This window comes from Bombina bombina, chromosome 5 (genome assembly GCF_027579735.1).
Source record: "Bombina bombina isolate aBomBom1 chromosome 5, aBomBom1.pri, whole genome shotgun sequence".
Lineage (NCBI taxonomy): Eukaryota > Metazoa > Chordata > Amphibia > Anura > Bombinatoridae > Bombina > Bombina bombina.
This window is the reverse complement of record NC_069503.1, coordinates 793,697,318-793,769,406: the sequence shown is the minus strand read 5'-3', so window position 1 is coordinate 793,769,406 and position 72,089 is coordinate 793,697,318.

Sequence of the window (72,089 nt, the reverse complement as noted above, 5' to 3'; positions counted from 1 at the left end):
TCTATAATCCTATCATGGATATATCTTGGGGTTTCCCCTACATAAATCCGCCCAAAAGGGCATTTAACCATATAAATGGCATACAGGGTATAACAGGTGGTATTTTTTTCTATTATTAGGATGATAAAAAAACAGACTCTTTAATTCGGTTACCACAGCATGAACAATTTAAGCAGGGAAAACATATTTTATTACTTGTGGATATGTATCCTAAATGTTTCATCCTATTAGAGCCCACATCTGCTCTAATAAGTTAATCCTGAACATTAGTGCCATGAGTATACATTGGCACCAGCAGGTTTTAAGATTCTGGGATTTCTGGATTACCCTTAGATAATACCCCCCAATGTTTCCTATTAATACTCCAAATGTAGGGACCAAGGAAGATTAATCTAGAGACAAAAACCAAACTTTGACAGTTATCTTTTTTGTTTTTCCCTTTACTTTTGTTTAAGGATATATCTTTAGGGATGGATAGAACTGCTTTCATCTCATTATTTATAACGGACAACGGATATTCCTGCTCTAGAAATCTATTAAGGCTGTGACACACTGCAAGCAGAGCGACGCGCAGCGTGTAGATGCAGCTGTGCGCGCTCAGTGTGTCTTGCCTTTTCATCTCTGAGCACTCTGCTGCGTCAGGTCGCATAGCTAAGCGCGCAGAGATGAAATATCTGAACTTCAGAAGTGATGCGACGCGGAGCGAAGCAGCTGCTTTGCCTCGCGCCGCATCGCTTGCAGTGTGTCACAGCCTTAACCCATATCATTTACTCTGCTACCAATTAAACTATCATCTGATACTATTCTACGGACTCTTAAAATCTGACTATGGGGCAACAAGTTAATCATGGATGGTGGGTGGGCATTAGCGCAAAAGGCTTTGGCGGTCGGTTGGTTTTCTGCTTTTAATACACCTCCAGTTTTAATAATTTTAGTGTCTAGAAATTCTATATATTCTACACCAAAAAACAAATTTTTCTTCATAAACGTTCATAAAAATATTTGCATAGTTTGGGGCAATGTTGGAACCCATGGCTGTACCTTAAATTTGCAAAAAATAATCATCTTCAAAAAGAAAATAATTAGAATAAAGAACTAACGGTAATAATTGTAAGAAAAAGTCTATCTAAGCCACATTGTAGCGACCATGTGAACTCAGTAAAGCCCTGACAGCACCCATCACACTCTCATGGGTAATAGAAGTATATAGGCTTTCTACATCCAAGCTTAATACAATGGGTAGATTATGAGGCTTGCATTAAGAGGGGTGCGGTGCTAGCATGCAGTTTACTCACCGCTCACTTACCTGCAGCGCTGGTATTACGGGTTTTTACAAACCCGGCGTTAACAGGCAAGAAGTAAGCGTAGAGCAAAATTACGCTCCACACTGCACTCCAATACCAGCGCTGCTTAAGTGAGCGGTGAGCTGGTTGTACGTGCTCGTGCATGATTTCCCCATAGACATCAATGGGGAGAGCCGGCTGAGAAAAAGTCTAACACCTGCAAAAAAGCAGCGTAAATCTCAGTAACGCAGCCTCATTGATTCCTATGGGGAAACTAAATTTATGTTTACACCTAACACCCTAACATGAACCCCGAGTCTAAACACCCCTAATCTGCCACCCCTGACATCGCCGACACCTGCATTATACTTATTAACCCCTAATCTGCCACTCCGGACATCACCGACACATTATATTTTTTAACCCCTAACCTGCTGCCCCCAACATCGCCAACACCAACATTATATTAATTAACCCCTAATCTCCCTCCCCCAATGTCGCCGCAACCTACCTACATTTATTAACCCCTAATCTGCCGTCCCCAATGTCGCGGTCACTATTCTAAATGTATTAACCCCTAAACTTAAGTCTAACCCTAACCCTAACACCCCCTTACAAATATAATTTAAATAAATCTAAATACAAATTACTATTATTCCCTAAATTATTCCTATTTAAAACTAAATACTTACCTATAAAATAAACCCTAAGGTAGCTACAATATAACTAATAGTTACATTGTATCTAGCTTAGGTTTATTTTTATTTTACAGGCAAGTTTGTGTTTGACGATACGATCGTCTGGGGTTGTCATGTTCCTTGTTCAGAGGAGAATTGCCTGGTATTTCAGGGCTAGACTGACCATGTCGGCGGGATCAGACTGATATACTACAGGAAAGTTTTCCTCTGTGAAAACCACAATTGGGCAGAAAGAAGCTACTACCAGGTGGCAACCGGGCCATAGAACAAGCTATTGATGCTGCTGTTCGTTCCTGGCAGACTGCTTCTCATTCAAGTTTGTATTTATTTTAACTAGGTACAATAGTTATTAAATAGTTATTACCTATTTAATAACTACCTAGCTAAAATAAATACAAATATACCTGTAAAATAAAACCTAACCTAAGTTACACTAACACCTAACCTTACACTACAATTAAATAAATTAACTGCATTAAATACAATTAAATAAATTAAATAAAATTAGCTAAATTACCAAAAAAAAACACACTAAATTACAGAAAATATAAAACAAATTACAAGATCTTTAAACCTAATCTAATAGCCCTATCAAAATAAAAAAGCCCACCCAAAATAAAACAAAAAATAATAGCTTAAACTTAACTACCAATATCTATTGGGCCTTTTGCGGGGCATTACCCCAAAGAAATCAGCTCTTTTACCTGTAAAAAAAAAATACAAACAACCCCCCAACAGTAAAACCCTCCACCCACACAACCAACCCCCCAAATAAAACCCTAACTAAAAAAACCTAAGCTCCCCATTGCCCTGAAAAGGGCATTTGGATGGGCATTGCCCTTAAAAGGGCATTTAGCTATATTGCTGCCCAAAGCACTAACCTAAAAAATAAACCCACACAATACACCCTTAAAAAATCATAATACTAACCCACGAAGATTCACTTACCGGGAGAAGTCTTCATCCAAGCGGCAAGATGTCCTCAACAAAGCCGGCAGAAGTGGTCTTCCAGATGGGTAGAAATCTTCATCCAGATGGCATCTTCTATCTTCATCCTTCCGACGTGGAGCAGCTCCATCTTCAAGACATCCGGCATGGAGCATCCTCTTCAATCGACGGCTTCTTCTGATTGAATGTACCTTTAAGTGACGTCATCCAAGATTGCGTCCCTTAGATTCCGATTGGCTGATAGAATTCTATCAGCCAATCGAAATTAAAGTAGAAAAAATCCTATTGGCTGATGCAATCAGTCAATAGGATTGAGCTGGCTTTCTATTGGCTGTTCCAATCAGCCAATAGAATGTGAGTTCAATCCTATTGGTTGATTGTATCAGCCAATAGGATTGAAGTTCAATCCTATTGGCTGATTGCATCAGTCAATAGGATTTTTTCTACCTTAATTCCAATTGGCTTATAGAATTCTATCAGCCAATCGGAATCTAAGGGACGCCATCTTGGATGACGTCACTTAAAGGTACATTCATTCAGAAGAAGCCGTCAATTGAAGAGGATGTTCCGCGCTGGATGTCTTGAAGATAGAGCCGCTCCGCATCAGAAGGATGAAGATAGAAGATGCCGTCTGAATGAAGACTTCTGCCCGTCTGGAGGACCACTTCTGCCCATCTGGAGGACCACTTCTGCCGACATCGTTGAGGACATCTTGCCGCTTGGATGAAGACTTCTCCCGGTAAGTGAATCTTCAGGGGCTAGTGTTTGGATTTTTTTAAGGGTGTATTGGGTGGGTTTATTTTTTAGGTTAGGGCTTTGGGCAGCAATAGAGCTAAATGCCCTTTTAAGGGCAATGCCCATCCAAATGCCCTTTTCAGGGCAATGGGGAGCTTAGTTTTTTTTAGATAGGTTATTATTTGGGTGGGTTGTGTGGGTTGTGGGTTTTACTATTGGGGAGTTGTTTGTATTTGTTTACAGGTAAAAGAGCTGATTTCTTTGGGGCAATGCCCTGCAAAAGTCCCTTTTAAGGGCTATTGGTAGTTTATTTTAAGCTAGTTTTTTTTTTTTTTTTGGTTGGGGTTGTTTTATTTTGATAGGGCTATTAGATTAGGTGTAATTAGTTTAAATATCTTGTAATTTGATTTTATTTTCTGTTATTTAGTGTTTGTTTTTTTAGTAATTTAGCTAATTTTATTTAATTTATTTAATTGTATTTAATGTAGGAAATTTATTTAATTGTAGTGTAGTGTTAGGTGTTATTGTAACTTAGGTTAGGTTTTATTTTACAGGTAAATTTGTATTTATTATAGATAGGTAGTTTTTAAATAGTTAATAAGTATTTAGTAACTATTCTACCTATTTAAAATAAATACAAACTTGCCTGTAAAATAAACCTAAGATAGATACAATGTAACTATTAGTTATATTGTAGCTAGTTTATGGTTTATTTTATAGGTAAGTATTTTGTTTTAAATATGAATAATTTAGGGAATGATAGTAATTTGTATTTCGATTTATTTAAATGATATTTAAGTTAGGGGGTGTTAGGGTTAAACTTAGGTTTAAAGGGTTAATAAATTTAAAATAGTGGTGGTGACGTTGGGGACGGCAGATTAGGGGTTAATAAATGTAGGTAGGTTGCTGCAACATTGGGGGAGGGAGATTAGGGTTAATAAATATAATGTCCAGAGTGGCAGATTAGGGTTTAAAAAAATTATTATAGTGTTTGCAATGCGGAACGGCTTCGGTTTAGGGGTTAATAGGTAGTTTATGGGTGTTAGTGTACTTTGTAGCACTTTAGTTATTAGTTTTATGCTACAGTGTTGTAGTTTAAAACTCATTACTAATGACTTTAACATGCTTTAGGAATCTTGTCGGTACAGGTTGTACCGCTCACTTTTTGGACTCCAAGGACAAACTCGTAATACCAGCACTATGGAAGTCCCATAGAAAATAGGCTTTACAAATTTACGTAAGTAGGTTTGCGGTAAGGCCAAAAAAGTTTGAGGTACACCTATACCTGCAAGACTTGTAATAGCAGCGGGCGTAAAAAAGCAGCGTTAGGACCTGTTAATTCTGCTTTTTTACTTTACCGCAAAACTCGTAATCTAGGCGAAAGAAACATATTTGATGGGAAAAACTAATGTATCAATTTTAAGTAGAAAATTACTTGTGTCTTTAATAAAAGATGTAGATATCTCAAAATGTCTCAGAATCCGGTCCAGAGAAATTGCTACATTAGTAAAAACAGAGCCAGTACTTGCCACAATAGGGCGACCCGAAGGGATGTTTAAATTCTTATAAATTTTAGGAAGGGTATATAGAACAGGGGTATGTGGATGGATTATATTTAGAAATTTAACCACATCATTACCAATTGAATTATTATTTAAAGCTGTCTGCAAAATCCTGTTTAACTCCTTCTGTATAGCAAAAATTTAATTATTTGGTAACTTCTTATATACATTCCCATCACTTAAATGTTCTTTAGTTTCATTAATATATGTTTTATACATAATGACAATGGCCCCTCCCTTGTCAACCCTTTTTAGAATAAAATCAGATCTTGGTTATAAAGAATTCATAGCCTTATTATTGTTACTCGATTGTTGGACTTATTTAAGGGGGTATTTAGATTTGTTTTTTCCTTTTGTAATGGTCTGCTTTAGTTTTTAATTTCTCAACACCATGTTTAACCAAATTAATAAACGTTTCAATGCTATAATTGGGCTGGGGGGGGGTAAAAAAACTTTCATTACTAAGACCTAATTGTGAAGAATCTAAACAAGTCCTTATGTAGTTTAAAGAAATTACAGTCCCGTTCAGGGCAAAATGTCAGACTTTTATTCAGGACAGACAGTTTATCATGTAAAATGTTGCTCCCTGTGATATTTACCACATTATCTTGCATCATGTTCAACGATGGCGGGATGACCTTAGTTGTCGGTGAGGCTTCTCTTTGGTGCTTGCAATGTTTATGACCTCCTTGCCTTGGTCGATGTCCGAGTCCCCCAGTGATTTTGCTGATGATTTGGAACTGCTTCCATTCCGTGCTGATGCACGGCCTTGGCATCTCAGTTTACCTGAAGTAATTCTCCTCAAGGTACCATCCGGGTCATAGCACCAGTGGTATACATGTCCCTGTGAGTAATCATGTACATCTCTGGAGAATTTAGAGTGCTTCGGTTCCTCAATTATTTTCTTTAGGTCAACAACATTGGAGTTAACTTGGGTGAGTAATTTATTTGATTTGCCTTGTAGTAAAGATCATTTCATCTCTGACTCCATTTCAGATAAATTCCTTTGCTGATTCATGACTTACTTATAGAGACTATCAACAGTAAGCACCATAATGTCAATAGAGCGTTTATTGAGTAGCTGTTTGAATTTGTCACAATACTCTTTGTTATCTCTCATTAGTGTTGGGTTAGCACTCATGCATAATCCATGGGGGATCCACTTCACTCTGTGATATTCCGCCAAAGTAGTGGACTGCAGATCATAAGCCCTTTTTTTCTTAGATAGTTTCTCAACTTGGCTGGTAACTGATTGGACAAGTTTACTTGCACTGTTCCTGAGTGGAGAATCCTTGAAAGCATATTTTGATTTGGATTTGGGGCAAGCCAAGGGCTATAAAAAGGTAAAGGCAGAAATCTTGGGACACCTGGGTCTGACATAAAACTGTCAGGTCTCAGATGATTGACTTAAAACATAAAGCCAGAAAGTTGCTGAAAAATAGACCAATTCCTCTAATCTTATTGTGGAGCTACTTGTACTAACCCCCTAAAGATCCACTTACAGTTTTGAAGATTCGACGTCCATCCTCAATGAAGCCGGGAGAAATCCTCATCGAAGTGGCAAGAAGTCCTCAACGAAGCCAGGAGAAGTCTTTATCCAAGCCGGGAGAAGTGGTCCTCCAGATGGGCAGAAGTCTTCATCCAGACGGCATCTTCTATCTTCATTCATCTGGCGTGGAGCGGGTCCATCTTCAAGACATGCGGTGCGGAGCATCCTCTTCGAATGAAGTCTTCTTCCTGAATAAAGGTTCCTTTAAATGACGTCATCCAAGATGCCGTCCCTTAGATTCCAATTGGCTGATAGAATTCTATCAGCCAATCGGAATTAAGGTTGAAAAAAACCTATTGGCTGATGCAATCAGCCAATAGGATTGAACTTCAATCCTATTGGCTGATCCAATTAGCCAATAGGATTGCATTCTATAGTCACTTTTCTACCTAGTTAAACTTGCATTCTATAGTAACTATTCTACCTAGTAACTACCTAGTAACTATTCTACCTAGTTAAAATAAATACAAAACTTGCCTGTAAAATAAAAATAAACCCTAAGCTGTGGCTGTGTGGGTAATGGGTTTTACTGTTTAGGGTGGTTGTTTGTATTTTTTTTTTATAGGTAAAAGAGCTGATTTCTTTGGGCAATGCCCGCAAAAGGCCCTTTTAAGGGCTATTGGTAGTTTAGTTTAGGCTAGGGTTTTTTTTTTTTGGGTGGGCTTTTTTTATTTTGATTGGGCTATTAGATTAGTTGTAATTAGTTTAAAGATCTTGTCATTTGTTTTTAATTTTCTGTAATTTCGTGGGTTTTTTTTGTAATTTAGCTAATTGTATTGATTTTAGTTAATTGTATTTAATTTAGGGAATTTATTTAATTGTATGGTTAGGTTAGGTGCTAGTGTAAGACAGGTTAGGTTTTATTTTACAGGTCAATTTGTATTTATTTTATCTTGGTAGTTATTAAATAGTTAATAACTATTTAGTAACTATTCTACCTAGTTAAAATAAATACAAACTTGATTGTAAAATAAAAATAAACCCTAAGCTAGATACATTGTAACTATTAGTTATATTGTAGCTAGCTTAGGGTTTATTTACAGGTACGTATTTAGTTTTAAATAGGAATTATTTAGTTATTAATAGTAGGTTTTATTTAGATTTATTTTAATTATATTTAAGTTAGGGGGTGTTAGGGTTTGGGTTAGACTTTAGGTTTGGGTTTAGGGGTTGATAAATATAGTATAGTAGCGGTGACGTTGGTGGCGGCAGATCAGGGGTTAATAATTGTAGGTAGGTGGCGGCAATGTTAGGGGCAGCAGATTAGGGGTTAATAATATTTAACTACTGTTTATGATGCGGGAGTGTGGCAGTTTAGGGGTTAATATATTTATTATAGTGGTGGCGATGTTGGGGCAGCAGATTAGGGGTTAATAAATGTAGGTAGGTTGCGGCGACATTGGGGAGGGAGATTAGGGGTTAATAAATATAATGTAGGTGTTGCGATGTTGGGGGCAGCAGATTAGGGGTTAATAAGTATAATGTAGGTGTCTGCGATGTCTGGAGCGGCAGATTAGGGGTTAATAAGTATAATGTAGGTGTTGGCGATGTCGGGGGCGGCAGATTAAGTGTTAATAAGTATAATGTAGGTGTCTGCGATGTCGGGGGTGGCAGATTAGGGGTTAATAAGTGTAAGAATAGGGGTATTTATACTCGGGTTCATGTTAGGGTGTTAGGTGTAAACATAAAATGTGTTTCCCCATAGGAATCAATGGGGCTGCGTTACTGAGCTTTACGCTGCTTTATTGCAGGTGTTAGTCTTTTTTTGAGACGGTTCTCCCCATTGATGTCTATGGGGAAATTGTGCACGAGCACGTACAATCAGCTCACCACTTACTTAAGCAGCGCTGGTATTGGAGTGCAGTATGGAGCTCAATTTTGCTCTATGCCCACTTCTTGCCTTTTGACTCCAGTTTTTTGAAAATCTGTAATACCAGCACTGTAGGGAAGTGAGCGGTGAGAATAACGTGCAAGTTAGTACCGCACCGCTCATAACGCAAAACTGATAATCTAGCTGATAGAATTACTTTCATAATCAGTGTTATAAGGGTTCAAATAAAAATATATATTTTAAATACTTAAAACTTATGACCTGAAGTGCAGAACATTGGAATGTGAAATATTTACAGTAAATACACAGTTAAACACCTAATTATGGGTCAGATTACGAGTGGCACAAACTAAAAGGGGTTTGTTGCATCTGTTCGCCCACATCGGGTGTAGCACTTTTATTAAGTTGAAATTAAATGCACAATTAAAGTCGATGCACGCTGCAATAGCACATTCTCAGAGCTCTGGTTAACTGTTTTCTGAAACAAAAAAGTGTCACAAAACACATCAAAAATACATTGAAAAGTACAGTTAGATTCTAATAAAATTTATAAATAAATAAAAAAATTGCACAAAAAATGTTATAAGGACTTAAAGATATGAGGTCTCAGGTGTTTAAAAAAAATAATAAACACACACACATATATATTTTTAGCTACTTGACTGTGACTGTATATATATGTGTGTGTTGTGTACAGTCCTGGCCAAAAGTTTTGAGAATGACACAAATATTATTTTTTCTCAAAGTCTGCTGCTTCAGTGTTTCAAGATCTTTTTGTCAGATGTTACTATGGTATACTGAAGTATTATTACAAGCATTTCATGTTGTCAAATGTCAAATGCTTTAATTGACAATTACACTAAGTTTATGCAAAGAGTAAATATTTGCAGTGTTGACCCTTCTTTTTCAAAACCTCTGCAATTCACCCTTGCATGCTTTCAATCAACTTCTGGGGTGCATCCTGACTGATGGCAGCCCATTCTTACATAATCAATGCTTGGAGGTTGTCAGCATATGTGGGGTTTTTTTTGTTCACCTGCCCCTTGAGGATTGATCATAAGTTCTCAATGGGATTAGGGTTTTATTCCCCAAGCCACTTAGTTATTACTTTTGCCTTATGGCGAGGTGCTCCGTCATGCTGGAAAAGGCATTGTTTGTCACCAAACTGTTCTTGGATGGTTGGAGAAGTTGCTCTTGGAGGATGTTTTTGTACCATTCTTTATTCATGGCTGTGTTCTTAGGCAAAATTGTGAGTGAGCCCACACCCTTGGCTGAGAAGCAACCCCACACATGAATGGTCTCAGGATGCTTTACTGTTGGCATGACACAGGAATGATGGTAGCACTCACCTTTCCTTCTCCGGACAAGGTTTTTTTCTGGATGCCCCAAACAATCGGAAAGGGGATTCATCAGAGAAAATGATTTTACCCCAGTACTCAGCAGTCCAATCCCTGTACCTTTTGCAGAATATTAGTCTGTCCCTGGTGTTTTTCCTGGAGAGAAGTGGCTTCTTTGCTGCCCTTCTTAAGACAAGGCCATCATCCAAAAGTCTTTGCCTCACTGTGCTTGCAGATGCACTCATACCAGCCTGCATCCATTCCTGAGCAAGCTCTGCACTGGTGCCCCAATCCTGCAGCGGAATCAACTTTAGGAGACAGTCCTGCCACTTGCTGGACTTTCTTGGGGGCCCTGAAGCCTTCTTCACAACAATTGAACCTCTCTCTTAGAAGTTCTTGATGATCCTGTAAATGGTTAATTTAGGTGCAATCCCTTTTTGTGAAAAGAAATGATGACTGAACGTGTTTCATTGCAGGTAACCATGGTTAATAGAGGAAGAATAATGATTTCAAGCACCACCCTCCTTTTAAAGCTTCTAGTCTGTTATTCTAAGTCAATCAGCATGACGGAATGGTCTCCAGCCTTGTCCTCGTTAACACTGACACCTGTGTACTGTTAACGAGAGAATCACTGACATGATGTCAGCTGGTCCTTTTGTGGCAGGGCTGAAGCTCAGTGGAATTTTTTAATGGGAAATAAATGCATTTTCATGACAAAGAGGGGCTTTGCAATTAATTGCAATTGATCTGATTACTCTTTATAACATTCTGGAGTATACGCAAATTGCCATCACAAAAACTGAGGCAGCAGACTTTGTGAAAATTAATATTTGTGTCATTCTCAAAACTTTTGGCCAGGACTGTATATGTACGGCATTTATTTTTTTATATATGTATATATGTATTTACAGACAAAAATACACATATAAGCCAGGGGTGTATTAAGGCCTAGGCCAACAAGGCACGGGCCTAGGGAGGCAGATTTCAGGGGGCAGCACTTTTGGTTAATTGCCCCCGTCCGCTGCACTAGTAGTGTACTTTAAAAATATTATTTACTTTGTCCGGCTTGCCGCCGATGTCACGTGACGGCAACCAATAGCCGCCTTCCTGGAGTCTGCACATGGCTCTAGTCAGTGGGTCATGTATGTGCGCAGGCGGCAATCGGGTTTGTTAGAAGTCAGAAGAGGAAAAGCCAACAAACTTGGCGAAGAAGCTTGCTGCCTACATTAGTGGCAGACTTGCTAAGTGTGGTGCAAAAGCGGACTGGACTAAAGAGCTCAGGTGGGTCATGATCGTGGATTTATTTGGTTGTATTGGCTCCTCTGGTCCTGGATATGTAACATAATGAGCATATGTCTGAGCAAAAGCAAAAGTGCATAAAGCTCCTTACTGCTGCTGGCAACTTACCCCTTCTGTCCTAGGGATCCTGCAATGCTCTGCTCAGTGCAGCCCAACACAACACAGTGAGGTCAGCCCAGGCTTGGGGAAGAGATGTCAGCTTAAAGTAGCAATTAGCGGATTTTACAAACGGCCGCTGCCCGCTATATGTTACAAGTGTTGCGCTAGTTGCTGCAGTATCATGATTTTAGTTATGCTCCCGCAAGCGTTTTCTGCCTTGTTAACCTCACCAATCCTTATGTTATTAAAATAATATTTAATAACATAACGATTGTGAGGCTAACAAGGCTGAAAATGCTTTCGGCAGCATAACTAAAATCATGATACTACAGCAGCTAGCGCAACACTTGTAATATAGCCAAGAGTGAGGGTTTGTTTGTCTTCTGAGAAGTACTAAATAGTAATACAAATGACTGATCTGATCCCTCTCCAGTGCTGGCTAACTAACTAGCTTATTTGCTCTGGTCAGGAAGAGCCCAGTGTGTGGTACTTCTTGGCTTTGTTTCTTCTCATTCCTGGACTGAAGTTTGAAACCCAACACCTTCTGATTAACAACCAGTCTGCAGCTGGGTTTGGCTCTAACTAAGCTTTGTCTTTAACCCTTTTGTATCCTGGGCTGGGCCACATGGTGCAAACAGCATACTGCTAATAAATGCAGAATATATATCTTCAATTAAGTACTGCACTGCAAAGGCTCTATATGCAAACAAGATGGCACAAATTACAGTCCAGCAACAATGACCTTGAAAAACATTTTGAGCATGTTTATCTTATCTGATTTACTATATCCTGTTAGGGACAGATATGCAGGACTTCATGCTCTTCATGCTATAGTTTTCAAAAAATCTTTCCATAAAAAAATAAAGTCACTGTACTCCCTCATCAAAAAATGTTATGACCAAAAATGGCCTAACTCATGTGGGGGGCAGCAGGATTTTGAGTGCCTAAGGCAGCACAAAACCTAAATATGCCACTGATATAAGCACATAAAAACATGTATATATATAAATATATATAAGTGCACTGGAGCCCTTTACAGTCAAGAAAATGAAAACATGTAAACGCATAATTATGCAATATTCATATGTAATAACGTGTTATACTGTGTATTAACTGTACATATTTCACATTCCAATGTTCTGCACATAGCAGAATATGTTCTAAGTATTTATAAAGAGATAGTCCTATATATACTGAATTTCGATATACATCTATAACTATACATAATATACTATATATATAAATAGGTATAGATATATATTGTACCAGAAATACCATCAGATATACTGTATGTAGAAATATGTATTTATAAAAACATACAACATATTCTGCTATGTGAAGATCATTGGAACATAAAATATTCATATTTTCATGCCAGGTGAGCACACTTGAGAATATGTGATTGGGTTAGTACGCAGGTAAGGTTTTTTTTTATATACTTTTTTGCTCCATTGATTTCTATGGGCAGATATTCAAAGTTCTGCTTTATGCACGCATCGGGTTGGCTCGAAAACGTTTTACTTTCAACTTGTAATCAGAGCACACCCTGATACGCATAAAAATGTTACTTCTAGCTGAGTTAGCACATGAGCAGGATCATTAAATACTGCTCCACTTGTAATTTGTCGCTAAACATGAACATTGTATATATATATATATATATATATATATATATATATATATATATATATATATATACTTTTTCATGTTATTAGCTACTTGACTGTGACTGCAAAGGGCTCAAATGCACATATACATATGTCTATATATGTTTACATATATAATTAATGGGTATATATGTCTGTAAATACATATATACACAAATAAATACATAAATGCATATGTACATATAAACATATAATATGTATATATACAGTATATATATGTGTGTGTTTAGACATGTATATGTATGTATCTCAAAGTTAAAGCCCTCAGCAGTCCTTTTTTTTTTTTAACACATAAGACCTCATATTAACCTAGATTACAAGTTGTGCGCTAGACCCGGTGTATAAATAACAATGACAATTTTAGGTACCACACTTTCCATAGCGCTGCCATTGCAAGTTTAAAATAAACCTTCTTGTATTGTGCGATAGGGTGCGATAAGCTTCATAGCGCACAAAAGCCAAGTCCTGACTTGACGTGCTTGTGCACATATTCCCACCTAGACATCAATGGAGAAAAAGTGTTAGAAAAAACTAACACCTGCGAATGGTGATCACTATAACACAATCCCCATTGATGTCTGCTTTATATTACTGACCTAAGACCACCGCCCTTTTGAAGGAACAGGTGATTCTCTTTCAAATAAGGGGTCGTGGAGGTTTATAGATGCTAGAAAGCTAAGATTGAGGGATTTGAATAATCCCCCCTCATCCAGCTCCCATGCAGATACTTGCTTCAGCCCCTTGTAACATCACCATGTGTGTATGGCATCACAGGAGTGCCTCTTACTTGGGCCCCGATGTTCAAAATATTGAAAGACCATCGGGAAACTGCTTATGATGCCTCATTGGCATTGCATCCCGATGGTCTCTTGGAATGTAAAAAAGGGGGAGCAGCGTTGTTGCTCTCATAGAAGTCAATGGGAGCGTGATATCACTGCCCACATCTCTGACATTGCCGCTCGTTGGCATTTTACTGCTGAGAGTTAGGGCTATTTGAAGTATTCCTATACAGCGCAGACAGTGCGCTCACTGAAACTAAAATTTGTTTATGTATTGGCACACTTCAAATATTGCTGTGGGGATCTAAGTTTTACTACACCTACACTAACTAGCTCAGGTGATGGTATCTTGGCAGCTGATAGCTGGCTAGACAAACATGGCTGCTACCCTCCTCACAACCTGCACTTCGCTGCTTTGAACATATTGATCTTTTGTCTATGTGTCCAAAGCAAAGGGAAGGCTACTCCCACTAGCATGCCTCACTAACTCCCCCTGAATGCCTATAACTAACTTACTAATGCCTAACCTACACTCCCCCTGCTCCACCTTACCACCTCCCACCGACCGCCTACACCTATGTCACATCTAACCTACACTCCCCCTGCACCACCCAGCCAACTCCCTCTGACCGCCTACAACTACATCATGCCTAACCTACACACACCCTAATACATTTGAAGAACAAGAATTCCCTTTGTTGGAGGGAATTGATAGTGGGAACGAGTATTGGGCTCTTAGATTCCCTACAGGATAAACCTATGTATCACAGTAGGGCAGTGCCTGATACCGGTATATAACAGGTAATGTTAAATTAGGAAAAAAGAGGTATCATGTGGCACACTTGTTAAAGAGCCTAAATAGCTATATGATAGGTTAGCACAAAGGTTATAGGTAATTAAAATATAACTTTTATTGTAAACAGAGCTAAAAATTATATATATATATATATACTCAAGAAGATTATCTTAAATTAAGAGCATAAATGTAGCTGAGGAAAAGAGGGGATGACCATATAAAGTGCATTTACTCTATACCACCATGTCATACTATTAAACTGGAACACACTGTGTCAAAGGATGTTTGTAACAAAATTAAGTTATAGAGTGTAATAGCACTTGGACACCAATAGGGGTAGCAACATTAGGTCTAAACAGTTAAAAGCTACATTGGATACATAGAAATGCTTGATTGTGTGATATAATCAGTTAAAAATTGTTCATTCGGGTTAGTTCCAAAAGAGACTACCCTGTAGTGAAGATAATAGTGGACTTGCTTCTTTTGTGAGCAAAAACAATGAGAATAGTTTTTCCCACAATTGGGATGGTAATGTTCACAATAATTTTCTGTTTGTATACAGTAACCCTGGTGTACATAGACAATATATTAGAATCATATGAAAAACAGTGTCAGTCTTGTGTTTTAGACACTAGTAGAGTTTGGACAGTGCTTAAGCCAGACAGACTGGCAACTCTTTAATCAAAACAAAAATTTTTATAGGTTCATATCAGGGTATCACCAGGATTATCTGTTAGTTAGTTAAATACTATAGGTACCAGGGACAGAAGTATAGATTATTTAGGATGTTAAACCATAACTTGGATGGTTTTAGGAGTATACAATAGTGCCTTGGGCACAGAAACCTGCTACTACCAAGAATTGTTATTTATTTGCTGGTACATATAACGGTGCAAAAAGCACATAATCATCAAGTCGTTGGGTTGTTGGTAATATATATTAGTTCCAGAAGCACGTAATTCTGTATATGAAACCACCACAGTTACTTTCTATAAGGTGCTAGGTTTAGCGGTGCATACAGCACATTAGATATATATTTTGTAATTTTAAGGTCTAGTGCAGCAGTGTGGGAGCATATCGTGCTGCTGGTTTCTGTCAGGCACCAGAGCAGTTAGCTTCCTGTTAAATGCTGGATTTAGTGGTGTACACAGCACATTAAATATCCATTTTAAAGTTTTGAAGTCTGGTGCAGCAATGTGGGAGCATATAGTGCTGCTATTTATTGGCTAACACCAGAATAATTGCTTACTCTTAAGAGCTGGATTAAGCGATGCACACAGCATATTACAAATCTTTTTTAAGGTTTTTAAATTTGGTGCAGCATTGTGGGAGCATATGGTGCTGCTATTATTTATCAGCCACTAGAGCAATTATTTTACAAAGTTTAAAGTAACCCTGGTTTCCCCATACATATTAACAACTAATTAACAAGAGCCTAAAAAGGCCAACAAAATATAAACTTAAGCCATAAGTATACTATTTTTCAACAAAGTCACAAAAGAAGCAGTGCGAACAACTGACGCACGTTTCGCCAGCTGCTTTGTCAAAGGCGCCGTCGGATCGTTCGTGCTGCCTATTTATGTGGACTTCTTTATTGTATTTTTGATGGATATTTGTACTTTCAATGGCTATTTCGATCAGGCATTCCCTCACACTCTGGTCGCCATAGAAACCTAATAAACATATGTGATACCTGTTGTGTCACTGATGCCTCATGATTGGATGTGCACATCATGTGACTAGTACACCACCCCCCTGGGGACTGGCTGGCATCATAAATAATAGTAATAAATAATTACTATTCTCCTGCAAGATTAGCTAAATTTTTTCCTGGTAAAACCTTTAAGTGTGAACATTGCTCATTTGTGCAGGCTGATATTTGCCATATGTTATGGAACTGCCCTAAAATCTCGCAATTATGGCAGAAGATTCAATACTGGTATAATAGAGTTTTTGAAAGTACTATCTCCCTTTCTCTGAAAGATATCGTGTTGCTTCTTCCGGATGAGAGAGCCAATTTGTCCCTTCGTATTCTAAATATGATCATACTAATTGTGAGATATAATATCTTTAAAAAATGGACATCTAAGGCATCTCCTTCTCTCACGTCAGTACTGAGGGACATTCAAGCTCAGATTATTTTTTAATCCTTTCATCTACAGCAATTATCGGAAAGAAAAATTAGAAAATTTTTGGAAGGTTGGGCCCCGGTTATTAAGTCTTATACTTCCTGCCTCCAGAAGCAGATCTTACTGCCCTTCTTGGCCTTGGTAAGCTTTGCAGATTTGGTTATAAGTGTTCCCGGATACATGGTTAAGGAAGGCGGGTGATATAGGCTAGGAAGGGCAATATTAAATTTGGCTGATCAATAGGCTTTGCTATATTCGATTACGGTGGGGGGGGGTTGCGGCTTTTTTTTTTGTGGTTAGTGTCAGTTTGTTTTTGTTTTTTTTTTCTTTTTTTTTTTTTTTTTATATGTGATAAATATTAGCCATTACAATATTAACGGATATGGGTAAAACTTATAAAGACAAAATGTAGTCTAAATTTTTTAGTTTTGAGCTCTCCCCTTCTCTCTTGTTAGGTTTTTTTTTTTTTTTTTATTTGTGGGGAGAAGATTTTGGTGGCAAAATTGTTTTGTCTGTCCTGCGTGACAGTAATACTGTAGAGATTATGTTATCTCGTCTTGGTCTTGTTTGTAATGGCTATACCCAATAAAAATATTTAAAAAAAAAGAAACAGCCATACAGAATCTAATATCACTTCTTGAAGACAATGAAGACACATCTACTCAATATCAGGACTGGCTGACGAAGATAAAAAACAAATCGACTTTCATGCCATTAGTGTCACAATTCCCTCAAATTGATACTTACCTAAAAGTTGTAAGCAGGGATCTCATGAAACTTAATCCCAAGACTTTTTCAAACCTAAGTAAAAGAGAACAATGGGCCTTGAAAGATATTCAATCATGGCAAGATGTGGTCATTAAACCGTCGGATAAAGGCGGAAACATAATCCTATGGCCAAAGGATATGTATGTGATCGAAGCTATGAGACAGTTAGGGGATACTCAGTGCTACAAACATCTATTTGGGGACCCAACAGGCGTTTTCCTCTCAAAGTACAAGAATATAATTGAAAGTGCGAAAAGAGACTCCTTAGTTAATAGTAAAGAGTATAAGTATCTGACTGTCAGTAAACCAAAAACAGCAACACTATATTTGCTCCCAAAGATCCACAAGAACCAACAAATACCACCTGAAGAATGAGGTTATCCAAGCTCAATACTGAAAAGGGCCTATCACAGAGCACTACATCTTGCAAGATCTGACCTTTTAATACAGAGAATAAAGGATAAAAGGGATCAAAGAATGAGATTTGTAAGCACATTTAATGAGGCTCACAGAGAAATTTTCCAAATTTTTAATCAGCACATATACATACTTCATACGGATGAAGATCTAACCAAGACAATTGGGGTTAGAATACAGGTCTCCTGGAGAATAGCCCCAACTATTAGGGACAAGATTGTCAAAAGCCATTTTGTTAAAATTCAGAGCAAACGGAAAGACAACTTCAAAGGCACGTATCCATGTGGAACTTGTAAATTCTGTCCCTATATACGTACAGTGAGACAAATGGAAATCTTACCCAAAGGGACTATATATATGAATGATTTCTACAATTGTAGAACCAAAAATGTCATCTACTGTATTGAGTGTACGTGTGGAAAAAAAGTATGTGGGAATGTCCACTCGTGAATTGAGAACGAGACTTGGTGAGCACCTGGGTAACATTCGCAATGCCCAAAATGACTTGGAAAGAGGAAACAAAATTACATCAGTGGCTTGACACTTTTTAGAGAAACACGGAGGGAAACCTGTCCTTAAATGCTGGATCCTACAGAGAATAAGACCCGGCATTAGGCGGGGAAATATAGAAACATCTTTACTAAAAGAAGAAACTAAATGGATCTTTAGGCTTCAAACTATGCAGCATACACTATGCACATACACTCTATACTTTCTATGGATAGCACAGCCATGCTAAACATCCCTCAAAATAATACATGTAAATTATATGTTGCACATGAGCATAACCCCTTTGACTGGGAAGGGTTTAAAGTTGTATGTACTGGGATGTTGCTGAGTCACTGGATGTGTGCAGTTCCCTTCCGTGTCACCAGTCTTGGAGTGCAGATCCCTTCCGAGTCACCGGTCTTGGAGTGCAGTTCCCTTCCATGTTTTGTATTTCTCTAGGTGATTACATCCACCTGTGCACCTCTTCTTTGTTCTCAGTTTGTTTGGCTTTGTAAGCTTGCATGGTGTGGCTGTGTTAGGGACTCAGGCAGTGGAAAGGACCTTGACGTGGTGCCTGAGCTTTTCCCATTTGGCCAGATGCGGTAACTAACCTTTCCAGTTGAATATCGGGTGTGCAAATTCCTAGCATTTGAAAATACAGTTATCTCTGATGATCGCACTGGTAAAAATGACGATCAACTAGCGAATATACCATGCATCCAAAATTACAATTGAAGGATATATATTTACACATATCATATACTCCTAAGTAATTATATTGTGTTTATCAATATGACCTTATAAATCACATTGAAATAATTATGTATACACATTTGATAAACCTCGTAAAGAACGAGGATTTGAATATTATGATATATTTTTATATTTTGTATTGTATCTTTTCATGACAATCATCATATGTGTATACATAATGGTTACAGTATTATAAATGGTGGCATAAATTTTTACTAACCATATTGATTAAGCGATAAAAATATAGATATCAGTTTTTAAGGGATTATATCTATTTGGTAATTATCATATTATGTTTTTAAGCCGATTCAGATCGGTCCAATAAATGACCAAATACCCCTATGAACTTAAGCACAGCTCACTTATTATCATGATAATATCAACCATATAAACATATTAAAAATGCATAGAAATATAAACGTAAATACATCTCTATATGTCATTATAAGTCCATATACTTATTTCTATAATGTATATACAAAAGACAACAGATATGTATAACAAGCCAACTAAAGTTAATCCAAATAGGATCAAATTCCCTTCAACCTAGGGCATATACTCATCACATTTATGATATCTTGGATATTCATCAAACCAAGTTAATTTTAATCTATTTCTTCTAGCTATACAAACTGAAATTGAATTTGTCATATTCCTTAACTATTAAATTGTTGACTTCCCACACAATATCCAATATAGTATATATTAAGGGCATATTAACTTGAAAGTTAAAGCTAATATTGGCTATAATTTTTATTTGTATTGATTTATGTATTAGTATATGAAGTAGAATGAGGTATGATGATAAATATATACATAAAGGTACTAATGTCATCATATATTTAATTGAAAGCGGCCATATCAATATTTTCATTAAATCCATATGGATTTAAGGTTTTTATTTTCCATATCCAGTAGGTCTCTCCCTGGCATAAATGCATGAATCTATTTCTCCCCCATTTGGGTGTAATATGTTCAATGGGAAAAATTCTGAAAATATCAAATTCCCCTTCATGATGTTTAACTTTGTGACGTGGTACACTTTGACTGACTACAGATTTCTTTAGGTTTCTCAAATGTTCTCCCCACCTCTTTTTTAGAGGCCTAGAGGTTCTGCCTATATACTGCACCCCACATTTACATTACAGCATATAAACTACAAATGCAGAATCACATGTAAAATGAAATGTGATATTACATTTTTCATTTGTAGAATATGATGAAAATTCTGTTTTGTTTCCCATAGTGTACAAGCATAAGTCACAATTGGCTTTATTGCATTTAAAAAAAACTTTTTTAGTTTCCAAAAAACAATTTCTACCAGATCTGATGCCTGCATTAATGCAATGTTTCTTCATAACTACCTTACTAGGCGATAGCTTATATTTGAGTTTCGGGACCCTTCTAAAAGTACATATAGGGGACTTGTCTAATACATCTTTAAGTATCACATCTTCAAAATAAATCAGTATTTCTGTAGAATCTTTTTGATTAAATGATGATTATTATTATATCTAGTTATAAATCGTGGACTATTTTTGGTTTTAGATTTGAATTCAATCCTCTCTATATTTATCCCATTATTTTCACTCTGCTTGTTACTGGAGAAAAATTCAGATCTATCCTTCATTCTCGCTCTTTGATATCTATCTTCTATTCATTTTGAAGGATAGTTTCTTTCCAAAAATCTTTTTTTTCAAAATATCAGATTGTTTCTCAAAGACTAAAATATCCGTACAGTTTCTGCGTATTCTGCAGAACTGATTGTAAGGGATGTTCTCTTTCCAAGGTTTATAATGGTTGCTATTGTAATTTAAATAACTATTTGTATCTACTGTTTTAAAAAAAGTTTTTGTTTGTATAGAACCTTCATCAATCCAATATAGAATTAAGTCAAGAAACTCTATTTGTTCTTTATCGATTTTAAAAGTAAAATTGAGACCCATCTCATTGTTATTGAGTGTTTCTACAAATTCTATGGCTGACAATTCTGTGCCCTTCCAGATAAAAAGTAGGTCATCTATAAATCAGCCATAGAAAACCAGGTCTGCCCCCAGAGGGGAATTATAAATATATTTCTCTTCAAAAATCCCCATAAATAAGTTGGCAAAACTGGGGGCAAACCTGGTCCCCATGGCCGTACCCTTTGTTTGCAAGAAGAACTGGTTTTGAAATACAAAATAGTTATGTGTCAACACAAAAGTTATAGCACTCAATAAAAACAATCTCTGTTCTTCAGGTAGACACATATCTCTTGTTAGAAAGCTATCTATTGCTTGAACACCCAAATTGTGTGCTATATTTGAATATAGTGCTGACACGTCGCAAGTCAGCCATAATAAAAAAAAATGTATCCATATTTTTAAATTTGGATAACTTGCATATTAAATCTGGTGTATCTTTGATATACGATGGTAAACATTTAACTTCTTTTTTTTTAAAAAAACTGATCAATGTATTCTGACAAATTACATGTTAAATGGCCAATACCCAATATGATTGGTCGCCCAGGAGGGTTTTTAGTACATTTATGTATTTTTGGGAGGTAATAATAGTATGCAAGATTGGGGGTAATCTGAATCAAATATTATTTCTCTTTTTTCGTAAGGATCCCTTTATAGTATTCTTCATCAATTAGTTTAATGAGACTACTTAAATATTGTTTAGTGGGGTTAAAAGTAAGTCTCTTGTAATAATTGGTATCAAATAAGATCCGATTAGCCTCTTTGATATAGTCTCCCCAATCTTGCAATACTATCTCACCTCCCTTATCAGCTTGCCTGATCACCAAAGAGTCATTCTTTACTAATCTAGATAGAGCTTTCAGTTCAAATACATTTAAATTCAAGGTTTTATTTTTGGTACTTAGAGATCCAAATTCTTCTAGCACAAGATTTTGAAGGAGTTGAATATTATGACTCGTAATGGGAGGATTGAAATTAGATTAAGCCATTAAATTTGAATGTATAAAGTAATCAAATAGAGAATCACAAAGACTTTCTGGTTCAAAATAAATAATGTCAGTAACTGGTCTTTCTACCATATTGTCTATTACTATTGATACCTGTTTGTCATGATTACATTTTTTATCACAAAAATATTGTTGTAAAGATAATTTCCTAATAAATCTGTTTAAGTCTACAAAAAGTTAAAATAGGTTATGGTCATTTGAGGGGCAAAAAGACAAACCTCTACTTAATACACAGATTTCTTTATTTGTAAGGGAATGACTGGAGAGGTTAAATTGATCATCCTTCATTCTCTTAAAGGGACAGTCTACACCAGAATTGTTATTGTTTTAAAAGATAGATAATCCCTTTATTACCCATTTCCCAGTTTTGCATAACCAACACAGTTATAATAATATACGTTTAACCTCTGTGATTATCTTGTATCTAAGCCTCTGCAAACTGCCCTTTTTTCAGTTCTTTTGACAGATTTGCTGTCTAGCCAATCAGTGCCTGCTCCCAGATTACTTCACGTGCACGAGCACAGTGTTATCTATATGAAATATGTGAACTAACACCCACTAGTGGTGAAAAACTGTTAAAATGCAATCTGAAAGAGGTGGGTTTCAAGGTCTAAGAAATTAGCATATGAACCTCCTAGGTTAAGCTTTCAACTAAGAATACCAAGAGAACAAAGCAAAATTGGTGATGAAAGTAAAATGGAAAATTGTTTAAAATTACATGCTCTATCTGAATTATGAAAGTTTATTTTAGCCTAGACTGTCCCTTTAAGTTTCTCCTTTTTGGTAGATTTTGCTTTCCCTCTGCTGCCACGTTGGCGTATGTTCTTTTCTTTGGGGGAGTGAGAAATTCTTGTCTGGCATACTCCGTTTCCAATTGTTTCAATTGAATCGGTGTATGCCTCGGATATTGTCTGGACTGATTTAATCTTCTGTTTAAATGAAAAACCTGTGGTTTGTTATCTAAATGTCCTGGCCTACTTCTTGAGGTATTTTGATCAAATTGGTTGTGACCTGAACTAAATCCTCCTTCATAATAATCTCTGTGTTGTTCCCTCTCATACCAGTCATTTTCCTGTTCCCCATAAAATGAAAAATTACTATTTGATCTCAATTTATTTTTACTATATGCTTGTCTAAAAGGAGTATTACCCTCCTTCATTTTCCATGAGGAGTTATATTGTCTGGATGTACTTTCTCCCTGATTATTCCAGGTATTTTTAGAATGTAAACCCTTACCTTCTTTATATATTACATTCTTTTTCTTATCTTTTATTTTTTTATAGTTCACTTTTACCTATTTTTCATTTTTTGGATTGGTATCAGTGGATGTCTCAGCCAATCAGATTAAGCTTGCATTCTATTGGCTGATCGGAACAGCCAATAGAATGCAAGCTCAATCTGATTGGCTGATCGGATCAGCCAATCGGATTGAACTTGATTCTGATTGGCTGATTCCATCAGCCAATCAGAATATTCCTACCTTAATTCCGATTGGCTGATAGAATCCTATCAGCCAATCGGAATTCGAGGGACGCCATCTTGGATGACGTCATTTAAAGGAACCGTCATTCATCGTTCAGTCGTCGGCCAGGATGGATGTTCCGCGGTGGAGGTCTTCAGGATGCTGCCGCTTCGCTCCGGATGGATGCCGCTTGGATGAAGACTTCAATCGGATGGAAGACCTCTTCTGCCCCGCTTGGATGAAGACTTCAGGCGGATCATGGACCTCTTCAGCCCCCCGCTTGGGCTTGGATCAGGACATCGGAGGAGCTCTTCTGGACGGATCGGTGTGATACCCGGTGAGGTGAAGACAAGGTAGGATGATCTTCAGGGGCTTAGTGTTAGGTTTATTTAAGGGGGGTTTGGGTTAGATTAGGGGTATGTGGGTGGTGGGTTGTAATGTTGGGGGGCTTGGGTATTGTATGTTTTTTTTTACAGGCAAAAGAGCTGTATTTCTTGGGGCATGCCCCGCAAAGGGCCCTGTTCAGGGCTGGTAAGGTAAAAGAGCTTTGAACTTTAGTAATTTAGAATAGGGTAGGGCATTTTTTTATTTTGGGGGGCTTTGTTATTTTATTAGGGGGCTTAGAGTAGGTGTAATTAGTTTAAAATTGTTGTAATATTTTTCTTATGTTTGTAAATATTTTTTTATTTTTTGTAACTTAGTTCTTTTTTATTTTTTGTACTTTAGCTAGTTTATTTAATTGTATTTATTTGTAGCAATTGTATTTAATTAATTTATTGATAGTGTAGTGTTAGGTTAATTGTAGATAATTGTAGGTAGTTTATTTAATTTATTTATTGATAGTCTAGTGTTAGGTTTAATTGTAACTTAGGTTAGGATTTCTTTTACAGGTAAATTTGTAATTATTTTAACTATTTTAGCTATTAAATAGTTCTTAACTATTTAATAGCTATTGTACCTGGTTAAAATAAATACAAAGTTACCTGTAAAATAAATATAAATCCTAAAATAGCTATAATATAATTATAATTTATATTGTAGCTATATTAGGATTTATTTTACAGGTAAGTATTTAGCTTTAAATAGGAATAATTTATTTAATAAGAGTTAATTAATTTCGTTAGATTTAAATTATATTTAATTTAGGGGGGTGTTAGTGTTAGGGTTAGACTTAGCTTTAGGGGTTAATACATTTATTAGAATAGCGGTGAGCTCCGGTCGGCAGATTAGGGGTTAATAATTGAAGTTAGGTGTTGGCGATGTTAGGGAGGGCAGATTAGGGGTTAATACTATTTATTATTGGGTTAGTGAGGCGGATTAGGGGTTAATAACTTTATTATAGTAGCGCTCAGGTCCGCTCGGCAGATTAGGGGTTAATAAGTGTAGGCAGGTGGAGGCGACATTGAGGGGGGCAGATTAGGGGTTAATAAATATAATATAGGGGTCGGCGGTGTTAGGGGCAGCAGATTAGGGGTACATAAGGATAACGTAGGTGGCGGCGCTTTGCGGTCGGCAGATTAGGGGTTAATAAGTGTAGGTAGGTGGAGGCGACGTTGTGGGGGGCAGGTTAGGGGTTAATAAATATAATACGGGGGTCGGCGGTGTTAGGGGCAGCAGATTAGGGGTACATAAGGATAACGTAGGTGGCGGTCGGCAGATTAGGGGTTAAAAAAAATTATTCGAGTGTCGGCGATGTGGGGGGACCTCGGTTTAGGGGTACATAGGTAGTTTATGGGTGTTAGTGTACTTTAGAGCACAGTAGTTAAGAGCTTTATAAACCGGCGTTAGTCCAGAAAGCTCTTAACTACTGACTTTTTTCCTGCGGCTGGAGTTTTGTCGTTAGATGTCTAACGCTCACTTCAGAAACGACTCTAAATACCGGAGTTAGAAAGATCCCATTGAAAAGATAGGATACGCAATTGACGTAAGGGGATCTGTGGTATGGAAAAGTCGCGGATGAAAAGTGAGCGTTAGACCCTATTTTGAGTGACTCCAAATACCGGCGGTAGCCTAAAACCAGCGTTAGGAGCCTCTAACACTGATTTTCATGGCTAACGCCAAACTCCAAATCTAGGTCAGGATACGCAATTGACGTAAGGGGATCTGCGGTATGGAAAAGTCGCGGCTGAAAAGTGAGCGTTAGACCCTATTTTGAGTGACTCCAAATACCGGCGGTAGCCTAAAACCAGCGTTAGGAGCCTCTAACGCTGGTTTTCACGGCTAACGCCAAACTCCAAATCTAGGTCAAAGTGAATAATGTTAAAGGCGCCTAGTGACTGTGTGTATAGACAGTGTCCGTTACCAAAGAATGATATCAGAACAATGTATCATCCAATAGTGTACAATAAAGTAGCAACAATTTTGCAATAAATGGTTGCTATACAATAAATACATGTGTATTAGATGTGCTGAGGCTCATACCTCCTTAATATAGTTATATTAGTGATATTATATATATAAAACAAACCACTTGTGGCCACTGCAGAGTATAGTGACGTAAAGTCCTGTTGAGAACTGTTTGAGATATTTGTAAGTCCAAAGGGAGATATCCAGTCACATATGGATAGGCGCCTTTAAAATTATTCACATATTCTATGAAAAAAGATTTCCTGCAAGGAAAACCATAGAATTCCCCTTCACATCCCTCTGACATTCACTGTACTCTGAGAGGAATCTGGCTTCAAAATGCTGAGAAGTGCATATCAACGTAGAAATCTTAGCACAAACTTACTTCACCACCTCCATAGGAGGCAAAGTTTGTATAACTGAATTGTGGGTGTGGTGAGGGGTGTATTTATAGGCATTTTGAGGTTTGGGAAACTTTGCCCCTTCTGATAGGATTGTATAACCCATATGTCACTAGCTTATGGACTCTTGCCAATTACATGAAAGAAATGGCCCTACGACTTTCTAGAGATCCTCAGTTAAAATTTTGGTTTTATACTTTTGTTCTACCTGCCCAACCTTCAACAGTCTAATTCATAATTAATCATTACTGAATTTTTGTTTTTGTTTTCAGACATGCATTTGTTATTGTCTTTTTTGAAAAAAAAAGAAAATGAAAAAGAAAAAAAAGATGTTAACATTTATGGGACCACAAAGGTTTCCATCTGTCTTGTGCCCCATACATAGGGCTACATTACAAGTGGAGTGGTATTTTGCATTTTTGGTATAATGAAAACTCTGCAAGTATTTACATTTTTGCGCTAGTTGGGTTGCACTGGTATGAGAAGAAAAAAATATTTTCTAGTGATAAATCAACTTGAGAAAAAAATTGAAAAAAGTAGAAAAAAACCCTTACACTCTTTAACGCAAACACCATCACATATTCTCAATAGCACTAACCCGACATGAACTTATGAATATTTCATTTTCCAATGTTCTTTATGTAACAGAATATGTTCTATTTATTCATAAATACATATTTCTACATATATATGATCGTTTTTTTAAACAAATATATATTTTTACAAATATGTGTATATATATATATATATATTTATATATATATATATATATATATATATATATATATGATTATATAAAGGTATAGATATATACAGATATATTACAGATATATATATATATATATATATATATAAAAAAAAGAAAGTCATGGGTTAATGTGTATAACAGGTGCATGTAATTGATAATTAACTATCGGCTAGATTACGAGTTGTGCGTTAAGGTAAAAAAGCAGCATTAACAGGTCCTAACACTGCTTTTTTATGCCCGCTGCTATTACGAGTCTTGCAGGTATAGGTGTTCTGCACACTTTTTTGGCCTTACCGCAAACCTACTTACGTAAACTTCGTAAAGCCTTTTTTCTATAGGACTTCCATAGCGCCTGTATTACGAGTTTGCCTGGGAGGTCAAAAAGTGAGCAGTACAGCCTCTACCAACAAGATTCCTAACGCCTTTTAAAGTCAGTAGTTATGAGTTTTACGCTACAACACTGTAGCATAAAACTCATAACTAAAGTGCTACAAAGTACACTAACACCCATAAACTACTTATTAACCCCTAAACTGAGGCCCTCCCACATCACAAACACTATAATAAAATGTTTAACCCCTAATCTGCCACGCCGGACATCGTCGCCACTATAATAAACATATTATCCCCTGAACCGCCACACTCTCGCCTTGCAAACACAAGTTAAATATTATTAACCCCTAATCTGCTGTCAATAACATCACCGCTACCTACATTATACTTATTAACCCCTAATCTACCTACATTTATTAACCCCAATCTGCCGTCCCCAATGTCGCCGCCACTATTCTAAATTTATTTACCCTTTAAAACTAAGTCTCTAACCCTTATCCTAACACCCCCTAACTTAAATATAATTTAAATAAATCTAAATAAAATTAATATCATGAACTAAATTATTCCTATTGAAAACGAAATACTTACCTATAAAATAAACCCCGAAGCTAGCTACAATATAACTAATAGTTACATTGTATCTAGCTTAGGGTTTATTTTTATTTTACAGGCAAGTTTGTATTTATTTTAACTAGGTAGAATAGTTACTAAATAGTTATTAACTATTTAATAACTACCTAGCTAAAATAAAGACAAGTTTACCTTTAAAATAAAACCTAACCTAAGTTACACTAACACCTAACACTACACTACAATTAAATAACTTACCTAAATTAAATACAATTAATTAAATTAAATAAATTAAATACAATTAGCTAAATTACAAAAAACCCCACTAAATTACAGAAAATAAAAACAAATTACAAGATCTTTAAACTAATTACACCTCATCTAAAAGCACTATAAAAATAAAAAGCCCCCCAAAATAAAAAAAAATCCTAGCCTAAACTAAACTATCAATAGCCTAAACTAAACTGTCAATATCCCTAGGCTATGATTTTTTTTATTATTATTTTGAGGGGGCTTTTTTATTTTTATAGGGCTTTTAGATTAGGTGTAATTAGTTTAAAAATCTTGTAAATTTTTTTTATTTTCTGTAATTTAGTGGGGGGGGGGTTGTAATTTAGCTAATTGTATTTAATTACAGGCAAGTTTATATTTATTTTAACTAGGTAGAATAGTTACTAAATAGTTATTAACTATTTAATAACTACCTATCTAAAATAAAGACAAATTTACCTGTAAAATAAAACCTAACCTAAGTTACACTAACACCTAACACTACACTACAATTAAATAACTTACCTAAATTAAATACAATTAAATAAATTAAATATAATTAGCTAAATTACAAAAAACCCCCACTAAATTACAGAAAATAAAAAACAAATTACAAGATCTTTAAACTAAAGCCCCCCAAAATAAAAAAAAAATCCTAGACTAAACTAAGCTATCAATAGCCCTTAAAAGGGCCTTTTGCGGGGCATTGCCCCAAAGAAATCCACTCTTTTACCTGTAAATTAAAAATACAAATACCCCCCCAACAGTAAAATCCACCACCCACACAACCAACCCCCCAAATAAAATCCTAACTAAAAAAAACCTAAGCTCCCCATTGCTGTGAAAAGGGCATTTGGATGGGCATTGCCCTTAAAAGGGCATTTAGCTCTATTGCTGCCCAAAGCCCTAACATAAAAATAAAAACCACCCAATACTTCCTTAAAAAAATCCTAACACTAACCCCCCAAAGATTCACTTACCTGGAGAAGTCTTCATCCAAGCGGCAAGATGTCCTCAATGAAGCCGGCAGAAGTGGTCCTCCAGATGGGCAGAAGTGGCCCTCCAGACGGGCAGAAGTCTTCATCCAGACGGCATCTTCTATCTTCATCCTTCCGACGCGAAACAGCTCCATCTTCAAGACATCCGGCGCGGAGCATCCTCTTCAATTGATGGCTTCTTCTGAATGAATGTTTCTTTAAGTGAGATCATCCAAGATGGCATCCCTTCAAATCCGATTGGCTGATATAATTCTATCAGCCAATCGGAATTAAGGTAGATAAAATCCTATTGACTGATGTAATCAGCCAATAGGATTGAGCTGGCTTTCTATTGGCTGTTCCAATCAGCCAATAGAATGCAAGCTCAATCCGATTGGCTGATTGGATCAGCTAATAGGATTGAAGTTCAATCCTATTGGCTGATTGCATCAGCCAATAGGATTTTTTCTACCTTAATTCCGATTGTCTGATAGAATGCTATCAGCAAATTGGAATCTAAGGGACGCCATCTTGGATGACATCACTTAAAGGTACTTTCATTCCGAAGAAGCTGCCGGATGTCTTGAAGATGGAGCCGCTCTGCATCGGAAGGATGAAGATAGAAGATGCCATCTGGATGAAGACTTCTGCCCATCTGGAGGACCACTTCTGCCCGTCTGGAGGACCACTTCTGCCGGCTTCATTGAGGACATCTTGCCGCTTGGATGAAGACTTCTCCTGGTAAGTGAATCTTCGGGGGTTAGTGTTAGGATTTTTTTAAGGAAGTATTGGGTGTTTTTTTTTGTAATTTAGCTAATTGTATTTAATTTATTGAATTGTATTTAATTTACGTAAGTTATTTAATTGTATTGTAGTGTTAGGTGTTAGTGTAACTTAGGTTAGGTTTTATTTTACAGGTAAATTTTTATTTATTTTAGCTAGGTAGTTATTAAATAGTTAATAACTATTTAGTAACTATTCTACCTAGTTAAAATAAATACAAACTTGCCTGTAAAATAAAAATAAACACTAAGCTAGATACAATGTAACTATTAGTTATATTGTAGCTAGCTATGGTTTATTTTACAGGTAAGTATTTAGTTTTAAATAGGAATAATTTAGTTAATGATAGAAATTTTATTTAGATTTATTTAAATTATATAAGTTAGGGGGTGTTAGGGTTAGACTTAGGTTTAGGGGTTAATACATTTAAAATACTGGTGGTAATGTTGGGGCTGCAGATTATGGGTTAATAAATGTAGGTAGGTTGCGACGATGTTAGGGGCAGCAGATTAGGAGTTAATAATATAATGTAGGTGTCGGCGATTAGGGGTTAATAAGATTAGGGGTGTTTGGACTCGGGGGTTCATGTTAGGGTGTTATTTGTAAACAAAAATTTAGTTTTCCCATAGGAATCAATGGGGCTACGTTACTGAGTTTTACGCTGCTTTTTTGCAGGTGTTGAACTTTTTCTCAGCCGGCTCTCCCCATTGATGTCTATGGGAAAATCGTGCATGAGCAGGTACAACCAGCTCACCGCTGACTTAAGCTTCGCTGGTATTGGAGTGCGGTATGGAGCTCAATTTTGCTCTACGCTCACTTCTTGTCTTTTAACGGCGGGTTTGTAAAAACACATAATACCAGCGCTGCAGGTAAATGAGAGGTGTGAAAAAACTGCACGTTGGCACCGCACAGCTCATAACGCAAAACTCTTAATCTGGCCGTATGCCTTTAAATAGAGCTCTCAGACACAGCACTAGTCATGCCAGTGAACAAGGGCTGACACTAGGCCCGAAACATGTTTGGCTGCTGTTGTTACATTCAGTTACAGGCTTGTAACTGAATTTTCATGTTTTTACATGTAAAGGATTTTAAAAATATTTTTTTTTGGTCCAGAGATGTGGATTAGCAGAGTGTGTATATTGTTTTGACCTACACCATGATGGTCAAATTTTTCCTGCACACGGATCAACTACAGTGTATCCCTACCTAAGGATTATTAACTGGTCGCTGAAGATTTGTGAAAAACATTGGGGTATGTAGCGCAACTGTATTTATTTTGTTCCCAGGATTCAAGTTGGTTAACAGTTTGCTGCTTTAAATATACCATCCTGTGTTTAGACTGTTATATATTGTTCCCATTCACATGTTTTACTGACCTGTGCGGCATTTCAGTTAAGTTAACATTCTAAGGGATTGCTATAGGACTCTCAAGAAAGCTGAATATCTTGCTTACCACTTTCTTCATCCAAGATATATTCATTGGACTTAAGTGTTAGGGATCATAGTTACTAGTGCTCTTTGGTGTTCTCCAGGCTGGCTGGTCCTGTGACGTTGCTCAGAGACGTAGTCCGGTATTGATGAAGTCATAATCTAAGGAAGATACAATTTACACAGAAGTCCAAGTGCCTTTCTGAGTGGAAACGCCTTGCAACGGAGCTGATCCTTCACACTCACTGTTAAGCCCAAGCTTCTCTCTCTCTCTCCTAACATCGTGCAGCGAATGAAAAATTGACTCTCTCTCCTAATATCGCGCAGCGAATGAAAAAATTGACATCCAGGCTTTGGATTACAGAACTGCTGTTCATCTTTAAAGTAAGATCAAGATTTGTCTACTATTTTTTCTAAGTCCTGTCTCTCCAATTAAATATGGGGATTTTGTGCTAGGTTTGTCCTTATATTTGGATTTGTATAAGCAATAATAAACGTAAAGTATAGTTATTATTGCTTGAACACCTACACATTCCGCATTATCTTATCAACATTTTCCAGTATATGTACTGTATATACATTTAAAAAAAAATGTTTTGGAAAATAGTCATTACAAACACAATCTTGCTACATCTCCTTTTGTCAAGACTATAAACAAGACCAATTGTATTTAAAAATGGAAGGCATTTATGTCCACAAAGACATTACAATAGACTGTGACTCTTCTGACATGGAAGACATCTTGGAGGATATAGAGACTGTGTTGTATGATTTATTCCAGCAAATGGATAATCTTAGAAAAAAAAAGATATTAGATTAGAACTGGACATAAAAACCTTTCAAATTTATCAACAACATTCAAGAATCCCACAGGGTTTGAGGATTTCAAAGTATCCCTCTTTCCAGGTTACCTGTCAAAATTTTATAGCCAAATGGAATGATGTGCTCACAGCTTGCTCTAAAGCCCTTATAGACTTACTCATTGAATTTAAAAAGAAACAGAGACTGCAACTTATTCAACATATGCAGGAGTTGCAGGCAGCATTGAAAAAGTATCAACATCAACAAGAATTTAGAGATTATGACAATTTCAGGAAAATATGAGATCCTTTAAAAAGGAACTGTGGTTATTTAAACAACCGAAAATGCATAGGGATAAGTTAGACAATGAAATGAATAAGATCTATAAGTGGACCAGTGGCAATAATTATAGAGCACCATTTAAGAACAGAGTTACACATAAAAAGTCAATAGTGGCAAAAACTCAGGGTCTAAGCAATTCAAAAAAGTTACATTCAGTGAAACAGAATATGATTATGATACTTCAGATCAGGAAACATCACAACAACAGACATTAAACTCTAATTCAACAGGGGACACTATTTCTGTATTAGATACCCCAATCCCTAGCACATTCTCATTCAAAAAACGGGGTGGGCACCAACAAACCAAGCACAAAGATAAAAACAAAAAGAAAATATGTAGAAGGGGTAGGGGACGAGAGGAAGAAGTAAATTACAAGGATTTATTAGTGAAAAATGTAACAGAAAAAAACAGAATAAGAGAAACAACAACAAACCTTACTTTGTAACAAATTATAGTAAAGATTACAAGAAAATGGCATTGTTCGCAACTGCTTACCAATTTTAAAAAGTGATGTCAAACTAAACAAAATCATTTGCGAAGGCTGTAACTTCTCAGCCCGCAAAGCTAAGACATTAGGAAGTCTATTAGCTCCTTCTATGTTACCGTTCAATAAAAAACAGTCTTGGTTAAAGGGACATAATAATCATATGCTAAATCACTTGAAACTGATGCAGTATAACTGTAAAAAGCTGACAGGAAAATATCACCTGAGCATCTCTATGTAAAAAAGGAAGATATTTTACCTCACAATTACCTCAGCTCAGCAGAGTAAGTTCTGTGTAAAAAGTTATACTCAGCTGTTCCCAGCTGCAAGTAAGAAAATTAAAAAAATGAAGAAATGAACAGCAGCCAATCAGCATCAGCAGTGCTGAGGTCATGAACTCTTACTGTGATCTCATGAGATTTGACTTAACTCTCCTGAGATTTCATAGTAAGCTTCCTTTACCTGATTGGTGAAATAATATGAGAGTGCACGAAGCTCATCCTTTCAGTTGTCCCAGGACAGACACACTGATATGCTGCTTAGAAATCCTTTACAATGGGAGGTGGCTACTGAGGAACCTTTGAGGTAAAATATCTTTCTTTTTTACATAGAGATGTTCAGATGATATTTTCTAATCAGCTTTTTACAGCTATGCTGCATCACTTTCAAGTGTTTAGACATTTGGGTATTATGGCCCTTTAAGGAGAAGAAAAGTTTGCATCAAATATCAAGGGAATATCTGTAAAACTTGCACACACATACAACAGGGACCGAAATTCGTATCCAGTACCACTAATAGGGAGTTTGACATACGTTTCAGTATTTCTTGCAATATTAATTTTGTCATTTACCTACTAACATGTCAAGGCTGCAAGAAACAGTACGGAGGGCGCACAAAACGTGCTTTACGAGATAGGTCTCTTTAACATTTAAGAGATATTGGTAACCCAAACAGTACCACACCAATAGCTAAACATTTTAGAACAGAACACAATTCAAATGATTCCCTTCTAACAGTACAGGGTATAGACCATGTCCCTAGGCACAGCGGGGGGGGGGGGGGGGGGAGACAGAGAGAGACTTTTAGGGAATTGTTTTGGATTTTCAATCTTAAGACATAGCACCCCTTTGGTCTTAACTCAATAATGGATGTTGATCTATTTTACTAAATTGAATATGATAGTTTAATATTGAAACAAATTGTATATTTAGATATATTTGATACTTTGTAATATTCATTCATATTTTCTAAGTGAGGGTAATGTTCTATATGTATTCTGCTTTAATGACAGTTCTTATATTTATATGCATTTTTTTCAAAATGAATTTCGTATGGCCTTAATATTGTATAAAGGAAGAGATTCTTGCCATGACCAAAAATAAAGTCATGGGTTAATGTGTGTAACAGGTGCATGTAATTTATAATTAACTATGCCTTTAAATAGAGCTCTCAGACACAGCACTAGTCATCTAGTCATGCCAATGAACAAGGGCTGACACTAGGCTCGAAACATGTTTGGCTGCTGTTGTTACATTCAGTTACAGGCTTGTAACTGAATTTTCATGTTGTTACATGTAAAGGATTTTAAAAATATTTTTCTCTTCATAATAAAGTGATCATTTTTTATAACTTCTACTTTTTTTTTTTGATCCGGATATATATATATAAAACACAAGAAAGAACATCAAGGCTGGATTGCGGTTTCCTGCCGTGACAAAACAGTCACTCTGAAGACCTCAATGAAGTATGCCTGAGCTCGGTGGGGAAATGGAGAGACAATGTGGATCAACAGGGGTAGGTACTCACAGGATTCTTGGCAGCAAATAAATAAATGGAGGGTTTAAGTGATGATGTAAGCTGTCTGTGTGTCTGTTTTACACGTCTGTAAACAACTATTCAAATATATATAAAGTATACAAGTGTATTTAATATAGCAAATCAATGTTCAAAGAATAGCAGAAAAAATATGTGCATACTAATATACAAGTGGAAAAGCTAAAGCAGAAACAGAAAATATCACAACAATACTTTTAGGTATAATAGAAAAAAACTAAAAACGACAACAACAAAAAAAAAAAAAAAAAAGAGAATTAGTTAATGGAGCAAAAAATGGGTAACGTCAAAACCTAAATAACCATATTAATTCATAAAACAGATTGTAGTTAAAGTTCTCCTTGGTGAATATGGACCTCTGGACTGAGAAGTATATATAAATAGATATATATATACGGGAAACGAACGGTAAATCCAAAGTCCCAGCTGCTAGGAAAAAGAATGCAGGAAAACAACACAAAGTCATAGATGTGGACAAGCTTCCCTTCCGCTTGTAATGGTAGAAAACACAAGAAAGAACATCAAGGCTGGATTGCGGTTTCCTGCCGTGACAAAACAGTCACTCTGAAGACCTCAATGAAGTATGCCTGAGCTCGGTGGGGAAATGGAGAGACAATGTGGATCAACAGGGGTAGGTACTCACAGGATTCTTGGCAGCAAATAAATAAATGGAGGGTTTAAGTGATGATTCTCCGGTAACTTTACCATACGGCACGGCCACCGCTGCACCTCTGGAAGACCGGTGAATTTCTATGATACCCACTCCTTGCGTCCGCTCTCTGGCGTGGCTGCGCTTCCTGTCAAACCCTTTTGTCGATACCAGCCAATCTGTGCTCGTCTATGACGTAGCTCCACCGCTCGGCCAATCCTTCTAGGGCAACTTCAATGATCCCAGTCCGGGGGACAAATGGGAAATCCCAAATAATATCAGGATTCGAAAGTTCGTTATTAGACCTGGCTTTATGAAAGGGATAATTGTAAATGCAGAAAGAAAAAAGCCATATACGGTCTTAAAATAAAACGTCCAATTTATTGGTCAATGTTAAAAATAATTGACAGTACTCAAAACGAAAAAGTCTAACAACTGTTGTCAATAACAAACATATACATATTAGGCTTTATATTACTAGAAACATTAGTCTATGAAATAGAGGTTATCTTTATTTTATTTTGTTATACATAACAGCAGTTATACAATATTATTCCAGGCTGATGCATTTACATTGCAATTATGATCATAAGTGTTTGGATCTCTACATTATTATAGTAAATCAAAATAAGCCTCTCGTGTTCTATCTGTGCAACATTGTAATCTGTCTGTACATATATATTTTTTCATTCATTTATTTGGTTTATTGATTTAATTTAAATCTAAACCAGCCGCTACATATGGTGCATTTGTTTATTTTATATTACTGTTGGCTGGAATGTATATGCCACACACATTTATGTTAATTCCATATGGGCTTGTAGCAACTATGTGTTTATTTAACAGTGTTTATTGAACAGTATTGTCAGTCAGGTTCTCCTCATTGTTTAAACATTTGTTACTTGTTAGCAATTAATGACAACCAATAGTTACTCACTACTGCTTTTAAATACTGGCGGTTTTCACTAAGGCCTAGATTTAGAGTTCGGCGGTAGCCGTCAAAACCAGCGTTAGAGGCTCCTAACGCTGGTTTTGGGCGCCCGCCGGTATTTGGAGTCAGTGATTAAAGGGTCTAACGCTCACTTTACAGCCGCGACTTTTCCATACCGCAGATCCCCCTACGCCATTTGCGTAGCCTATCTTTTCAATGGGATCTTTCTAACGCTGGTATTTAGAGTCATTTCTGCAGTGAGCGTTAGAGCTCTAACGACAAGATTCCAGCCGCCTGAAAAAAGCAGGAGTTAAGAGCTTTCTGGCTAACGCCGGTTTATAAAGCTCTTAACTACTGTACCCTAAACTACACTAACACCCATAAACTACCTATGTACCCCTAAACCGAGCTCCCCCCACATCGCCGCCACTCGATTAAAATTTTTAACCCCTAATCTGCCGACCGCCACCTACGTTATACTTATGTACCCCTAATCTGCTGCCCCTAACCCCGCCGACCCCTATATTATATTTATTAACCCCTAACTTGCCCCACACAACGTCGCCGCAAGCTACTTAAAATAATTAACCCCTAATCTTCCGACCGCAAATCGCCGCCACCTACGTTATCCCTATGTACCCCTAATCTTCTGCCCCTAACATCGCCGACCCCTATGTTATATTTATTAACCCCTAATCTGCCCCCCACAACGTCGCCGACACCTACCTACACTTATTAACCCCTAATCTGCCGAGCGGACCTGAGCGCTACTATAATAAATGTATTAACCCCTAATCCGCCTCACTAACCCTATCATAAATAGTATTAACCCCTAATCTGCCCTCCCTAACATCGCCGACACCTACCTTCAATTATTAACCCCTAATCTGCCGACCGTAGCTCACCGCTATTCTAATAAATGTATTAACCCCTAAAGCTAAGTCTAACCCTAACACTAACACCCCCCTAAGTTAAATATAATTTTTATCTAACGAAATAAATTAACTCTTATTAAATAACTTATTCCTATTTAAAGCTAAATACTTACCTGTAAAATAAATCCTAATATAGCTACAATATAAATTACATTTATATTATAGCTATTTTAGGATTAATATTTATTTTACAGGTAACTTTGTATTTATTTTAACCAGGTACAATAGCTATTAAATAGTTAAGAACTATTTAATAGTTACCTAGTTAAAATAATTACAAATTTACCTGTAAAATAAATCCTAACCTAAGATATAATTAAACCTAACACTACCCTATCAATAAAATAATTAAATAAACTACCTACAATTACCTACAATTAACCTAACACTACACTATCAATAAATTAATTAAACACAATTGCTACAAATAAATACAATTAAATAAACTATCTAAAGTACAAAAAATAAAAAAGAACTAAGTTACAGAAAATAAAAAAATATTTACAAACATAAGAAAAATATTACAACAATTTTAAACTAATTACACCTACTCTAAGCCCCCTAATAAAATAACAAAGACCCCCAAAATAAAAAATTCCCTACCCTATTCTAAATTACTAAAGTTACAAGCTCTTTTACCTTACCAGCCCTGAACAGGGCCCTTTGCGGGGCATGCCCCAAGAAGTTCAGCTCTTTTGCCTGTAAAAGAAAACATACAATACCCCCCCCCCCCAACATTACAACCCACCACCCACATACCCCTAATCTAACCCAAACCCCCCTTAAATAAACCTAACACTAAGCCCCTGATGATCTTCCTACCTTGTCTTCACCATGCCAGGTTCACCGATCCGTCCTGGCTCCAAGATCTTCATCCAACCCAAGCGGGGGCTAGACATCCACTGAAGAAGTCCAGAAGAGGGTCCAAAGTCTTCCTCCTATCCGGCAAGAAGAGGACATCCGGACCGGCAAACATCTTCTCCAAGCGGCATCTTCTATGTTCTTCCATCCGATGACGACCGGCTCCATCTTGAAGACCTCCAGCGCGGATCCATCCTCTTCTTCCGACGACTAGACGACGAATGACGGTTCCTTTAAGGGACGTCATCCAAGATGGCGTCCCTCGAATTCCGATTGGCTGATAGGATTCTATCAGCCAATCGGAATTAAGGTAGGAATTTTCTGATTGGCTGATGGAATCAGCCAATCAGAATCAAGTTCAATCCGATTGGCTGATCCAATCAGCCAATCAGATTGAGCTCGCATTCTATTGGCTGTTCCGATCAGCCAATAGAATGCGAGCTCAATCTGATTGGCTGATTGGATCAGCCAATCGGATTGAACTTGATTCTGATTGGCTGATTCCATCAGCCAATCAGAAAATTCCTACCTTAATTCCGATTGGCTGATAGAATCCTATCAGCCAATCGGAATTCGAGGGACGCCATCTTGGATGACGTCCCTTAAAGGAACCGTCATTCGTCGTCTAGTCGTCGGAAGAAGAGGATGGATCCGCGCTGGAGGTCTTCAAGATGGAGCCGGTCGTCATCGGATGGAAGAACATAGAAGATGCCGCTTGGAGAAGATGTTTGCCGGTCCGGATGTCCTCTTCTTGCCGGATAGGAGGAAGACTTTGGACCCTCTTCTGGACTTCTTCAGTGGATGTCTAGCCCCCGCTTGGGTTGGATGAAGATCTTGGAGCCAGGACGGATCGGTGAACCTGGCATGGTGAAGACAAGGTAGGAAGATCATCAGGGGCTTAGTGTTAGGTTTATTTAAGGGGGGTTTGGGTTAGATTAGGGGTATGTGGGTGGTGGGTTGTAATGTTGGGGGGGGGGGTATTGTATGTTTTCTTTTACAGGCAAAAGAGCTGAACTTCTTGGGGCATGCCCCGCAAAGGGCCCTGTTCAGGGCTGGTAAGGTAAAAGAGCTTGTAACTTTAGTAATTTAGAATAGGGTAGGGAATTTTTTATTTTGGGGGTCTTTGTTATTTTATTAGGGGGCTTAGAGTAGGTGTAATTAGTTTAAAATTGTTGTAATATTTTTCTTATGTTTGTAAATATTTTTTTATTTTCTGTAACTTAGTTCTTTTTTATTTTTTGTACTTTAGATAGTTTATTTAATTGTATTTATTTGTAGCAATTGTGTTTAATTAATTTATTGATAGTGTAGTGTTAGGTTAATTGTAGGTAATTGTAGGTAGTTTATTTAATTATTTTATTGATAGGGTAGTGTTAGGTTTAATTATAACTTAGGTTAGGATTTATTTTACAGGTAAATTTGTAATTATTTTAACTAGGTAACTATTAAATAGTTCTTAACTATTTAATAGCTATTGTACCTGGTTAAAATAAATACAAAGTTACCTGTAAAATAAATATTAATCCTAAAATAGCTATAATATAAATGTAATTTATATTGTAGCTATATTAGGATTTATTTTACAGGTAAGTATTTAGCTTTAAATAGGAATAAGTTATTTAATAAGAGTTAATTTATTTCGTTAGATAAAAATTATATTTAACTTAGGGGGGTGTTAGGGTTAGACTTAGCTTTAGGGGTTAATACATTTATTAGAATAGCGGTGAGCTCCGGTCGGCAGATTAGGGGTTAATAATTGAAGGTAGGTGTCGGCGATGTTAGGGAGGGCAGATTAGGGGTTAATACTATTTATGATAGGGTTAGTGAGGCGGATTAGGGGTTAATAACTTTATTATAGTAGCGCTCAGGTCCGCTCGGCAGATTAGGGGTTAATAAGTGTAGGCAGGTGTCGGCGACGTTGTGGGGGGCAGATTAGGGGTTAATAAATATAACATAGGGGTCGGCGATGTTAGGGCAGCAGATTAGGGGTACATAGGGATAACGTAGGTGGCGGCGGTTTACAGAGCGGCAGATTAGGGGTTAAAAGTGTAATGCAGGGGTCAGCGATAGCGGGGGGCGGCAGATTAGGGGTTAATAAGTGTAAGGCTAGGGGTGTTTAGACTCGGGGTACATGTTAGAGTGTTAGTTGCAGACGTAGGAAGTGTTTCCCCATAGGAAACAATGGGGCTGCGTTAGGAGCTGAACGCTGCTTTTTTGCAGGTGTTAGGTTTTTTTTCAGCTCAAACAGCCCCATTGTTTCCTATGGGAGAATCGTGCACGAGCACGTTTTTGAGGCCGGCCGCGTCCGTAAGCAACTCTGGTATCGAGAGTTGTATTTGCGGTAAAAATGCTCTACGCTCCTTTTTTGGAGCCTAACGCAGCATTTGTTTGAACTCTCGATACCAGAGTTAAATTTATGGTGCGGCCAGAAAAAAACCCGCGGAGCGTTAACAGCCCTTTTACCGCCAAACTCCAAATCTAGCCGTAAGAAAATTATGTCTATGAGTAAGGCCGTGTGCCGAAACATGTTAGACTTTTTCGTTTTGAGTACTGTCAATTATTTTTAACATTGACCAATAAATTGGACGTTTTATTTTAAGACCGTATATGGCTTTTTTCTTTCTGTATATATATATATATATATATATATATATATATATATATATATATATATATATTAAAAATACTTTTAAATATATTCTGCTATCTAAAAAACATTGGAATGTGAAATATTTACAATAAATTCAGTTACATTTTATTATTAAATATGAATATTGCATAAATATGTTTTTACATGTTATCACCTACTTAATGGGAAAAGGTTCCAAGGCTGTACATAATGCTCATATTACCTTATAACCTGTGATGTATAGTGTGAAACTGTAACCTAAGCCTTTACAGGTTTTTAATATACTAAACCAGCAGTGAAATGTCAAAGTTCATACCTCCAAACCTTACCATATAAACTAATAAGATTAGTTGGACATGTTTTAGCCTTGATAAAACCAAACTTATAATACTTTTTTAAATATAATTACTTTACTATATATTCTAGTAGGTTATACTGGTATCAAACGTAACCTCATCTATCAAGTGATTGTCAAGTCATTGTTCATAGATCCAAGTAAATTTATACATAAAATAAAATATACTGGATATGATCAAGGAATATGAAAATATTTGATATTTAAATGCTGAGATATAAAAATGAATTTTATTGAGGTACTTTATTTTTGCTTTGAATTATAAGATATATGAGCATAAATACATTGTTAATATCAATTAAGATTTTTTTTTACAATAATAGAATTCTGCATAGTTTAATAAAAAATAATAATTGTATTGTATTAACTGTTTAACTTTTATTATTGTTCTACATAAAGTTATGAAATGTGCAAAAACGTATCTTTTTTTTATATTCAGTTGCTATTGTTCATTAGTTTTTTTTATTATCTGCAGAACAGGTTTTACATTTACCAATATCAAGTGCCTACTATATTTATTTATTTTTTAAATTGTTTGCCACTAAAAATAAACATTTTAAAACAAACAAATAATATCTCAAAATGAGTTTTAATGGACAATCCTGTGGAGATTTTGCTTGAATAATAAGGATATAAATATTTACTGTTACAGAGCTAAGCTTACTTTTTACATGTTAGGATATTATCTATCTGAACAATGGATTGTGATTTATTTTTTATAGAGTCAACGTTTGCTGAAATCTTGCAGAAATTGTTTTTTCTTTAATGTTTATGAAAAACATAATTTATTCCTTCAACTTTTTCATGGTAATTATTGTTCATTTTAATATTTTTCTCCCTCATGTTTTGTGTGTCTGTCAGTGGCGTATTAAAAGGACAGTCACAACCAGAACTTTTGTTGTTTAAAATGAAAGAAAATTCCTTTATTACCCATTCCTCAGCTTTGCATAACCAGAACAGTTATAATAATACATGTTTTCCCTCTGTAATTAACTTGTATCTAAGCCTCTGCAGACTGCCCCCTTATTTAAGTTCTTTTGACAGACCTGCAGTTTAGCCAATCAGAGCTCACTCCTAGGTCACTTCACTTGTATGAGCTCAATGTTATCTATATGAAACACATGAACTAAGAGGCAGTCTTCAAGGTCTAAGAAATTAGCATATGGACCTCCTAGGTTTAGCTTTCAACTAAGAATACCAAGAGAACAAAGCAAAATTGGTGATAAAAGTATATTGGGAAGTTGTTTAAAATTACATTTCCTATTTAAATCGTGAAAGTTTTTTTGGGACTTGACTGTCCCTTTAAGGTTTTGTGCTGCCCATCACAAAAAAAGTTTTAAGCCTTTTTTTCCCCTTAATATTTTTTTGGGTCAGTGTGTAAAATGTTTTTTTCTTTTCATAACAATCAGAACACTTGCATACAGGTGGGTTGACTTGCATGCATGTCATACCATTTTCTCCCTGAGAGAAGGGAGAGAAAATAAGGGAAGGGAAGAAAAGGGAGGGAAAGAAAAGTAGGAGGGGAGGGAGAGAGAAGAGAAACGTGAGGAGGGAGAGGAGAAAAGAGGGAGGGAAAGAAAGGAAAATAAAGAAGGAAGCAAAGGAGGGAGTTGAGAGAAAGAAGAGGGGGAGAGAAAGAAAGAAAGAAAGAAAGAAAGAAAGAAAGAAAGAAAGAAAGAAAGAAAGGGAGTTGAGGGAGGAAGGGAGTTGAGGGAGGAATGGAGGGAGAAAGAGAAAGAAGGGAGAGAGGAAGGGAGGCAAAGAAGAATAAACTTTGAAACAATCACTGCACTTTACATGCAACAACATACAGTAATTACCATCATTCAAGTAATGCAACTTTTGAAGTGTCTGTTTACTATTTACCCAGTGGGTTCATGAATGCAGACAAAGTTAGGTATTAGTAGCTAACATTCATTAGCACTGAGAGTTTATGATTAGACATCACAAGCTGATCTAAGCAGTGCACAGACGCATCCAGTCTGTTAGTTACTAAGACCTGCAATAAGCACTGTGCTTGCAGACCCACCACAGCTGACAAAGGGAGGCAGCATATCGGCACAAGGTCTTCTCCTCCAGCCTCACCTTGTAAGCATATTCCCGGGCAATATTCTCAATAAAAAAACTTTCACTGCAAAAATGACGGTGGCTCTAAATTAAGCAACGGTTTAAAGGAGCACTACCTGTAAAGAGCGACCTTAATCAGCACACGTGCCTTGTCTTCTCTGTAAAAGCCTGCACTTTATCCCTCACTGTACTGTGTGCTGGCTTTTAGAGAGAGGATAGGATAGATGTGCTGCCCCTCCCAAATCTGCCTACCTAGACACCGGCCTTGTTGGCCTAGGCCATAATACGCCCCTGGTGTCTGCGTATTTTATATAACATAGTTGAGTGCTAACATATACAATATATATAATGGACAGTATGGAAAACAGTTTTTAATAATTTATTATATGTTAAATGCATTTTTATCATCGGTGTGGCAGTTTAAACCAGACTGACGGTAGATACAAAACTCAAAAATGACAAAACGTAAAGTGAACATAACAGAAAGGGCAACGTATGACTTGCTAACTGGACTGACAATGGCATCTCCCACAGAAAATCTGGGATATTTAAAAGAGAAATATATATTTTTTTCTAAAAACAAAGATTGATTACAAGTGAAGCTCTATTCATAGTGCAGGGTGTGCTATCAATATCCTAGGCCCACACTCAGAATCGTGCACAATCTGATATTAAGTCCATGGTAAAACAGAACAACCAGAAACCCAACATTTTTTCTTTCATAATTCAGATAGAACATACAATTTAAACAACTTTCAAATTTACTTCTATTGTTAAATTTTCTTCATTTTATTGTTATCCTTTGTTTAAAAGCAGGGACATAAGCTCATTAGTGTGCACGTGTCTGCAGCTCTATATGGCAGGAGTTTTGCAACAATGTTATACATTAGCTGGAGCACTAGATGGCAGCACTATTTCCTGTCATGTATTGCTTCATGCACGTGCATGCTACCTACCAAGGTATCCCTTCAACAAAGAATATCATGAGAACAAATCAAATTTGGTAATAGAAGTAAATTGAAAACTGAATAATGAAAGAAAAATGTGTGGTTTAACGTCCCTTTAAGATGTAGATGCGGGAAAATGGAATCATTATGCCTGCTGCATCAGAATTAACACAAGTAAGTGCTAAGAGGCTATTGTAGCACCTGGCTTGATTTATGAAGTTAGGTGACACTCTACCTCCAGGAAGAGGCTGTGCTTGTGAACAGAAAACCCTATAAAAGCCCCAAGCATGCTCTGGCCAGTGCTTGCTTATTCTGCAGCTTTAGCTAAAGTTAACTGGCATTCTTCTCCTGTTCCTGACTCTGACCCTGCTACTGCCCCTTTTCATGCCCTGCATACCTGCTTCCTCGTCCTTCTCTACTCCAAGAGACATTTGATCTCCTGACTAATTGATCTTGGCTACATTTACCACTGATGAACCTTCTCTGCCTGCCCTGACCTCAAACCCTCTGACTTTGCTTTTGCCTGCTCCTCTTGCATAGATCACTTGGACTTTGTTTATTTTTCTTTATTTCATGAATACAGCCCTGTTTTATCACAAACTTTATAGATCCTGTCCCCCACCTCCAGGTTCTCCTAGAAGTCATGCGTGTAAGGGAGTGCTGTCTCACTGCTATTGGGTTTCAGTTATTGATCGGTCTACCATGTCAGTGACAGAATCAGACCTCCTGCTACTACCCTTTTAGTCAGTCATCTACCCCACCTATAAAATTACACTGGTTTTAAATAAGGAAAAAAATACTCAGCTGCTAAAATTTGTGCAGTTTATTTTGATAACATCTATATACTTGATTGCAATTATGAACAAGTATTACAATATTTATATTTTATTTTTTGTCATCTTTCCATTGCTATTTTGGTGCTAGATTACAAGTGTAGAGTTAACTGCGCTAGAAGTAAGTTTTTTGCGTGCGTTGTGTTGCTCTCGTATTATGATTTGAAAGTAAACTGTTTTCGCTCACACGATAACCCAATGAGCACAAAAAGCCGAAATTAGAATACCAAGCACGCGATAACCTATTCCCCCCATAGAAGTCAATGAAGCATAAAAAAGTGGGGAAAAACATCCAACTTGGGCGCAAACCTGACCGCATATTCTCAAGTGCACTAACCCAACATAAAAATATTAATATTTCACAATCCAATGTTCTTCACATAAAGAATATGTTCTTATTATTCATAAATACTTATATAAATAAAAACTGACAATCACCTTAGCGCTTAGAAATGTTATCACCCGAGACGTGATAATAATAATAATGATAAATAATGAGGGGATAAAGGTATAAAACACAACATAGAAACAGTAATTGAAATTAGATGTATATAGTCAATAAGTGTGATGCAATTAGAGACAATTTATCAATGTTCATGCTAATGGTCACCAATAATCAATATAATAGAGTCCAATATGGTGGACACATTAGAACATAAAAAGAGTTATAAAGTCTATTACACCATACACTGTGGAGTTCACCGTGGTGGAAATCTTTAAAACAATAATAAGGAGATGTCAAATGAGAAGCCCAAATCAGGGATCTTCTTACAGAAACAAACCTTAATCATATGAGGTAAGGGAGAGGCAGGCAAATGGGCTGTATAGAAATGAGTCTGTGTGTGTAGTGTTCTATCAGTTGTGAGCCTGGATCCTCTGTAGGTATCCGGATGCTGGGAGCCTAATGCTATAAAGTGGATCAGTAGGCTTAGGACGAATCCCACAGGAATGTCAGATTACTTGCTGCTGGTGTCTCAGTTGATTGAGAGTAAAGCGTATAGGAAATAAAAGCATACATAATATGATAGTGCAACACTGTTTAATAAAATAGATTTTTTAAAAAAAAAAGGGACGAATAGAAACACACTTACAAAGTGATACCTTAATGGAATGAGGTAACGATACAGATATCAAAAGGTTAATAACAAAGCAATCAGTCCAGGGTAATCTCCGGTGGCCACCGGAGTTACTGAAGACAGAGGGTATAAAGATAACGGGTCCCTAATAAATAGGGATATAAGCAAAACAATTTCAACTATATTTGAAGGGGATTACTATGAGAGTCCATTTTATTTATTTATTTACTTATTACAGATGCCTGTAAATGTTTATGGTTGTTCTTTTTGGGAAGTTTCTTTTTTAAATGTTTTTTTAAGTGAAGAGTTATAGGAGAATTCCAAAGGGAGTGAAATTTGTGTGTGACAGTGTGGCTTGTTGCTAGTATAAGCAGCAAAGCAGCAAATTATAGTGCTGATTGTAGGGGAAGTAACCAAAGGGTACTAAATGTCTGAACAGGAAGAGGCTGTGGGAGGGGACAATGACATTTTTCCAGTGAGGTCCCACTTCTCTAACAGATCAAGCTGCACTTAATGATCTAAAAAACAGGGACAACATTGTAATTAAATTATCCGATAAAGGTGGCAATGTTGTCCTTTTAGAAAAAGTAGCCTATTTTGATGAAGCCATGAGGCAGTTGAGGGACCCATTACAGTATAGACCCATCAATAGGGTGAACTATGAGAGATCTTGTAATGAACTACTGTTCTTTCTAAATGAGCCCCAAAGGGAAGGGCTCATTAACCCTAGTGAACATACATTTATGTATCAAAAACACCCTGCCCTCTATTGTATTCCTAAATTGCACAAGGACCTGGAAAAACCTCCAGACAGGCCAATTATCTCTGGCATAGGGGGGGCCAACAGAGAATGTAAGTAAGTATGTTGATTATTTTCTGAGACCATTATTATCATCTATGCCCTCCTATGTCAGAGATACCAATGAGGTTTTGCAAAGATTATACAATGTGAATGTTCAGGATGACACGCTGCTTGTGACCCTAGATGTTGAATCTCTCTATTCCTTAATTCCTCATTTGGCCAGTCATGGTGCCGCTAGGCATTTTCTGGAAACAAGAGGGATGGATTTCAAGAATCCCACTGACTTTGTAAAAAAACTGCTTGAGTTTGTTTTAAAAAACAATATTTTCATTTTTGATGGTAAGTTATACCAACAAGAAAGAGGTACAGCCATGTGTGCCACGCGTGCCCCACCTACGCTTGCCTACACCTTGGCTTTTGGGAACAATATGAGGTTTTTACAAGGCTAAGTGAGTGGGTGGAGGCACATGTGGCACTTTGGTTAAGATATGTGGATGACATGTTCATCCTGTGGGAAGGAAGTGTAGAACAGGCGAAAGCTTTTGTAAAACTGCTAAACACCAACTCCCTTAACATATTTTTGACATATGAGGTTAATGATGTAGAACCCTCTTTAATTGACTTGCTAATAAAAAAATATAATAACGGTCTCATCACTGAGGTCTTTAGGAAAGCAACAGCCACAAATACTTTGCTGCACGCAGAGAGCCATCACCCTCAGGTACTAAAAGATTGTATTCCGACAGGGCAATTCCTGAGATTGAAAAGTAATTGCTCAATAGAATCATCTTCTAAGAGGCATGCTGAGAATATGGCACATACGTTTAATGCCATAAACTACTCTAACACACAGGTTAAACGTGAGTGGGCCAGGGAAAGACAGAGCTCCAGACAAGAGCTACTTTTTCAGAGAGAGCCAAAGAAGGATGATGGAACCCTGATAATTATTACCAGATATAATAATCATTGGGATAATATCAGGACAATAGTGGAGAAAAATTGGCACATGCTGCCGGCAGACACCTCTCTAATTAGTATTATCCCTGAGTATCCTAAAATGACAGATAGGAGGGAATTGAGCCTTAAGGACTCTTTGGTCCATAGTGAATATGAGAAGGGTACTCCACCCCAGAATGGGCTAACTGCCAACAGACCTAGAGTTTGTAGTCACCCCTGTGGGAAATGCATTTACTGCAGTAACATGATAAGAACTAAAACATTCTGTACTGATCAGGATCATGTATTTAAAATTAAACAGTGGATAAACTGCAATTCCACAGGGGTGATTTATTTGCTATCTTGTTCATGCCCCCTGTTTTACGTCGGTAAAATGACTAGAGAGCTAAAGGAAAGAGTATGGGAGCATAGGAATGATATAAAAAATATCAATATTGACAGTCCCATAGGGAGGCATATTGCTGAAAAACACGGATCCAGATATGATGGTTTGACTGTGGCTGGCATTGAGCAGGTTAAACCTACGAGAAGGGGAGGGGATCTAGATAAAGCTTTTGCTTCAAAAAGAATCAAAAATCCCCTGAGGGATTGAATGAAAAACTGGAGTTTGCAAGTTTTTTGTAATTGTAGTTCTTCTTCAAGAGACCTAAAAGAAATGCCATTCCATCGATCAATTTGGATTTACCATTTTAATTTTAATTTTCTTTCAAGGTGGTGTGGTCCTCCATCATAATGACACTATGCAGATTTTATGTATGCATGTTTCAAATATAACAAAGTACAATGTTGCTCAAATTGTACATATGGTTTGTCAAGTTTGTATCGGTAATTTAATTTAATATAAGGTTTATATATGTCTTTATTTTTCCACTGTGTTCTTTCTCACTGCCTGATGCTATGTTTGACATATAGTAGAATGGAATGACAATAAGGAACCACTGGAAAATCTTGGTGAGGTCTGGGGCTATTTAAGCCTAGTATCAGCTAACAGATGATATCTGATGAAGCCCTAAAGACAGCCCACTGACGGGTGGGGCAAAACGCATCATCATTTTCACAGCCGGATTTTCAGTCTGTATGCTGTACGGTTTGATATGAACCAGGGAGGAATTACAGGATTGTTGGGTGTCCTGTAGTTTTATTTTTGCACTAGTCTAAGTGGTATTTCTTATGTCTTAATCAACTATGGGGAAGTGGTATTTCCTTAGGAGATTTGTTGTTCGGGCTTATCCGATACTAGTTCATTTAAGGTACTTATGTAGCACATACCTGTAATTTCAGCACAAATTATTTCTGCCCCCAGGGCAAGCTTTGTGCTACTCATTTTTCTTTTACTAACCTCTTGTGGTGGTTGCCCACAGTACAAATTACAAGCATATGATATGATATTTAACAACTAACAATAAGTATTTTTAGTGGCAACACTTGACAAACCTAGGGTAAACAGTACTGTATAGTGCTTAGACACACGGCAGTGCCCTGAGTACAATCCATATAAACAAGTTTCATTTACGTATACACAGGTTAAACGTTGAGCTCAATTGATAGTGGCATCTGTATTCCTTAACTTGTGGAACACTGCACAATCTAAGTGTGACCTTAGGGCATATAGATAGTTCTTATTTATTTGCAGGTTCAATACTAAGTGTATACAATTCATAGTGGGGTGAAAGGCCTCTCTATAGGAGTATTGCTGGTTGGGTGTTTCTAAAACCAGCTGATTTAAGTTACTGCTGTAATAAATAAATAGTATATCCTGCACATACCTGCCTGGTGGTGGCGAGCTTTAGTGTTAAGCCTCCTCGCAAAGCATTACACTCCTTTATAGGTTGCTGAAAATCTTATAATAAAAGTATACGATATGTATCTTTTTAACTAATTAATAGCAACCGATACATATTTAGTTGCATTGGTTACACTGCAACTTACGTTTGAATACACGGTAACTCCTGTGGTTTCATTTATATACAGAGGCTCCACTTTGGATATCAGGCTGTACATATGACAGTGGAGATATACCTCTAATCTGTGGAGCAATGAATAATCTAACTGTGACCCATGGGCACATTAACAAGTAATCTGTATAAGCCTCCTCGCTAAGTATTACACTGGTTTCATTTATATACTGTACATACGCTCCATTTTAGATATTGGGCTGTACATATGACTGTGGAGCTATACCTCTAATCTAATCTGTGGAGTAACGACTATTCTAACTGTGACCCATGGGCACACTAACAAGTAATCTGTATAAGCCTCCTCGCTAAGTATTACACTCCTTTGGACGTTTCTGAAAATCTTATAACAAAAGTATACGATATGTAACTCTATAATTAATCAATACAAAGTTAGTGGCAAGTCGTTGGTTACACTGTAACTTAACGTTTGAATAGACTGTAACTCCTGTGGTTTCATTTATATACACATGCTCCATTTTGGATATTGGGCTGTACAAATGACGGCAGAGATATACCTCTAATCTGTGGAGCAACCAATATTCTAATTGTGACCCACGGTCACACTAACAAGTAATTTGTATATATAAGTGCAAACCACACGTAACTTACAAGGTATCAATACCTAGTCATACTACTACTGTTGCAATACTCTATCACAGAGTATATATGGGTACAATATATTTTAGTATCCATATAATACTCAGTGAGGTATACAATATATGAGTACACACTTCGACTGAATAGTGGCCCCTAATAGGTTTGGCCATATTTTGCAGGGATGTTAGCCCACAGCAGATTACAAACATACCTTTACCATTAAAGGATTACTTTCTGTTATAATTTTTAAGCTAAACAACTAACATATTAAAGTTAATAAACATTAATTAAAACCTACTGACCTATATTTTCTCCAAAACGAAGTTTCATAACGTTCTAAAAGTTATATCTTTTATTCACCAATGATGTCACGTTATCCTGCCCACTATTTTCAGCACTGCATGTTCAAAATACTTAAACCAATAACTTTGTGTTTAAAGCGCCATTTTGAAACCTAGGTATTGTAAACGGATTGGTACAGAGCAAAGGATACCCATGGAGTGGGTTTGGAAAACAATTAAATTTGCAGACAAGATTTCTGACATATGGTAGAGATATGCTAATGAAATGCTATTGATAAAAAGCGTATTTGGGGTAGTTAGTTAGTAACAGGCATAGAAAATATTTACTTACAGTGGCCCTTTAAGATTTACCACAAATCCTCTTTAGGTCGGAGTTACTATCCATGATATTAATTCAGAATAAGAATATCCACCCTTTTCAATACATTAGTTTGAAAACCAATTTTACTTGCTGCAACTGTTTTTATTGTGTGTATCCCTTTTTAAATAAAACTAATAAAGTTGATATATTTTAATATACACTAAGCCATATGCATGAGGATAGAGTGAATTTCCGGTTAGTATCCTGACCAGCTCTCTTGCTGGAATTGTTCTTGTATTTGATATGAACCAGGCCCTCCATGATTGGTTTCACCTGTTTGGCGGCAGGAATTCAGCTCCATCTGCAACAAGGTGGTTGAGGAGGAGAGCCAACATCGTATGGGCAAGAACTTACACAGTCATATGAGAATTGGAAACATGGAGCCTGTGGACGCTTGGCAATCTGGTTAGTAACCTTGAAGTAAGACCTCCCTAGTGAGGTATCAGGAGTTTGTTTCCCATAACCGAGGATTCGTAAGTCAATGTTTTTTTTTACGAACTGTCTATTCACTTGCTTTCCATCTTTGGACTTAGAGCGTGCGTATGGACTAAGTGCTCTATATGCTGTCTGGATATCATAATTGCATGCTGTATATTGGGAGACCACTTAGGGTGTGTGTGGTTGCACTAAGAGCACCTTGGAACTTTTTCAGTGACGTTTTAGCTCCTGGGATGTTTTGCTAATTCTGCATGTGTGTAATATCTGCATTTAGTTTAATAGACTTCTTTGTTATGTACAATGCGTTAGCTGTATGGGTACTGCCATTTCTGTATGCAGCTTTACAGACATCATTCTGTCTAAGGGTATTTTACTGAACAACAGTTATGCTGTTTTAATAAAATTTAGGTTTTTGGTGCAGCCTGTGTCACACTTTGGCCTTTGTTAATTTTTTCATTGGCTCTTTCTGTATCTGGTATATTTTTATATGTATATATATATACAGTATATATGTATATATATATATATATATATATATATATATATATATATATATATATAATATATATATATATATATATATAATATATATATATATAATATATATATATATATATATATATATATATACATATACATCTTTAGACATGTGTATGTATGTATCTCAATGTTAAAGCCCTTTGCCTATATTTTTTCCTAACACCTGAGACGTCATATCTTTGAGCCCTTATAACTTTTTTTGTACAATATTCTGTTTAAATAATTTTTATTAGATGGTGTTATTATGATTGTAACTGTACTTTGTAATTTAATTTTGATGCATTTTGTGACACTTTTTTGTTTTGCAAAATAGTTAACCAGAGCTCTGAGGGCGCGCTACCCCGAAAAACATTTAACTTTTAACTTGTAATATGAGCAAACACCCACAATAAACCACTTGTCGCTCGTGCGTAACTGTTAGCCATCCACTCATGTTCTGGCCCTTATTTAGGCTCCCTAATATAATAGCGATATAAGCAAAACAATTTCAACTATCTTTGGAGAGGATTACTATGAGAGTCCATTTTATTTATTTATTTATTTATTTATTACTGATGCCTGTAACTGTTTATGGTTGTTTTTTGGGAAGAGTTTCTTTTTTAATTTTTTTTTTTTAAAGGGACATGACACCCACACTTTTTCTTTCATGATTTAGAAAGAGAATGCAATTTTAAATATCTTTCTAACCCTTTGTTCAATCTCTAAAAGCATTGTTATCCCAATTACATGCAGTGTATATATGTATATAAACTTTAAGTTCCAGTTTTATTATTTGTAATATACATCTTCATCTATTTGTTCACTTATGAAGTGTTTACTATCTGCACAAAATGTTAATATGGTATGTATAGGGTTAAGTTTGAAGTCTCCTTGTTTTTAAACCAATGAACATGAAGTGTTAGACTTAAAAGGGTGCACCCCTTAACAGGTGTTATTATATGATTATGGTCAATACGACCGAAACCGGTCAGAAGTTTTCTTGTCTTCACTAACCCAGTGTTGCTGTATGTTGTTTTCATACAATTTTAAGGAATAAAGCTACAACTGATTTTCAACAACTTGTTCTGGATATACTTCTTTTTACATCTTTCTAATTTACTTATATTATCTAATTTGTTTTATTCTCTTGATATTCTTTGCTGAAAAGCATATCTAGATATGCTCAGAGCTGCTGATTGGTTGCTGCACATAGAAGCCTTGTGTGATTGGATCACCATGTGCATTGCTTTTTCTTCAACTAAGGATATCTAAACAATTTAGCAAAATAAATAATAGAAGTAAATTGTAATGTTTAAATTTCTATTCTCTATCAGAATCATGAAAGAAAGATTTTGGGTTTAGTGGCCCTTTAAGTAGAGTTACAGGAAAATTGACATTTGTGTGACAGTGTGACGGTGTGGTTTGTTGCTAGCATAAGCAGCAAATTATAGTGCTGATTGTATGGGAAGTAACCAAAGGGTACTAAATGAAGAAAATATGTACCAAAGGGTGGTTGAAGCAAATAGGTTTGTGGTAATTGAGTATGAAGAAAGAAAAAAAAACTTTGTCAGAGTTGCAATTTTGGTCACCAATACTATATTTGATTTGCAATTTTATGTGCATAGATATAACTATTATAATCTAAAGTTGTTTATATTGAAAATATAAAATCACAATCTTTTTAAACTTGAATTGCTTTGATTAATTTGTATATGCAAATTCCAGAAAGGTATCCAGTGTCAGATATTTATCCATGTTTATTGATTACTTGTTAGTCCTCTTCCAGATTAAAAACACCTGCTCCTGGCAAAAATAATCTCTTTATGTAAATGAGGGAATGAAACAGATTGAAGTTTGATTTGTGATGCAACTCATGTAATGTCCCTCAACAAAAGTAAATCATAAAATAAATTTGTATTAGATATACTCTTCAATAAAGTAAAATAAGCACTCATATCTAAATGACACGACAGTTGTTTCTAGCAAGAGGAGACAGATATTTAAATATAGAAAAGTTCCACTAACACATAATTGACAAGATTTCATTTCTAAGCATGAATTTCCTATCGTTCTAAATGACTTTTTAGTTCGGCTCTAAATCTTACATATTGTCCTTTTCCCTGAAGAGGAAAACTCAAATACTTTTGGCTCTATCGTTAAATTTTACAGCTCAGCGATAATAAAATATCCAAAAAGCTATTTCATAACCTTTTAGCAAGATGGATAGATAGATTCAGAAGAGGAAAATGTATTTGGTCATGGAACTTTTTTAACATATGTCCTCATATAATTGGTGATACATCTATTAGCTGCAATATTAAATCCAGAAATTTGGCTTACTATTTTGCAAGTTATAGTTTTCTTTCTGTAAAAAAAAAAATAAACTTAAAGGACACATAAAGGTTAAACAGCTAATACATATGAATACTAGTAAATATAAGAATGACAGATGGTGGGATAAAATAAAGATTACTCATGAGATATAAATTATCTGCACTGTGTATAGCTGTGCAATGTTATGCAATTTAATTTTTATTCTTATTTAAAATAAAAAAACATGACTTTAAATCTTATTTTATAAAAATGTAAGGTGATGTTTTTATCTGGGGAATACTTTTTTTCTTTTTATGTTAAACTTACTACTTTTTATTACATTTTCCATATTATTTTGAGTATAAAAAACAAAAAAAACGCTTTTATTTCTTAAATATTATGTATTTGTATAATCTAATGTGTTTGTAAAATGCATGTTATCAAAAAGCATAATTAAGCACACAAAATATAGAATTCTAATGTGTTCTACAAAAAATTCAGGGCCAGAATACGAATGGAGCACTAACAGTTACATGTGAGCGATTTCAAGTTTATTGCTGCTGTTTGTACGAGTTGGATATAGATCTCATATTCAAATTTGAAATTGTTTCGCAAAACAAAAAAGTTTCACAAAACACATAAAAAATACATTTAAAAGTACAGTTACACTAATAATAACACTATCTAATAAACATTAAAAAAAATATTGCACAAAAAAGTTATAAGGTCTCAGTAGGCAAAGGGCTTTAACATAGAGATGCATGCATATACATATCTAAAGATGTATGTATATATATATATATATATATATATATGTTTATATATGTGTACATATGTATTTATATGCATATATATGGATTTAGAGACATATATACACATATAAATACATATATACACACACCACATATAGACATATATATATATATATATATATATATATATATATATATATATATATATATATATATATATACATACAGGGAGTGCAGAATTATTAGGCAAGTTGTATTTTTGAGGATTAATTTTATTATTGAACAACAACCATGTTCTCAATGAACCCAAAAAACTCATTAATATCAAAGCTGAATATTTTTGGAAGTAGTTTTTAGTTTGTTTTTAGTTTTAGCTATTTTAGGGGGATATCTGTGTGTGCAGGTGACTATTACTGTGCATAATTATTAGGCAACTTAACAAAAAACAAATATATACCCATTTCAATTATTTATTTTTACCAGTGAAACCAATATAACATCTCAACATTCACAAATATACATTTCTGACATTCAAAAACAAAACAAAAACAAATCAGTGACCAATATAGCCACCTTTCTTTGCAAGGACACTCAAAAGCCTGCCATCCATGGATTCTGTCAGTGTTTTGATCTGTTCACCATCAACATTGCATGCAGCAGCAACCACAGCCTCCCAGACACTGTTCAGAGAGGTGTACTGTTTTCCCTCCTTGTAAATCTCACATTTGATGATGGACCACAGGTTCTCAATGGGGTTCAGATCAGGTGAACAAGGAGGCCATGTCATTAGATTTTCTTCTTTTATACCCTTTTTTGCCAGCCACGCTGTGGAGTACTTGGACGCGTGTGATGGAGCATTGTCCTGCATGAAAATCATGTTTTTCTTGAAGGATGCAGACTTCTTCCTGTACCACTGCTTGAAGAAGGTGTCTTCCAGAAACTGGCAATAGGACTGGGAGTTGAGCTTGACTCCATCCTCAACCCGAAAAGGCCCCACAAGCTCATCTTTGATGATACCAGCCCAAACCAGTACTCCACCTCCACCTTGCTGGCGTCTGAGTCGGACTGGAGCTCTCTGCCCTTTACCAATCCAGCCACGGGCCCATCCATCTGGCCCATCAAGACTCACTCTCATTTCATCAGTCCATAAAACCTTAGAAAAATCAGTCTTGAGATATTTCTTGGCCCAGTCTTGACGTTTCAGCTTGTGTGTCTTGTTCAGTGGTGGTCGTCTTTCAGCCTTTCTTACCTTGGCCATGTCTCTGAGTATTGCACACCTTGTGCTTTTGGGCACTCCAGTGATGTTGCAGCTCTGAAATATGGCCAAACTGGTGGCAATTGGCATCTTGGCAGCTGCACGCTTGACGTTTCTCAGTTCATGGGCAGTTATTTTGCGCCTTGGTTTTTCCACACGCTTCTTGCAACCCTGTTGACTATTTTGAATGAAACGCTTGATTGTTCGATGATCACACTTCAGAAGCTTTGCAATTTTAAGAGTGCTGCATCCCTCTGCAAGATATCTCACTATTTTGACTTTTCTGAGCCTGTCAAGTACTTCTTTTGACCCATTTTGCCAAAGGAAAGGAAGTTGCCTAATAATTATGCACACCTGATATAGGGTGTTGATGTCATTAGACCACACCCCTTCTCATTACAGAGATGCACATCACCTAATATGCTTAATTGGTAGTAGGCTTTCGAGCCTATACAGCTTGGAGTAAGACAACATGCATAAAGAGGATGATGTGGTCAAAATACTCATTTGCCTAATAATTCTGCACACAGTGTATATATAAGTGCACTGGAGCCCTTTGCAGTTAAGTAAATGAAAACATGAAAAAACATATGTATGCAATATTCATTTGTAATAAAGGTTTTAACGATGTTTTTACTGAAAAAAACGGCGTTTCTAAATATGTATATGTACGTATATGAATATATATATATATATATATATATATATATATATATATATGTGTGTGTGTGTGTGTGTGTACATATGTATTTATATGTGTATATATGTATTTACAGACATATAAACACATCAATTCATATGTATACATAATATTTAAACACATATATACAAACACCTCATATAGACATATACACTCACCGGCCACTTTATTTGCTGGTCCCAGATGGGACCCCATTTTGCCTTCAGAACTGCCTTAATTATTTGTAGCATAGATTCGAAAAGGTTTTAGAAACATTCCTCAGACATTTTTGTCCATATTGACATGATAGCATCACGTAGTTGCTGCAGATTTGTCGGCTGCACATCCATTATGCAAATCTCCAGTTCCACAACATCCCATGTCATGTTCAAGAAACCAGTTTGAGATGATTTGAGCTTTGTGACATGGTGCATTATCCTGCTGGAAGTAGCCATCAGAAGAAGGGTATACTCTAGTCATAAAGGGAGGGACATGGTCTGCAACAATTCTCAGGTAGGCTGTGGTATTTAAATGATGCTCAATTGGTACTAAGGGGCCCAAAGTATACCAATAAAATATCCCCCACACCATTACACCACCACCACCAGCCTGAACCGTTGATACAAGGTAGGATGGATCCATGCATTCATGTTGTCTATACCAAATTCTGACTCTACCATCTGAATTTCGCAGCTGAAATGTGTGGTCTTCTGCTGCTGTAGCCCATCTGCTTCAAGGTTCGACATGTTGTGCATTCAGAGATGGTATTCTGCATACCTTAGTTGTAATGAGTTGTTATTTGAGTTACTGTTGCCTTTGTATCATCTCAAACCAGTCTTCCCATTCTCCTTTGACCTCTGACATCAACAAGGCATTGAATGTGAAATATTTATATTTCTTCTATAAGGTACGACGAGTCCACGGATTTATCCTTTACTTGTGGGATATTATCCTTCTTCTAACAGGAAGTGGCAAAGAGCACCACAGCAGAGCTGTCTATATAGCTCCTCCCTTAGCTCCACCCCCCAGTCATTCTCTTTGCCTACTCTAAGTCCTTGGAAGGGTAAAGTGAAAGAGGTGATAAAATATTAGTTTTTTATTTCTTCAAGCAAGAGTTTTTTATTTTAAATGGTACCGGTGTGTACTATTTACTCTCAGGCAGCAGATGGATGAAGACTTCTGCCTGGAGGCTGATGATCTTAGCATTTGTCACTAAGATCCAGAGCAGTTCCCACAGAATGGCTGAGGAGTACAAGAAACTTCTGTGTGAGGAACCCTTTCATGCTATAAGCAGTGAGGTATGTTCAGTCATTTTTTTCTGGAGAGACTGTGGTATTTCAGAATTGGCTGACAGTATCCCCATGAGGGAGAGGGTAAGCAGTAATCCTAAAAGATATAGAGGGGTATTACTAAGCTTGCATAAGGGGCTAATAAAAAAAAATGGTTGACACTGAGTTTGAATGTTTGTGGGCAAACGTTTTGTGAACTGGGAGTGCTGATAACGTTTTTGGGAACTGAAAGAGATCATTTCAATAACATTTTTTGTGACTTTATTGAGGGTACACTTGGCTTCTGGTTTGGGTTTCAGAACCCACATGGCTAGTTTGGAACCACTCTGGTGCAGTTCCTTTAGGCTGTAAAAACATTGAGTGAGATACGCGGGGCCTATTTTCTTGCCTCAGTTGCGCAGTTGTAATTGCAGAGCAAGCAGCAAGCTCCAACTCCGGTGGGCCCTTGTGGAAGTGTTGGGCCAAATCGAAGCTTTAACTCCATTTTCCACCATGGAGTTTGAATGTAGTTCTTAAAGTTCTTCAAGGGGTTCCGTTTGAACCTATGCCTTCCATAGATATTAATCTTCTATCTTGGAAAGTTCTGTTTTTAGTTGCTATCTCTTCGGCTCAAAGAGTTTCTGAACTATCTGCATTGCAATGCGACTCGCCATATCTTGTTTTCCATACTGATAAGGTGGTTTTACGTACCAAACCTGGATTCCTTCCTAAGGTTGTTACTAATAAGAATATTAATCAGGAAATTGTTGTTCCTTCTCTGTGTCCTAATCCTTCCTCTAAGAAGGAGCGTCTGTTGCACAACTTGGACGTGGTTCATGCTTTAAAGTTTTACTTGCAAGCAACCAAAGATTTCCGTCAAACATCTTCTTTGTTTGTTGTCTATTCTGGAAGACGTAGAGGTCAAAAAGCTACGGCTACCTCTCTTTCTTTTTGGCTGAAAAGCATCATCCGTTTGGCATATGAGACTGCTGGACAGCAGCCTCCTGAAAGAATTGCAGCTCACTCTACTAGAGCGGTGGCTTCCACATGGGCTTTTAAAAATGATGCTTCTGTTGAACAGATTTGTAAGGCTGTGACTTGGTCTTCGCTTCATACCTTTTCCAAATTTTCCAAATTTGATACTTTTGCTTCTTCTGAGGCTATTTTCTTCTGAGGGAGAAAAGTTCTTCAAGCAGTGGTGCCTTCCGTTTAGGTCTCTGTCTTGTCCCTCCCATTCATCCGTGTCCTGTAGCTTTGGTATTGTATCCCACAAGTAAAGGATGAATCCTTGGACTCGTCGTCCCTTATAGAAGAAAAGTAAATTTATGCTTACTTGATAAATTAATTTCTTCTATGGTACGATGAGTCCACGGCCCGCCCTGTCATTTTAAGACAGATTATATTTTTTATTTTTAACTTCAGTCACCTCTGCACCTTTTAGTTTCTCCTTTTTCTTCCTGTACCTTCTGTCGAATGACTGGGAGGTGGAGCTAAGGGAGGAGCTATATAGACAGCTCTGCTGTGGTGCTCTTTGCCACTTTCTGTTAGCAGGAGGATAATATCCCACAAGTAAAGGATGAATCCGTGGACTCGTCGTACCATAGAAGAAATTAATTTATCAGGTAAGCATAAATTTACTTTTTCATGTCATGTTAGCGCACTTGAGAATATGCGATTGGGTTTGTGCGCGAGTAGGGTGTTTGTTTTTATTAACTCTTTTTCTCCTTCTATGGGGGAAAATGTTAACGCGGTCGGGTCGCAATATTCTAACTTCAGCTTTTTGCTCACATTGGATTAGAGTTAAAGCAAAAAATGTTTTACTTTACGAGCGCTTCCAGATGAATTTTTTATTTTATAAGCTAACTTTGCCTTAGCTGTTTTATTTATATTCTTCTGGTTCCTTATTTAAATTAATGACACAAATACTTTTTTACTGAGATGAAAATAATATCTTGTTGACACTAAAAAAATGCATCTCAGGAAAACACATATTGCATCTATTACAATTACACTTAATTTGACAATCCATTTGGCATACTGGTAACAGAACAAGCTAATGTAAGTTAGTATTTACTGATTGCTGTTCAAACATTTATCCAATTATTTAAAAAAAAGATAATAGATAAAGAGAATGAATGATTTTAATAACAAACCAATCTTGCCTATTTGTCATTCAAAAAATGTTTGCTTTATTTTCATTTTAAGCATTACTTATTTTATTTGAACCATTTCCATTTTTTTCTGGTTTTGTACATAACATTTTGCTTATTACAATTTTTTAAAGATTAAACATGGTATAATAAATCAATGCACTTTTATAGTTTCAGATAAGGCTGTATAATACTTAAGCATAAGTCTGGTCTTTCAGAAGGGATAGGTAAATGTCTGTCTTATAAACTTTTGATTGTTCAAATATTATGTGCATTCATTCTGTTAGTGGATTGTGTCTATAGAGCAAATGGTAACATTTGAATATAACGTTTAAATATTTATTTGAATAAACTTGCAATGAAGAGTATGAGAATTAGCATTAATATATTAAAGTGATTGTCAAGTTTTACTGTTTTGAAACTATAATTATATAGAGAATAAGCATATTAATCATACCGCCACTTTCTTTTTTTAATAAAATGTGTAAATTATTTTTTATCTTCATGTCTAAATATTGTTTTTTCACTATACCTGCTCCTCCCACTCTCCACTTCCTTATTCTCTGCAATATTACGTATACAGCGGTCCCACCCACTGTTTACGTAGTGTCAAAGCGCGCTCCAGTCTCAGTTCCCCACTGCGCATGCGTCAAACACCGATTCCGCTGTCAATCAACATAGTATTCAGTGAATCAGTACATTCACTGAATACTATCGTTGTATAGCGCATGCGCGAATTGTGAACGAGCTTCTGAGAAGCATGTTGTAAGCAGAGTCTAACGCAAGCGCAATACGGAAGCGTGACGACATGCAAAGGGGTTGGGTCCCCCTGTGGTTAGCGCTGTTATTGGTTATGCTGATCGTGGATAACAGGACAACGAGTGAACGCAAATGCCGGGTGGAGGATTATAATGACGGGGGCAAGCGAAAAACATTGCAAAATAACGGTAATTGTGAATATATAAATAAAATGATGAATGAAACTTTATTACGCAGAACTTGAGAGATGAAGCAGAGTTTACATTCACTTTAATATTTAAACAGAATAATGTAATTATTGATATAAAAATGTTACATCCAATAATAAAAAAAGAATGACAACATTGAGCATTACCTTACAATAAAGGAATTAAGCCAACGTTCACTATTTTAATGAATGTTTAGAACCATTTGTCGATGCCCCGTTTTCAGTCTGTATACATCTTCAGCATTTTATGCAGTAAAATAAAAATATGGGGCTTTTATGAGAATTTTACTTAATAAAGCTCCAACACTTGCTTGTGAAATGTGTATATCCTTTTATGTTTCTGATAAAAAATACTTCAGTAAGAAAGAGATGTTTTGCAAGTGAAAGATTTTGGGAGTTTAAATTAAAATAGACAGATTGATTATCACAGAACTCTCTGATTTCTTCATTCACTTGCAGATATCATTGCCTTTTCTCTTTCTTATATAAAATATTATTCCCCCCCCCCCCCCTATATTTTCTTTTAAGAAATTGACTATAAATCATAAACAGGTAGCTTACGAGTTATGTGCCCTAGAGGGATTTTAACAAATGCAACAAAAGTTGTGTTATTTCACCCTCTATAGCGCTGCCATTACAAGTTTTGAAACAGCCGGCTTGTGCATGCGATATGGTTGCGTTGAGCTCCATACTGCACAAAATGCAAGCGCTGTTTTGACGTTCTCATGCACGCTTTCCCCATAGACATCAATGGGGAGGGTGTCAGAAAAAAAAACCCACCTGCGATCGCGGAATGAAAAGCTCATTGATGTCTATGGGGAAAATAAAGAAAGTTTAAATTTATATTAAAACATAAAGTAATGTTTAAATTTAAATTAAAAAACACTGTAACATAAACCCTAAGTCTAAACACCCCTAATCTGCTGCTCCCGATATCTCCGCCACCTAAATAAATCTATTAGCCCCTAATCTGCAACTCCTGATATCGCTGCCACTATACTAAAGTTATTAACCCCTATTCCCCTGCACCCCAACATCGCCCACACTATAATACATCTATTAACCCTTATTCCGCCGCTCCACTAAATAAAGTTATCAACCCCTAAACCTCTGGCCTCCCACATCACTACCACTAAATAAACCTATTAACCCCTAAACCGCCAACCCCCCACATCGCAACAACCTAATAGAAACTATTAACCCCTAAACATTAACCCTAAACCTAACACTTCCTAACTTTAACATAATTAAAATAGAGGTAAATTAAAGTTGCAATTATTAACTAAATAATACCTATTTAAAACTAAATACTGTACATGCTTACCTGTGAAATAAACCCTAAGCTAGCTACAATATAACTATTAACCCCTAACTTTATTATAGCGGTGACAATTTTTATTTCACAGGTAAGTTTTGTATTTATTTTAACTAGGTAAACTAGTTAGTAAATAGTTATTAACTATTTACTAACTACCTAGTTAAAATAAATACAAACTTGCCTGTGAAATAAAACCTAAGCTGCCTTAAACTAAAATCTAACATTAGAAAAATAAAAAACATACCATTACAAAAACTAAAAAACACTAAAAATTACAAAAAATAAAAAACAGTAAAATTACAAAAAATAAAAAACCTAGCATTACAAAAAATAACAAACAAAATTATCCAAAACAATAAAAATTTAAATTTTATTTAAGATAGGGAAATTGTGATTTCAATATAAAGTTAGGGGGCTTTAGGTTTAGGGGTTACTAGTTTAAATTAGTTTATAGCGATGTGGGGGGCTTTCGGTTTAGGGATTAATAGTTTAATTTAAAAATATTTCGTTGTGAGGGGCTTGCGGTTTAGGGGTTAATAGGTTTATTATAGTGGTGGCTGTGGCAGGGAGCGGCAGAATAGGGATTCATAAATTTAGTATAGTGGGGGCAATGTGGGCGGATGGCAGATTAGGGGTTAATAATATTTAAATAGTGTTTGCGATGCGGGAGGGCGGCGGTTTAGGGGTTATTAACTTTATTATAGCGGTGACAATGTCGGGGAGTGGCGGAATAGGGGTTAATATATTTTATTAGTGTCGTGAGGGCCTCGGTTTAGGCGTTTATAGGTAGTTTATGAGTGTTTAGTGTACTTTGTAACATTTTAGTTATGAGTTTTATGCAACAGTTTTGTTGCGTTAAAATCATAATTACTGCTCTCAGATGGCGGTATGGATCTTGTCGGTATAGGGTGTAACAAAGCTTTTAGCCGCACTGCAAAACTCGTAATGACTGTGCTATGGAAGTCCCATGAAAAAAACGTATTTTTTACGTGTGCAGGACTGACGTTGCATTACAGGCTAAAAGGCTTGCGGTACAGCTACACCGACAAGACTTGTAATGGCTGCGTTGCTTTTTTAACCATTTTTTCAGCGTTAAAACCGTAACACAAAACTTGTAATCTACCTGAAAGTTAGCTATTATGGCTGGTTTTATGGATATCTAGAGTATACTATTTAATGGAAAGAATGAAATAGATGGGTATCTGTTAACGCAAGGTCACTGTATACCTTTATCTAGCATAATTTGTGTATTGCTGCAATTGATTATTTCTATTAATCTATCTATCTATCTATCTATCTATCTATCTATCTATCTATCTATCATCTGTCTGTCTTTTTACCTATCAGGCTGTACACAGTTTATTCTAGAAACTATAATTATTTTAAATTTATGAGGATTTAGTATTTATTTATGTATTTATTTACACTAGTCAACAAAGAAAAACCATAAGAGAAACTAATAGGTATCATAGTTAGGCTTGACTTCCTGATGCCAAATCTATGCTTAGTTTTCCCCCAGCACATATACGGCCAGATTACGAGTCTTGCATTATGAGCGGCTCGGTAATAACTTGCAAGTTATTTCCACCACTCACCTTTAATAGCGCTGCTATTACAGGTTTGCAAAAACCCGGTGTTAGCAGGCAATATGGCAGCGTTGAGCTCGATACCGCACACAAATACCAGCGCTGCTTAGACATCAATGGGGAGAGCCAGCTAAAAAACAACCACCTGCTGTAAAGGAGAGTAAAGCTCTGCATTGATTGCTATGGGGAAAGAAAATTTATGTTTAAACCTTTAAACCTTTAAAATGTATGTTTAACACCCTAACATAAACCCCGAGTTGTAACACCCCTAATCTGCTGCACCCGACATCGCCGACACCTACATTACATTTATTAACCCCTAATCTGCCGTCCTCGACATCGCCGCCACCTACCTACACTTATTAACCCATAATCTGCCTCCCCCAACGTCGCCGCTGCCACTATACTAAAGTTATTAACCCCTAAACCTCTGGCCTCCCACATCACTAACACTAAATAAATATATTAAGTCTAACCCTAACCCTAACCCCCCTAACTTTAATATAATTCAAATAAATCTAAATACAAATTACTATTATTACCTAAATAATTCATATTTAAGACTAAAATAAACCCTAAGCTAGCTACACTATAACTAATAGTTACATTGTAGCTATCTTAGGTTTTATTTTTATTTTACAGGTAAATTTGTATTTATTTTAACTAGGTAGTATAGTTAGTAAATAGTTATTACCTAGTTAAAATAAATACAAACTTACCTGTGAAATTAAACCTAACCTGCCTTGCAGTAAAACCTAACATTACACTAAAATAAATTAAATTAACAAAATACATTTATCTAAATTACAGAAAATAATAAACACTAAATTACACAAAATAAAAAAGAAATTATCAAATATTTAAACTAATTACACCTAATCTAATAGCCCTATCAAAATAAAAAAGCCCTTCCAAAATAAAAAAAACCCTATCCTACAATAAACTACCAATGGTCCTTAAAATGGCCTTTTGCGGGGCATTGCCCCAAATAAATCAGCTCTTTTACCTGTAATAAAAAAATACAAACAACCCCCCAACAGTAAAACTCACCACCCACACAACCAACTCCCCAAAAAAACTACCTAAAAAAACTAAGTTCCCCATTTCCCTGAAAAGGGCATTTGGCTCTTTTACATTGCCCAAAGTCCCTAATCTAAAAATAAAACCCACCCAATAAACCCTTAAAAAAACCTAACACTAACCCCCGAAGATCCACTTACAGTTTTTGAACACCGGGCATCTATCCTCAACGAAGCCGGGAGAAGTCTTCATCCAAGCAGCAAGAAGTCGTCCTCCAGACAGGCAGAAGTCTTCATTCAGATGGCATCTTCTATCTTCATCCTTCCAACATGGAGCGGCTCCATCTTCAAGACATCTGGCATGGAGCATCCTTTTCTTTTGATGGTTCTTGAACATTGAAGGTTCTTTTAAATGATGTCATCCAAGATGGCGTCCCTTGAATTCTGATTGGCTGATAGAATTCTATCAGCCAATCGGAATTAAAGGGTAAAAAATCATATTGGCTGATGCAATCAGCCAATAGGATTTAGCTTCAATCCTATTGGCTGATTGCATCATCCAATAGGATTTTTTACCCTTTAATTCCGATTGGCTGATAGAATTCTATCAGCCAATCGGAATTCAAAGGACGCCATCTTGGATGACGTCGTTTAAAGGAACCTTCATTGTTGAAGAACCATCGAAAGAAGAGGATGCTCCACGACGGATGTCTTGAAGATGGAGCTGCTCCGCGTCGGAAGGATGAAGATAGAAGGTGCTGTCTGGATGAAGACTTCTGCCTGCCTGGAGGACGACTTCTTGACACTTGGATGAAGACTTCTCCCGGCTTCATTGAGGACTTCTTGCTGCTTGGATGAAGACTTCTCCTGGCTTCGTTGAGGATGGATGTTCGGTCTTCAAAAACTGTAAGTGGATCTTCGGGGGTTAGTGTTAGGTTTTTTTAAGGGTTTATTGGGTGGGTTTTATTTTTAGATTAGGGACTTTGGGCAATGTAAAAGAGCTAAATTCCATTTTAAAGGCAATGCCCATCCAAATGCCCTTTTCAGGGCAATGGGGAGCTTAGGTTTTTTAGGTAGGTTTTTTTTTTTGAGGGTTGGTTGTGTGGGTGGTGGGTTTTACTGTTGAGGTGTTGTTTGTATTTTTTTATTACAGGTAAAAGAGCTGATTTCTTTGGGGCAATGCCCTACAAAAGGCCCTTTTAAGGGCCATTGGTAGATTATTGTAGGCGTAGTTTATTGTAGGCTAGGGCTTTTTAATTTTATAGGGCTATTAGATTAGGTTTAATTAGTTTAACTATTTGATTTTTTTTATTTTGTGTAATTTAGTGTTTATTATTTTCTGTAATTTAGATAAATGTATTTTGTTAATTCAATTTATTTAATTTTAGTGTAATGTTAGGTTTTACTGTAAGGCAGGTTAGGTTTTATTTCACAGGTAAGTTTGTATTTTTTTAACTAGGTAGCTAGTAAATAGTAAATAGTTTATAACTATTTACTAACTATTCTACCTTGTTAAAATAAATACAAATTTACCTGTAAAATAAAAATAAAACCGAAGATAGCTACAATGTAACAGTTATATTGTAGCTAGCTTAGAGTTTATTTTATAGGTATTTGGTCTTAAATAGGAATTATTTAATTATTAATAGTAGGGTTTTTTTAGATTTATTTTAATAATACTAAAGTAAGGGTTGTTAGGGTTAGGGTTAGACTTAGGGTTAGGTTTAGGGGTTAATATATTTATTTAGTGTTAGTGATGTGGGAGGCCAGAGGTTTAGGGGTTAATAACTTTAGTATAGTGGCAACGACATTGGGGGCAGCAGATTAGGGGTTAATAATATTTAACTTGTTTTTGCGATGCGGGAGTGCGGCGGTTTAGGGGTTAATATGTTTATTATAGTTGTGGCGATGTCCAGAGCGGCAGATTAGGGGTTAATGTATTTAATAAATGTATTTAAGTGTTTGCGATGCGGGAGGGCCTCAGTTTAGGGGTTAATAGGTAGTTTATGGGTGTTAGTGTACTTTGTAACACTTTAGTTATGAGTTTTATGGTACAGCTTTGTAACGTAAAACCCATAACTACTGATCTTGTAGTTTTGGGCTGTACTACTCACTTTTTGTCCGGACATGCAAACTCGTAATACCAGCGCTGTGGAAGTCCCATTGAAAAAGGACTTTTTAAAAAGTGCGGTTGTCACGTTGCGTGACGGCCAAAAAGGTGCGCGGTACAGCTATACCTACAAGACTCGTAATAACAGCGTTAGTGAAAAAGAGCCATAACGATGCTTTTTCACTCATAACGCAAAATTCATAATCTAGCCAATAGTTATTCCAGTGATCAAACATGACTGGAAGCCAAGATACACTTATGAGCCTGGAAAATACAGTGTCTAACATATTCCTCTTGTTGATCCCAAGAAGATATTTCTTCCTCCTGTCCACATTAAACTCGGGATGGTAAAATGCTTGGTGAAGGCAATTTAAAAGACAAACTCTAAAGGGTTCCAATTCTTAGCTTGGAAATTTCCAAACATTGGTATAGGTAAACTGAAAGAAGGGGTCTTTCTTGGGCCCCAAATCTGAGATATCCTAAAAGATAGAACATTTATGGAAACTCTGACTCGGGAAGAACAAAAAGGTTGGACAAGTTTTCAGTGGGTTTGTGAACACTTCATAAGTAAAATGAAATTTCCTGAGGTATGTGATGGTGTCAATAAACTTCTGTGTGCATACAGGAAAAAAGGATGTTGCACATTGCTTAAGCTACATTTTCTACCTCCCCATTTACACTTCCCTACTAACCTTGGTGATGTAAGTGATAAAAAAAAGGCGAGCGTTTTCACCAAGATATCAGGTCAATAGAACAGCTCTACCAAGGTTTCGGGAATGACTGTATGATGGCAGACCACTGTTGAATGTTTTATCATGATGCTCCTAGTCCTTATACAGTGTACCACAGAAGGGACTGTCACATTTTTGAGTAATATTTACGTATGTAGCTTAAATCCAATATTGTTGTATGTGTCCCACTAAGAACACTTTTTGTAATACTAAAAAGGTTTGTTTTTAAAAATGGTGGGTGCCTGCATTAAAAACTGGTCAAGAAAATGATGTTCATATTTCTGATGATTAAATTTTTGTTTTGTTTTTTGTAGATCTGTATAACAGAAAACGTATAGTACATTGGTGGCATTATATAAATAATGTGATAACAATCAGGAATAGTGAACAATATGCATTAAGTGTTTTTGCTTATATTTTAATGGAAATATGTTGAATATAGAGTTTACCATCACTGTAGGGGTTCACACAATATATTTTCTTGATGTAATATGACATTAACTATAGAGGATGGTTAGATAAGGACAGGTTTGATTAAAAAGTGACAGACCATTATATATTAAGATGCTTATAGAGCTCACAGGTTCTGTCAGATTTGTACAGACCGAAAAGACTGTTGCAAACAATCTATAGGCATCTGTTTATCAAGCTGTCAACCGCAAATACGCTGGAATTCCGCAGCGTATTTGTGGTGAGCCTGATTCTCCTTATTAATCCTATTGGCTGATCCAATCAGCCAATAGAATGCGAGCTCGATCCTATTGGCTGATTGAATCAGCCAATAGGATTGAACGTCAATCCTATTGGCTGATTGCATCAACCAATAGGATTTTACCTACCTTAATTCCGATTGGCTGATAGAATTCTATCAGCCAATCGGAATTGAAGGGACGCCATCTTGGATGACGTCACTTAAAGGAACTTTCATTCGTCGGGTAGTCATCGGCCAGGAAGGATGCTCCGCATCGAATGTCTTGAAGATGGAGCCGCTCCGCGCCGGATGGATGAAGATAGAAGATGCCGTCTGGATGAAGACTTCTGCCCATCTGGAGGACCTTTTCTGCCCGGCTTGGATGAAGACTTCTGCCCATCTGGAGGACCACTTTGCCCGGCTTCGTTGAGGACTTCAGCCCGGTTGGGTGAAGACTTCTCAAGGTAGGGTGATCGTCAAGGGGTTAGTGTTAGTTTTTTTTAAGGGGGGGATTGGGTGGGTTTTAGAGTAGGGTTTGGTGTGTGGGTGGTGGGTTTTAATGTTGGGGGGGTATTATACTTTTTTTACAGGTAAAAGAGATGATTACTTTAGGGCAATGCCCGCAAAAGGCCCTTTTAAGGGCTATTTGTAATTTAGTATAGGGTAGGGCTTTTTATTATTTTGTGGGACTTTTTTATTTTATTAGGGGGATTAGATTACGTGTAATTAGTTTAAAAAACTTGTAATTATTTTATTATTTTCTGTAATTTAGTGGGGTTTTTTTTCGTACTTTAGATCATTGTATTCAATTGTATTTAATTTTAGTTAATTTAGGGAATTAATTTAATTGTAGTGTAGTGTTAGGTGCAATTGTAACTTAGGTTAGGTGTTATTTTACAGGAAAATTTGTCTTTATTTTAGCTAGGTAGTTATTAAATAGTTAATAACTATTTAATAACTATTCTACCTAGTTAAAATAAATACAAACTTGCCTGTAAAAGAAAAATAAATCCTAAGCTAGCTACAATGTAACTATTAGTTATATTGTAGCTATTTTAGGGTTTATTTTATAGGTAAGTATTTAGTTTTAAATAGGAATAATTTAGTTAATTATAGTAATTTTATTTAGATTTATTTAAATTATATTTGTTAGGGGGTGTTAGGGTAAGGGTTAGACTTAGGTATAGGGGTTAATAAATTTAATATAGTGGTGGCGGTGTAGCGGGGACAGATTAGGGGTTAATCAATATAATGTAGGTGTCAGCGGTGTAGGGGACGGCAGATTAGGGGTTAATAATTATAATGTAGGTGGTGGTGGGCTCCAGGAGTGGCGGTTTAGGGGTTAAAACTTTATTTAGTTTCGGCGGGGTCAGTGAGCGGCGGTTTAGGGGTTAATACATTTATTAGAGTTGCAGCGGGGTCCGGGAGCGGCAGTTTTAAGGGGTAAAACAGTGTAGTATAGTGTGGGTGCTTAGTGACAGGGTAGCAATAAAGCTGTGAAAAAGCCGAAGAGCAGCGAGATCGATGACTGTTAGTTAAAAACAGTCTGCTGCTCATCGCCCCGTACTTGGTGCGCGGCTTTTTGACAGCTTTTTTGGTTATTTTGGAGAACGTATTCAGGTCCACGGCAGCAATGTTAGGCGATCTTAGGCGAGCGTATTGGTGCCGTTGAATGCAGGTAAGTTGACAGCTTGATAAATTGATGCCATAATATTGAACATGAAAAACAGTACAGACAGCAAATGAGACAGGTAAAACATAGTATGTTAATGTAGTAAAAATAGGATTAAGAAAACATAAGATATGGTTTGATTGGTAATGACTCATAATCAAGTAGTCCCTAAAATTGTTCAGGTGATAAAGAAATATTTGGGTAACTTGAGGTATGATGTTTTGAGAAAGATTCTACCTGAAAAACCAAAGGTAAAAATAAATGTTTTAAAAATATTCTGGTGTTAGGTCATCTAGGACACAAAAAGAATGTAACTAGGGAAACTTATCAAAATATTTTTTTGGCTGCAGGAAAAGAATAGTAATATGTTTAAGTATGATAAGGTAAAACTAATATATTTTTCTATTTATAGTAATACAAATTATAAAATAATATACAGTCTAAATTGTCTTATCATATACTGTATATTTTATTGTAATATTTATATTGTAAATGTAAAATAAAAAATAAAATGTTGGGTACAGTAAAAAAAAAATAATTGAATGATTTATGTAAACAATTATTTGTTAAATATTGTATCTTGACATGACACAAGTTTGTATTAGAGATTAGAGAGTCTAAAGATACAAGTTATAGACTATTGTAATGGTATAACTACAAACACTTGCAGAAAGAGAATCGTAACTGTTGCAACCTCTGCTGAACAGAGATTGGTGTAGTCTGCTGTGCTCTGTGCATGATCTGTATCTTGTACATCTTTGTGCAATCTGTCCAGTGTTCTATTTTCTCACTTGCTATCTCTCTGCTATCTGCAGCATCTATGACTTTGTTTCCACCAACCCAGTCCCCAGGCTTGAGGCCTTAAAGGAACATGAAACCCACTTTTGTTCTTTCATGATTCAGATAGAGCATGCAATTTTAAGAAACTTTTTAATTTACCCCTATTATCAATTTTTCTTTGTTCTCTTGGAATCTTTATGTGAAAAAGCAGAAATGTAAGTTTAGGAGCAAGTCCATTTTTGTTTTAGCACCTGGACAGTACTTGCTTATTGGTGGCTAAATGTAGCCAGCAAACAGCAAGCGCAACCTAGGTGCTGGACGAAAACTAGGCCGGCTTCTAAGCTTACATTACTGTTTTTTCAAATAAAGATACCAAGAGAACGAAGAAAAAATGATAATAGGAGTAAAACAGAAACTTGCTTAAAATTGCATGCTCTATCTGAATCATGAAAGAAAAAACTTGGGTTTCACATCAGCAACATGCTGAAGGAAAAGGGAATGTGAGCTCCACCAACCTGTGTGGCGAAATGAAGGTACTGAAAACTGATAAGGATATACTGTATACTTTCGGCTAGATTACGAGTTTAGCCTTAAGCTGAAAAAGCAGCGTTAACAGGTCCTAATGCTGCTTTTTCACTACCGCTGAGTCTTGCAGGTTTAGGGGCACCGCACACTTCTTTGGCCTT